Source organism: Ambystoma mexicanum, chromosome 13 (genome assembly GCF_040938575.1).
Source record: "Ambystoma mexicanum isolate Mex_15411 chromosome 13, UKY_AmexF1_1, whole genome shotgun sequence".
Lineage (NCBI taxonomy): Eukaryota > Metazoa > Chordata > Amphibia > Caudata > Ambystomatidae > Ambystoma > Ambystoma mexicanum.
Genome location: NC_090938.1, coordinates 803,505,431 through 803,577,080, shown reverse-complemented (window position 1 = coordinate 803,577,080; position 71,650 = coordinate 803,505,431). Strand labels below are relative to the sequence as shown.

Genomic DNA, 71,650 nt, shown 5'->3' with positions numbered 1-71,650 from the left:
ACCCTCTACCAGCCCCTATTCAACCCTCAGGTACTTCCAGGGATATGGTGCCCTGCTCACCACTCTCACTGTTACAGACAGCTAAGGAGAAGGTGCCTTGCCCATCCTCTACTAGCCCCTATTCAACCCTCAGGGACTTCCAGGGATATGGTACCCTGCTCACCACTCTCACTGTTACAGACAACCACGGATATGGTGCCTTGCCCACCCTCTACCAGCCCCTATTCAACCCTCAGGGACTTCCAGGGATACAGTGCCCTGCTCACCACTCTCACTGTTACAGACACCCAGGGATATGGTGCCTTGCCAACCCTCTAGTAGCCGCCATTCAACCATCAGGGACTTCCAGGGATATGGTGCCCTGCTCACCACTCTCACTGTTACAGACACCCAGGGATATGGTGCCTTGCCCACCCTCTACTAGCTGCTATTCAACCATCAGGGACTACCAGGGATATGGTGCCCTGCTCACCACTCTCACTGTTACAGACACCCAGGGATATGGTGCCTTGCCCACCCTCTACTAGCGCATATTCAACCCTCAGGGACTTTCAGGGATATGGTTCCCTGCTCACCACTCTCACCTTTAAAGACAGCGAGGGATATGGTGTCTTGCCCACCCTCTACTAGCCCCTATTCAACCCTCAGGGACTTCCAGGGATACAGTGCCCTGCTTACCACTCTCACTGTTACAGACAGCCAAGGAGATGGTGCCTTGCCCACCATCCACTAGCCGCTATTCAACCCTCAGGGACTTCCAGGGATACCGTGCCCTGCTCACCACTCTCACTGTTACAGACAGCCAAGGAGATGGTGCCTTGCCCACCCTCCACTAGCGCCTATTCAACCTTCAGGGACTTCCAGGGATACAGTGCCCTGCTCACCACTCTCACTGTTACAGACAACCAGGGATATGGTGCCTTGCCCATCCTCTAATAGCCGCCATTCAACCATCAGGGACTTCCAGGGATATGGTGCCCTGCTCACCACTCTCACTGTTACAGACACCCAGGGGTATGGTGCCTTGCCCACCTTCTACTAGCGCCTAGTCAACCCTCGGGGACTTTCAGGGATATGGTGCCCTGCTCACCACTCTCACTGTTACAGACAGCCACGGAGATGGTGCCTTGCCCACCATCTACTAGCCGCTATTCAACCCTCAGGGACTTCCAGGGATATGGTGCCCTGCTCACCACTCTCACTGTTACAGACAGCCAAGGAGATGGTGCCTTGCCCACCCTCTACTAGCGCCTATTCAACCCTCAGGGACCTCCAGGGATATGGTGCCCTGCTCACCACTTTCACTGTTACAGACAGCCAAGGAGATGGTGCCTTGCCCATCCTCTGCTAGCCCCTATTCAACCCTCAGGGTCTTCCAGGGATATGGTGCCCTGCTCGCCACTCACACTGTTACAGACACCCAGGGATATGGTGCCTTGCCCACCCTCTACCAGCCCCTATTCAACCCTCAGAGACTTCCAGGGATACAGTGCCCTGCTCACCACTCTCACTGTTACAGACACCCAGGGATATGGTGCCTTGCCCACCCTCTACTAGCCGCCATTCAACCATCAGGGACTTCCAGGGATACAGTGACCTGCTCACCACTCTCACTGTTACAGACACCCAGGGATATGGTGCCTTGCCCACCCTCTACTAGCGCCTATTCAACCCTCAGGGACTTTCAGGGATATGGTGCCCTGCTCACCACTCTCACTGTTACAGACAGCCAAGGAGATGGTGCCTTGCTGACCCTCTACTAGTGCCTATTCAACCCTCAGGGACTTCCAGGGATACAGCGCCCTGCTCACCACTCTCACTGTTACAGACAGCCAAGGAGATGGTGCCTTGCCCCACCATCTACTAGCGCCTATTCAACCCTCAGGGACTTCCAGGGATACAGTGCCCTGCTCACCACTCTCACTGTTACAGACACCCAGGGATATAGTGCCTTGCCCACCCTCTACTAGCTGCCATTCAACCATCAGGGACTTCCAGGGATATGGTGCCCTGCTCACCACTCTCACTGTTACAGACACCCAGGGATATGGTGCCTTGCCCACCCTCTACTAGCTGCTATTCAATCATCAGGGGCTACCAGGGAGATGGTGCCCTGCTCACCATTCTCACTTTTACAGACACCCAGGGATATGGTGCCTTACCCACCCTCTACTAGCTGCTATTCAACCATCAGGGACTACCAGGGATATGGTGCCCTGCTCACCACTCTCACTGTTATAGACACCCAGGGATATGGTGCCCTGCTCACCACTCTAACTGTTACAGACACCCATGGATATGGTGCCTTGCCCACCCTCTACTAGCCTCCTATTCAACACTCAGGTACTTCCAGGGATATGGTGCCCTGCTCACCACTCTCACTGTTACAGACACCTAGGGATATGGTGCCTTGCCCACCCTCTACTAGCTGCTATTCAATCATCAGGGACTACCAGGGAGATGGTGCCCTGCTCACCATTCTCACTGTTACAGACACCCAGGGATATGGTGCCTTGGCCACGCTCTCCCAGCCCCTATTCAACCCTCAGGAACTTCCAGGGATATGGTGCCCTGCTCACCACTCTCACTGTTAAAGACAGCCAAGGAGAAGGTGCCTTGCCCATCCTCTACTAGCCCCTATTCAACCCTCAGGGACTTCCAGGGATATGATGCCCTGCTCACCCCTCTCACTGTTACAGACACCCAGGGATATGGTGCCTTGCCCACCCTCTACCAGCCCCTATTCAACCCTCAGGGACTTCCAGGGATACAGTGCCCTGCTCACCACTCTCACTGTTACAGACACCCAGGGATATGGTGTCTTGCCCACCCTCTACTAGCCGCCATTCAACCATCAGGGACTTCCAGGGATACGGTGCCCTGCTCACCACTCTCACTGTTACGGACACCCAGGGATATGGTGCCTTGCCCACCCTCTACTAGCCGCTATTCAACCATCAGGGACTACCAGGGATGTGGTGCCCTGCTCACCACTCTCACTGTTACAGACACCCAGGGATATGGTGTCTTGCCCACCCTCTACTAGCCCCTATTCAACCCTCATGGGCTTCCAGGGACACAGTGCCCTGCTCACCACTCTCACTGTTACAGACAGCCAAGGAGATGGTGCCTTGCCCACCATCCACTAGCCGCTATTCAACCCTCAGGGACTTCCAGGGATATGGTGCCCTGCTCACCACTCTCACTGTTACAGACAGCCAAGGAGATGGTGCCTTGCCCACCCTCTACTAGCGCCTATTCAACCCTCAGGGACTTCCAGGGATATGGTGCCCTGCTCACCACTCTCACTGTTACAGACACCCAGGGATATGGTGCCTTGCCCGCCCTCTACTAGCCCCTATTCAACCCTCAGGGAGTCCCAAGGATACAGTGCCCTGCTCACCACTCTCACTGTTACAGACACCCAGGGATATGGTGCCTTGCCCACCCTCTACTATCTGCTATTCAACCCTCAGGGACTTCCAGGGATACGGTGCCCTGCTCACCACTCTCACTGTTACAGACACCCAGGGATATGGTGCCTTGCCCACCCTCTACTAGCACCTATTCAACCCTCAGGGACTTTGAGGGATATGGTGCCCTGCTCACCACTCTCACTGTTATAGACACCCAGGGATATGATGCCCTGCTCACCACTCTAACTGTTAGAGACACCCATGGATATGGCGCCTTGCCCACCCTCTACTAGCCTCCTATTCAACCCTCAGGTACTTCCAGTGATATGGTGCCCTGCTCACCACTCTCACTGTTACAGACACCCAGGGATATGGTGCCTTGCCCACCCTCTACCATCCCCTATTCAACCCTCAGGTACTTCCAGGGATATGGTGCCCTGCTCACCACTCTCACTGTTACAGACAGCCAAGGAGAAGGTGCCTTGCCCATCCTCTACTAGCCCCTATTCAACCCTCAGGGACTTCCAGGGATATGGTACCCTGCTCACCACTCTCACTGTTACAGACACCCAGGGATATGGTGCCTTGCCCACCCTCTACCAGCCCCTATTCAACCCTCAGGTACTTCCAGGGATACAGTGCCCTGCTCACCACTCTCACTGTTACAGACACCCAGGGATATGGTACCTTGCCAACCCTCTACTAGCCGCCATTCAACCATCAGGGACTTCCAGGGATATGGTGCCCTGCTCACCACTCGCACTGTTACTGACACCCAGGGATATGGTGCCTTGCCCACCCTCTGCTAGCCGCTATTCAACCATCAGGGACTACCAGGGATATGGTGCCCTGCTCACCACTCTCACTGTTACAGACACCCAGGGATATGGTGCCTTGCCCACCCTCTACTAGTGCATATTCAACCCTCAGGGACTTTCAGGGATATGGTTCCCTGCTCACCACTCTCACTGTTAAAGACAGCGAGGGATATGGTGTCTTGCCCACCCTCTACTAGCCCCTATTCAACCCTCAGGGACTTCCAAGGATACAGTGCCCTGCTCACCACTCTCACTGTTAAAGACACCCAGGGATATGGTGTCTTGCCCACCCTCTACTAGCCCCTATTCAACCCTCATGGACTTCCAGGGACACAGTGCCCTGCTCACCACTCTCACTGTTACAGACAGCCAAGGAGATGGTGCCTTGCCCACCATCCACTAGCCGCTATTCAACCCTCAGGGACTTCCAGGGATATGGTGCCCTGCTCACCACTCTCACTGTTACAGACAGCCAAGGAGATGGTGCCTTGCCCACCCTCTACTAGCGCCTATTCAACCCTCAGGGACTTCCAGGGATACGGGGCCCTGCTCACCACTCTCACTGTTACAGACACCCAGGGATATGGTGCCTTGCCCGCCCTCTACTAGCCCCTATTCAACCCTCAGGGAGTCCCAAGGATACAGTGCCCTGCTCACCACTCTCACTGTTACAGACACCCAGGGATATGGTGCCTTGCCCACCCTCTACTATCTGCTATTCAACCCTCAGGGACTTCCAGGGATACGGTGCCCTGCTCACCACTCTCACTGTTACAGACACCCCGGGATATGGCGCCTTGCCCACCCTCTACTAGCACCTATTCAACCCTCAGGGACTTTCAGGGATATGGTGCCCTGCTCACCACTCTCACTGTTATAGACACCCAGGGATATGATGCCCTGCTCACCACTCTAACTGTTAGAGACACCCATGGATATGGCGCCTTGCCCACCCTCTACTAGCCTCCTATTCAACCCTCAGGTACTTCCAGTGATATGGTGCCCTGCTCACCACTCTCACTGTTACAGACACCCAGGGATATGGTGCCTTGCCCACCCTCTACCAGCCCCTATTCAACCCTCAGGTACTTCCAGGGATATGGTGCCCTGCACACCACTCTCACTGTTACAGACAGCCAAGGAGAAGGTGCCTTGCCCATCCTCTACTAGCCCCTATTCAACCCTCAGGGACTTCCAGGGATACGGTACCCTGCTCACCACTCTCACTGTTACAGACACCCAGGGATATGGTGCCTTGCCCACCCTCTACCAGCCCCTATTCAACCCTCAGGTACTTCCAGGGATACAGTGCCCTGCTCACCACTCTCACTGTTACAGACACCCAGGGATATGGTACCTTGCCAACCCTCTACTAGCCGCCATTCAACCATCAGGGACTTCCAGGGATATGGTGCCCTGCTCACCACTCTCACTGTTACAGACACCCAGGGATATGGTGCCTTGCCCACCCTCTACTAGCCGCTATTCAACCATCAGGGACTACCAGGGATATGGTGCCCTGCTCACCACTCTCACTGTTACAGACACCCAGGGATATGGTGCCTTGCCCACCCTCTACTAGTGCATATTCAACCCTCAGGGACTTTCAGGGATATGGTTCCCTGCTCACCACTCTCACTGTTAAAGACAGTGAGGGATATGGTGTCTTGCCCACCCTCTACTAGCCCCTATTCAACCCTCAGGGACTTCCAGGGATACAGTGCCCTGCTCACCACTCTCACTGTTACAGACAGCCAAGGAGATGGTGCCTTGCCCACCATCCACTAGCCGCTATTCAACCCTCAGGGACTTCCAGGGATACGGTGCCCTGCTCACCACTCTCACTGTTACAGACAGCCAAGGAGATGGTGCCTTGCCCACCCTCCACTAGCGCCTATTCAACCTTCAGGGACTTCCAGGGATATGGTGCCCTGCTCACCACTCTCACTGTGACAGACACCCAGGGATATGGTGCCTTGCCCACCCTCTACTAGCCCCTATTCAACCCTCAGGGACTTCCAGGGATACGGTGCCCTGCTCACCACTCTCACTGTCACAGACACCCAGGGATATGGTGCCATGCCCACCCTCTACTAGCCGCTATTCAACCCTCAGGGACTTTCAGGGATACGGTGCCCTGCTCACCACTCTCACTGTTACAGACACCCAGGGATATGGTGCCTTGCCCACCCTCTACTAGCCGCTATTCAACCATCAGTGACTTCCAGGGATACGGTGCCCTGCTCACCACTCTCACTGTTACAGACACCCGGGGATATGGTGCCTTGCCCACCCTCTACTAGCCGCTATTCAACCATCAGTGACTTCCAGGGATACGGTGCCCTGCTCACCACTCTCACTGTTACAGACACCCGGGGATATGGTGCCTTGCCCACCCTCTACTAGCCACTATTCAACCATCAGGGACTTCCAGGGATATTGTACCCTGCTCACAACTCTCACTGTTACAGACACCCAGGGATATGGTGCCTTGCCCACCCTCTACTAGCCGCTATTCAACCATCGGAGACTTCCAGGGATATTGTGCCCTTCTCACCACTCTCACCGTTACAGACAGCCAAGGAGATGGTGCCTTGCCCACCCTCTACTAGAGCCTATTCAACCCTCAGGGACTTCCAGGGATATGGTGCCCTGCTCACCACTCTCACTGTTACAGACACCCAGGGATATGGTGCCTTGCCCAACCTCTACTAGCCCCTATTCAACCCTCAGGGACTTCCAGGGACACAGTGCCCTGCTCACCACTCTCACTGTTACAGACACCCAGGGATATGGTGCCTTGCCCACCCTCTACTAGCCCCTATTCAACCCTCAGGGACTTCCAGGTATACAGTGCCCTGCTCACCACTCTCACCGTTACAGACACCCAGGGATATGGTGCCTTGCCCACCCTCTAATAGCCACTATTCAACCCTCAGGGACTTCCAGGGATATGGTGCCCTGCTCACCACTCTCACTGTTACAGACAGCCATGGGGATGGTGCCTTGCCCACCCTCTACTAGCGCCTATTCAACCCTCAGGGACTTCCAGGGTATGGTGCCCTGCTCACCACTCTCGCTGCTACAGACACCCAGGGATATGGTGAATTGGCCACCCTCTACCAGCCCCTATTCAACCCTCCGGGACTTCCAGGGATACAGTGCCCTGCTCACCACTCTCACTGTTACAGACACCCAGTGATATGGTGCCTTTCCCACCCTCTACTAGCCCCTATTCAACCCTCATGGACTTCCAGGGATACAGTGCCCTGCTCACCACTCTCACTGTTACAGACACCCAGGGATATGGTGCCTTGCCCACCCTCTACTAGCCGCTATTCAACCCTCAGGGACTTCCAGGGATAAAGTGCCCTGCTCACCACTCTCACTGTTCCAGACACCCAGGGATATGGCGCCTTGCCCACCCTCTACTAGCCGCTATTCAACCCTCAGGGACTTCCAGGGATACGGTGCCCTGCTCACCACTCTCACTGTTACAGACACCTAGGGATATGGTGCTTTGCCCACCCTCCACTTGCCCCTATTAAACCCTCAGGGACTTCCAGGGATAAAGTGCCCTGCTCACCACTTTCACTGTTACAGACACCCAGGGATATGGTGCCTTGCCCACCCTCTACTAGCCCATATTCAACCCTCAGGGACTTCCAGGGATATGGTGCCCTGCTCACCACTCTCACTGTTACAGACAGCCAAGGAGATGGTGCCTTGCCCACCCTCTACTACCGCCTATTCAACCCTCAGGGACTTCCATGGATATGGTGCCCTGCTCACCACTTTCACTGTTACAGACAGCCAAGGAGATGGTGCCTTGCCCATCCTCTACTAGCCCCTATTCAACCCTCAGGGTCTTCCAGGGATATGGTGCCCTGCTCGCCACTCACACTATTACAGACACCCAGGGATATGGTGCCTTGCCCACCCTCTACCAGCCCCTATTCAACCCTCAGGGACTTCCAGGGATACAGTGCCCTGTTCACCACTCTCACTGTTACAGACACCCAGGGATATGGTGCCTTGCCCACCCTCTACTAGCCGCCATTCAACCATCAGGGACTTCCAGGGATATGGTGACATGCTCACCACTCTCACTGTTACAGACACCCAGGGATATGGTGCCTTGCCCACCCTCTACTAGTGCCTATTCAACCCTCAGGGACTTTCAGGGATATGGTGCCCTGCTCACCACTCTCACTGTTACAGACAGCCAAGGAGATGGTGCCTTGCCTACCCTCTACTAGTGCCTATTCAACCCTCAGGGATTTCTAGGGATACAGCGCCCTGCTCACCACTCTCAATGTTACAGACACGCAGGGATATGGTGCCTTGCCCACCCTCTACTAGCCGCTATTCAACCCTCAAGGATTTCCAGGGATATGGTGCCCTGCTCACCACTCTCACTGTTACAGACAGCCAAGGAGATGGTGCCTTGCCCACCCTCTACTAGCGCCTATTCAACCCTCAGGGACTTCCAGGGATATGGCGCCCTGCTCACCACTCTCACTGTTACAGACAGCCAAGGAGATGGTGCCTTGCCCACCATCTACTAGCACCTATTCAACCCTCAGGGACTTCCAGGGATACAGTGCCCTGCTCACCACTCTCACTGTTACAGACACCCAGGGATATAGTGCCTTGCCCACCCTCTACTAGCCGCCATTCAACCATCAGGGACTTCCAGGGATATGGTGCCCTGCTCACCACTCTCACTGTTACAGACACCCAGGGATATGGTGCCTTGCCCACCCTCTAATAGCCGCTATTCAACCATCAGGGACTACCAGGGATATGGTGCCCTGCTCAACATTCTCACTTTTACAGACACCCAGGGATATGGTGCCTTGCCCACCCTCTACTAGCAGCTATTCAACCATCAGGGACTACCAGGGATATGGTGCCCTGCTCACCACTCTCACTGTTATAGACACCCAGGGATATGGTGCCCTGCTCACCACTCTAACTGTTACAGACACCCATGGATATGGCGCCTTGCCCACCCTCTACTAGCCTCCTATTCAACCCTCAGGTACTTCCAGTGATATGGTGCCCTGCTCACCACTCTCACTGTTACAGACACCCAGGGATATGGTGCCTTGCCCACGCTCTACCAGCCCCTATTCAACCCTCAGGAACTTCCAGGGATATGGTGCCCTGCTCACCACTCTCACTGTTAAAGACAGCCAAGGAGAAGGTGCCTTGCCCATCCTCTACTAGCCCCTATTCAACCCTCAGGGACTTCCAGGGATATGGTGCCCTGCTCACCTCTCTCACTGTTACAGACACCCAGGGATATGGTGCCTTGCCCACCCTCTACCAGCCCCTATTCACCCCCAGGGACTTCCAGGGATACGTTGCCCTGCTCACCACTCTCACTGTTACAGACACCCAGGGATATGGTGCCTTGCCCACCCTCTACTAGCCGCCATTCAACCATCAGGGACTTCCAGGGATATGGTGCCCTGCTCACCACTCTCACTGTTACAGACACCCAGGGATATGGTGCCTTGCCCACCCTCTACTAGCCCCCATTCAACCATCAGGGACTACCAGGGATATGGTGCCCTGCTCACCACTCTCACTGTTACAGACACCCAGGGATATGGTGTCTTGCCCACCCTCTACTAGCCCCTATTCAACCCTCAGGGACTTCCAGGGATACAGTGCCCTGCTCACCACTCTCACTGTTACAGACAGCCAAGGAGATGGTGCCTTGCCCACCATCCACTAGCCGCTATTCAACCCTCAGGGACTTCCAGGGATACGGTGCCCTGCTCACCACTCTCACTGTTACAGACAGCCAAGGAGATGGTGCCTTGCCCACCCTCCACTAGCGCCTATTCAACCTTCAGGGACTTCCAGGGATATGGTGCCCTGCTCACCACTCTCACTGTGACAGACACCCAGGGATATGGTGCCTTGCCCATCCTCGACTAGCCCCTATTCAACCCTCAGGGACTTCCCGGGATACAGTGCCCTGCTCACCACTCCCACTGTTACAGACACCCAGTGATATGGTGCCTTGCCCACCCTCTATTAGCCCCTATTCAACCCTCAGGGACTTCCAGGGATACAGTGCCCTGCTCACCGCTCTCACTGTCACAGACACCCAGGGATATGGTGCCTTGCCCACCCTCTACTAGCCGCTATTCAACCCTCAGGGACTTCCAGGGATACGGTGCCCTGCTCACCACTCTCACTGTTACAGACACCCAGAGTTATGGTGCATTGCCCACCCTCTGCTAGCCCCTATTCAACCCTCAGGGACTTCCAGGGATACAGTGCCCTGCTCACCACTCTCACTGTTACAGACACCCAGGGATTTGGTGCCTTGCCCACCCTCTACTAGCCGCTATTCAACCCTCAGGGACTTCCAGGGATACGGTGCCCTGCTCACCACTCTCACTGTTACAGACACCCAGGGATATGGTGCCTTGCCCACCCTCTACTAGCCCCTATTCAACCCTCAGGGACATCCAGGGATACGGTGCCCTGCTCACCACTCTCGCTGTTACAGACACCCAGGGATATGGTGCCTTGCCCACCCTCTACTAACCCCTATTCAACCCTCAGGGACATCCAGGGATACGGTGCCCTGCTCACCACTCTCGCTGTTACAGACACCCAGGTATATGGTGCCTTTCCCACCCTCTACTAGCCGCTATTCAACCCTCAGGGACTTCCAGGGATACGGTGCCCTGCTCACCACTCTCGCTGTTACAGACACCCAGGGATATGGTGTCTTGCCCACCCTCTACTAGCCGCTATTCAACCATCAGGGACTTCCAGGGATATGGTGCCCTGCTCACCACCCTCACTGTTACAGACACCCGGGGATATGGTGCCTTGCCCACCCTCTACTAGCCACTATTCAACCATCAGGGACGTCCAGGGATATTGTACCCTGCTCACCACTCTCACTGTTACAGACACCCAGGGATATGGTGCCTTGCCCACCCTCTACTAGCCGCTATTCAACCATCGGGGACTTCCAGGGATATGGTGCCCTGCTCACCACTCTCAGTGTTACAGACACCCAGGGATATGGTGCCTTGCCTACCCTCTACTAGCCCCTATTCAACCCTCAGGGACTCCCAGGGATACAGTGCCCTGCTCACCACTCTCACCGTTACAGACACCCAGGGATATGGTGCCTTGCCCACCCTCTACTAGCCACTATTCAACCCTCAGGGACTTCCAGGGATACGGTGCCCTGCTCACCACTCTCACCATTACAGACAGCCAAGGAGATGGTGCCTTGCCCACCCTCTACTAGCGCCTATTCAACCCTCAGGGACTTCCAGGGTATGGTGCCCTGCTCACCACTCTCGCTGTTACAGACACCCAGGGATATGGTGCCTTGGCCACCCTCTACCAGCCCCTATTCAACCCTCCGGGACTTCCAGGGATACAGTGCCCTGCTCACCACTCTCACTGTTACAGACACCCAGTGATATGGTGCCTTGCCCACCCTCTACTAGCCTTTCTTCAACCCTCATGGACTTCCAGGGATACAGTGCCCTGCTCACCACTCTCACTGTTACAGACACCCAGGGATATGGTGCCTTGCCCACCCTCTACTAGCCGCTATTCAACCCTCAGGGACTTCCAGGGATACGGTGCCCTGCTCACCACTCTCACTGTTACAGACACCCAGGGAATGGTGCTTTGCCCACCCTCTACTAGCCCCAATTCAACCCTCAGGGACTTCCAGGGATACAGTGCCCTGCTCACCACTCTCACTGTTACAGACACCCAGGGATATGGTGCCTTGCCCACCCTCTACTAGCCCCAATTCAACCCTCAGGGACTTCCAGGGATACAGTGCCCTGCTCACCACTCTCACTGTTACAGACACCCGGGGATATTGTGCCTTGCCCACCCTCTACTAGCCGCTATTAAACCATCAGGGACTTCCAGGGATATGGTGCCCTGCTCACCACTCTCACTGTTACAGACACCCGGGGATATGGTGCCTTGCCCACCCTCTACTAGCCCCTATTCAACCCTCAGGGACATCCAGGGATACGGTGCCCTGCTCACCACTCTCGCTGTTACAGACACCCAGGTATATGGTGCCTTGCCCACCCACTACTAGCCGCTATTCAACCCTCAGGGACTTCCAGGGATACGGTGCCCTGCTCACCACTCTCACTGTTACAGACACCCAGGGATATGGTGCCTTGCCCACCCTCTACTAGCCGCTATTCAACCATCAGTGACTTCCAGGGATATGGTGCCCTGCTCACCACTCTCACTGTTACAGACACCCAGGGATATGGTGCCTTGCCCACCCTCTACTAGCCCCTATTCAACCCTCAGGGACTTCCAGGGATACGGTGCCCTGCTCACCACTCTCACTGTTACAGACACCCAGGGATATGGTGCCTTGCCCACCCTCTACTAGCCGCTATTCAACCCTCAGGGACTTCCAGGGATACGGTGCCCTGCTCACCACTCTCACTGTTACAGACACCCAGGGATATGGTGCCTTGCCCACCTTCCACTCGCCCCTATTCAACCCTCAGGGACTTCCAGGGATACAGGGCCCTGCTCACCACTTTCACTGTTACAGACACCCAGGGATATGGTGCCTTGCCCACCCTCTACTAGCCCCTATTCAACCCTCAGGGACTTCCAGGGATACGGTGCCCTGCTCACCACTCTCGCTGTTACAGACACCCAGGTATATGGTGCCTTGCCCACCCTCTACTAGCCGCTATTCAACCCTCGGGGACATCCAGGGATACGGTGCCCTGCTCACCACTCTCACTGTTACAGACACCCAGGGATATGGTGCCTTGCCCACCCTCTACTAGCCGCTATTCAACCCTCAGGGACTTCCAGGGATACGGTGCCCTGCTCACCACTCTCACTGTTACAGACACCCAGGGATATGGTGCCTTGCCCACCTTCCACTCGCCCCTATTCAACCCTCAGGGACTTCCAGGGATACAGGGCCCTGCTCACCACTTTCACTGTTACAGACACCCGGGGATATGGTGTCTTGCCCACCCTCTTCTAGCCTCTATTCAACCATCAGGGACTTCCTGGGATATGGTGCACTGCTCACCACTGTCACTGTTACAGACACCCGGGGATATGGTGCCTTGCCCGCCCTCTACTAGCCGCTATTCAACCATCAGGGACTTCCAGGGATATTGTACCCTGCTCACCACTCTCACTGTTACAGACACCCAGGGATATGGTGGCTTGCCCACCCTCTACTAGCCGCTATTAAACCATCAGGGACTTCCAGGGATATGGTGCCCTGCTCACCGCTCTCACTGTTACAGACACCCAGGGATATGGTGCCTTGCCCACCCTCTACTAGCCCCTATTCAACCCTCAGGGACTTCCAGGGATACAGTGCCCTGCTCACCGCTCTCACTGTCACAGACACCCAGGGATATGGTGCCTTGCCCACCCTCTACTAGCCGCTATTCAACCCTCAGGGACTTCCAGGGATACGGTGCCCTGCTCACCACTCTCACTGTTACAGACACTCAGGGATATGGTGCCTTGCCCACCCTCTACTAGCCCCTGTTCAACCCTCAGGGACTTCCAGGGATACAGTGCCCTGCTCACCACTCTCACTGTTACAGACACCCAGGGATATGGTGCCTTGCCCACCCTCTACTAGCCGCTATTCAACCCTCAGGGACTTCCAGGGATACGGTGCCCTGCTCACCACTCTCACTGTTACAGACACCCAGGGATATGGTGCCTTGCCCACCCTCTACTAGCCCCTATTCAACCCTCAGGGACATCCAGGGATACGGTGCCCTGCTCACCACTCTCGCTGTTACAGACACCCAGGTATATGGTGCCTTGCCCACCCTCTACTAGCCGATATTCAACCCTCAGGGACTTCCAGGGATACGGTGCCCTGCTCACCACTCTCACTGTTACAGACACCCAGGGATAGGGTGTCTTGCCCACCCTCTACTAGCCACTATTCAACCATCAGTGACTTCCAGGGATACGGTGCCCTGCTCACCACTCTCACTGTTACAGACACCCAGGGATATCGTGCCCTGCCCACCCTCTACTAACCGCTATTCAACCATCAGAGACTTCCAGGGATACGGTGCCCTGCTCACCACTCTCACTGTTACAGACACCCGGGGATATGGTGCCTTGCCCACCCTCTACTAGCCACTATTCAACCATCAGGGACTTCCAGGGATATTGTACCCTGCTCACCACTTTCACTGTTACAGACACCCAGGGATATGGTGCCTTGCCCACCCTCTACTAGCCGCTATTCAACCATCGGGGACTTCCAGGGATATTGTGCCCTGCTCACCACTCTCACTGTTACAGACAGCCAAGGAGATGGTGCCTTGCCCACCGTCTACTAGCGCCTATGCAACCCCCAGGGACTTCCAGGGATATGGTGCCCTGCTCACCACTCTCACTGTTACAGACACCCAGGGATATGGTGCCTTGCCTACCCTCTACTAGCCCCTATTCAACCCTCAGGGACTACCAGGGATACAGTGCCCTGCTCACCACTCTCACCGTTACAGACACCCAGGGATATGGTGCCATGCCCACCCTCTACTAGCCACTATTCAACCCTCAGGGACTTACAGGGATATGGTGCCCTGCTCACCACTCTCACTGTTACAGACAGCCAAGGAGATGGTGCCTTGCCCACCCTCTACTAGCGCCTATTCAACCCTCAGGGACTTCCAGGGTATGGTGCCCTGCTCACCACTCTCGCTGTTACAGACACCCAGAGATATGGTGCCTTGGCCACCCTCTACCAGCCCCTATTCAACCCTCCGGGACTTCCAGGGATACAGTGCCCTGCTCACCACTCTCACTGTTACAGACACCCAGGGATATGGTGCCTTGCCCACCCTCTACTAGCCGCTATTCAACCCTCAGGGACTTCCAGGGATACGGTGCCCTGCTCACCACTCTCACTGTTACAGACACCCAGGGATATGGTGCCTTGCCCACCCTCTACTAGCCGCTATTCAACCCTCAGGGACTTCCAGGGATACGGTGCCCTGCTCACCACTCTCACTGTTACAGACACCCAGGGATATGGTGCCTTGCCCACCCTCTACTAGCCCCTATTCAACCCTCAGGGACTTCCAGGGATACGGTGCCCTGCTCACCACTCTCACTGTTACAGACACCCAGGGATATGGTGTCTTGCCCACCCTCTACTAGCCGCTATTCAACCATCAGGGACTTCCAGGGATAAGGTGCCCTGCTCACCACTCTCACTGTTACAGACACCCAGGGATATTGTGCCTTGCCCACCCTCTACTAGCCGCTATTCAACCATCAGGGACTTCCAGGGATATGGTGCCCTGCTCACCACTCTCACTGTTACAGACACCGGGGGATATGGTGCCTTGCCCACCCGCTACTAGCCACTATTCAACCATCAGGGACTTCCAGGGATATTGTACCCTGCTCACCACTCTCACTGTTACAGACACCCAGGGATATGGTGGCTTGCCCACCCTCTACTAGCCGCTATTCAACCATCAGGGACTTCCAGGGATATGGTGCCCTGCTCACCACTCTCACTGTTACAGACACCCAGGGATATGGTGCCTACCCACCCTCTACTACGCGCTATACAACCATCAGGGATGTCCAGGGATATGGTGCCCTGCTCACTACTCTCACTGTTACAGACACCCAGGGATATGGTGCCTTGCTACCCTCTACTAGCCGCTATTCAACCATCAGGGACTTCCAGGGATATTGTGCCCTGCTCACCACTCTCACTGTTACAGACACCCAGGGATATGGTGCCTTGCCCACCCTCTGCTAGCACCTATTCAACCCTCAGGGACTTCCAGGGATATGGTGCCCTGCTCATCCTTATACTACTAATGTGCTTCGCTCGCTACTCCCACCACCGACTACCTTTATTCCCAAAAACGACTACTGCTACCTCTTCTCCTATTCTACTTCTACTACCAGATGAGCGGTGGGCCAACAGTGGAGCTACCTGCCCCCGTTACGTTTGGAAGCTCCTGTTGCGCTTCTTCAGAAGATGGTGTGTGGGCTTCCCAGGCTGAGCATCTGGAACATGTTCCTTTGAAAACCGCATGGTCTTGGCTGACTCCCAAGTGGGGAAGTTAGATGGGACACTTGGCTGTCTCACTGCACGGGTGGGTGGGACAGGCAGTGCTGTCTCCCCACAGCCCTCTTGCACTTGCAGGTTTGGGTCGATGTCTGGATAAAACAGTTGCTGGTGAGAAGATGACGTGGAGGAAGAACAAGAATATATATGGGCGTACTGAGAAAGGATAATCCTGAGGGATACCAGAGAAAACTAGAGGCCGAATACCAAGAATGAGACGCCAGAGAGATACCAGAGAAAGCTAGAGGCTGAATACCAGGACGGAGAATCCAGAGAGTTATCATTGAAAGCTAGAGGCTGAATGCCAGGAAGGAGACGCCACAGAGATAACAGAGAAAGCTAGAGGCTGAATACCAGGACGGAGAATCCAGAGAGTTACCAGAGAGATCTAGAGGCTGAATACCAGGAAGGAGAATCCAGAGAGTTAAAATAGAAAGCTAGAGGCTGAATACCAGGAAGGAGAAGCCAGAGCGATACCAGAGAAAGCTGAAGGCTGAATACTAGGAGGGAGAAGCCAGAGAGATACCAGAGAAAGCTAGAGGCTGAATACCAGGAAGGAGAAGCCAGAGAGATACCAGAGAAAGCTAGAGGCTGAATACCAGGAAGGAGAAGCCAGAGAGTTACCAGAGAGAACTAGAAACTGGATACCAGGAGGGAGAAGTCAGAGAGATACCAGAGAAAGCCAGAGACTGGATACCAGAAAGGAGAAGCCAGGAAGATACCAGAGAAAACTAGAGGCTAAATTCCAGGAAGGAGAAGCCACAGATATACCAGAGAAAGCTAGAGGCTGAATACCAGGAAGGAGAATCCAGAGAGAACCAGAGAAAGCTAGAGGCTGAATACCAGGAAGGAGAATCCAGAGAGTTACCATAGAAAGCTAGAGGCTGAATACCAGGAAGGAGAAGCCAGAGAGATACCAGAGCAAGCTAGAGGCTGAATACCAGGAAGGAGAGGCTAGAGAGATACCAGAGAAATCTAGAGGCTGAATACCAGGAAGATGAAGCCAGAGAAATAATAAAGAATGCTAGAGGCTGGATACCAAGAATGAGAAGCCAGAGAGATACCAGAGAAAGCCAGAAACTGGATACCAGGAAGGAGAAGCCAGAGAGATACCATAGAAAGCTAGAGGCTGAATACTAGGAAAGAGAAGCCAGAGAGATACCAGAAAAAGCTTGAGGTTGAATACCAGGAAGGAGAGGCCAGAAAGATACCAGAGAAAGCTAGAGGCTGAATACCAGGAAGGTGAAGCCAGAGAGATAATAAAGAATGCTAGAGGCTGGATACCAAGAATGAGAAGCCAGATAGATACCAGAGAAAATCAGAAACTGGATACCAGGAAGGAGAAGCCAGAGAGATACCATAGAAAGCCATAGACTGGATACCAGAGAGGAGATACCGGACAGATACCAGAGAAAACAAGAGGCTGAATACCAGGAAGGAGAATCCAGAGAGTTACCAGAGAGAACTAGAGGCTGAATACCAGGAAGGAGAAGCCAGAGAGATACCAGAGAAAGCCACAGGCTGAATACCAGGAAGGAGAAGCCAGAGAGATACCAGAGAAAGCTAGAAGCTGAATACTAGGAAGGAGAAGCCACAGAGATACGAGAGAAAGCTAGAGGCTGAATACCAGGAAGGAGAATCCAGAGAGTTACCAGAGAGAACTAGAGTCTGAATACCAGGAAGGAGAGGCCGGAGAGATACGGCAGATTAAGCTAGAGGCTGAATACCAGGAAGGAGAAACCAGAGAGATACCAGAGAAAGCTATAGTCAGAATACCAGGAAAGAGAAGGCAGAGAGATACCAGAGAAAGCTAGAGGCTGAATACTAGGAAGGAGAAGCCACAGAGATACCAGAGAAAGCTAGAGGCTGAATACCAGGAAGGAGAAGCCAGAGAGATACAAGAGAAAGCTAGAGGCTGAATACCAGGAAGGAGAAGCCAGAGAGATACCAGAGAATGCTAGAGGCTGAATACCAGGAAGGAGAGGCCAGAGAGATATCAGAGCAAGCTAGAGGCTGTAAACCAGGATACCACAACGTTGTGAATTGTGGTCCGGAGTATTACATAAATAAAACTTGAGAAAGAAACCAGGTGTCCCTGGCCTCATTCTCTGTGAAGTCTCACACTTGCACATATAATTAAATGGGCTCTAACCCGCTCAAAACAAAAACGCCTGCTTTCACCCACAATGGGGGCTTAAAAGGTTGAGAGGAATGCAGTAACCCATAGAGGCATGAGGAGAGCTAAGGCAGATGTGCCCCTGCAGCAAATGTTTAAATACACCCATTGGCCCCCTACATCCTTTCCATCCCTCATTTCACCCTTCAATATACATGCCAACCCTACAAAAAAGGTAGCAGGCACCCCTCTCTAGAAAGAAAGCGGCATGATAACCTGTTCTGTGGTTTTTTTCCCACTTTGAGAGTCTGCAGCCATTGCTTTTTGCTCACTGTACTTTTCACAAAGAAAGAATATCTATTTGCATGTCAGTCTTTGTCCCGTCCACAAGGGCAGTCCAGCAGCGAAATGCCAGGCAAACCTCTTTTGAACAAGAGTGCCAACCCTACTGATTTAGGCGGGAGACTCACGAATTTGTTTGGCAAAAAATGTTGCTATTTTTTACTGCATCCCGCCTAAAATAATGCTAATCCCAATGTATTTGAATGGGGAAATTCAACTCTCCCGATTGCTCTGAGAGAATCTCCCTCCCAGCTGTGGCAAAATGTTGGCATGTATGCTTCAGTGATCCTGTCTCAGAGTCCATTGGCACCTCCAGTAGGGCATCTAACTGGCCCAGCAGTCACTTTTAGTACATCTACTTCATTAGAGCAGTGCACTGGTAATTTGCAGCAAGGGCTGTAATTTGAAGGTGGTGTGTGAAGTGTTCGTTTTCTTAAAAGGGCAACACGTCCCAGTTAAAAAGGCCACACACCACACTCCTCCTTTACCATAACCAAACCAAACAAGAACAGCAACAGTGGCCCTGTAAACAAGCCCTCCGCTTTGGTGCATTATAGTCCACACATTACTATTACATTGTACCTAACCATGGCAAACTTGACATTTTCATGAAACCCACCAACCCACTCGGACCACAGCAATCCTATATGCCTGGATCAAAGTGTTGGTCTCGGGAACCATACTCCGCTCTTCCTGCATGTGTTGGAGATGCCCCTGGTCACTTGTCTGGTTGCAGGACAGCAAGTCCTCGTCGTCATCAAACTCAGCATAGTCAAATTGCCTTCTCTTTTGCTCTGCCAGCTGAATCACAGCTGTGTTGGCCGGTTTCTTTCCCCTTGCTTGTCTCATATCTTCCTTTGAGGCACTCCCTGCTTCTGGCGCCACTGGGCTGGCTGGTGATGGGGCTGGGCAGACCCTTGTGAAATGGTTTTCTTTCCCGCACTTATGTCCTTTGGCTGGACATTCATGTGTGTGCATCAGGCCCCATCCACACTGCGGGCATAACGAGGCACCTGTCTCCTTTCGTGACCACTCCCCTTTTCTTGCTGGCTTACTTCCCTGCCATTTGCTCATGACACACACACACCTCCTCCAGTTTCACCTGCCTGCATGGGGGCTATCAGCTTGCACTGCTGCCTGGAGATGTCCATGGCAGAAGAGCGCACCTCCGCCAGCTCCTGGGCTCGTCTCAATTCCAGGATTCTTTCGAAGGTTAGCCCTGGCTCCCTGAGGACCTGCTGCCGCAGCTTGACAGAGCTACAGACATACATTATCTGCGCCCTGATCTCATCATCCTCAAAGTTGCCCAAAGCGCAGGAAAACGCGATGTTCCGAAGCTTGCCATGAAATGCATCTAAGCCCTCCCCTTCCTCTTGTCTCGCACATCTCATCCTGAACCGTTGATAGTCACGGTTGATCGTGGACATGAAGTATTCATTCAGTGTGGCAATGGCTGCGGCATATGTTTGGTCCCTGGGCCGCAAAGTCCTGAACAACTTTTGAACTGCGGGGCCTGCTGAGTATAGCAAAGTTGTCCGTTTCACCCTTTCCTTGATATACACCACCTCAAAATACAGTTCAAGGTTCTCCACCCACGCCGTCCAATGGGGTCCTAAACTGGCAGGTGCTCCTACCCCATCAATTGCGCACAGTGGCGCAAGCTGTCCACGTTGCCGATACGCCCCTTAGGCGCCATCCTCCGCATCCCCCATGACGGGTACCTGAGGTAAATTGACCTGCGTACGTGCTGGCAGATGTATTGAATGGTATTGTATTTATTAGGCTTAAATAGCGCTTTACACCAAAGCGATGCACATATAACAACAACAGGATACAATTAACATAATAATAACAGTAACAATAGAAGCACTACAAACTTGAATCAGTCAACAAACCAGTATGTAGAGCAATTAGATAGAGGGAAGGGGAGAGAAGTGGGCTAGATCTAGGTGGAAGAGGGAGGTAGGGAGGTGGGAGGAGGAGGGAAAGGAAAGGGTGGGGATGGGATGGGAAATGGAGGGAGAGGCTTAAGGAGGGAAGAGGGAAAGGGTGGGAGGAGGGGAGCAAGAAAAAAGGGGAGGGGTATCATGGAGGGAATGGAGAAGGAGAGACTTAAGAGACGTGCGGAAAGATGAAAAGGTAGGAATAGAGCGGATAGAGTGAGGTAAGGAGTTCCAGTGGAGGGGGGCCAGGAGTTGGAAGGAGCAGAAACGGGAGGAGGCACAAGGGGAGGGAGGAACAGTTAGGAGGAAGTGGTCAGCGGAACAAAGGGAATGAGAGGGAGCGTAGAAAGAGAGAAGGGAAGAGAGATAAGGGGGAGCAAGAGTGTGGAGAGATTTAAAGACTAGGCAGAGAAAATGAAATTTAAGTTGAGAGTGAAATAGGAGCCAGCCAAAGGAGGATAGGGAAGCAGAGATGGAGTCTTTTGGGGAGAGGAGACAGAGGGTACGGATGGCAGAGTGATAGATAGATTTGAGGGGGGAAAGACGTGAAGCAGGTAGACCAAAAAGTAAGGAGGAGCAGTAGAAGAGGCGATTTGCCACTGTAAATCACAGTGTGTGTTTTCATGAGGGCGCACACGCCCTCACTGAGAGCCGCTACCCTATGGTGTCCACCTACCCAAGATGAAAGTGTGGTCTCTCTCCCCGCAGCCTTCTGGACTCCCAGGCTCCTCACGTGTTGCTACTCACTTGTATGTCCCTGAGGTCCTGCGCAGATGCAAAACTTGCATGCTGCTGTGCTCACTGTGCCAAACGAAAACCACACCACATTACCATGCACAGCATATTTCATGTGTTCCCTAAACTGCACATTGTCACCAGGGTGGCTCTGGTGCAGTGAGTTGGCCTGTTGCAGGCCCTCACTTGAAAGGGAATACGCGCGTGCAGCTGCATACATACCAACATTACCACGCACCTGGGAGAGAGATTTCCCCAGGGAAATCGGGAGACATTTTTTTTCCCATAGTAATGCATTTTGGCTATGATTATTTTAGACGGGAGACAGTGAAAAAGAGCAATATTTTTCACTGAAAAATCCTGAGTCTCCCGCCTAAATCGGGAGGGTTGGCATGTATGCAGCTATGCTACTTTCCCATTACAATTTGTTGTTTTTTTCACCACTGATGGGCCTGGGGTTTGCATGGGGCCATTACCTCCTTCTTGTGGACTCCGGCACTCAGTTCACTAGAAAGCACACCGCCGCCAGGGGCCAGGCTTGCCAGAGGGCTCAGTGCTTCGCTTTTTTTTTAAGCTCTGAACCTGAGAGCAGGAAATCCTCCTCGCCGGCTTGCACGGCCGAGCACAGGTAGACACGCTTGTCCCTTTTCCAGGCACATCCACAGAGGGTCGCGCACCTCCTCACCTCCACTTCTTTGAAGCTCTGATTCCGGAGCATATTGAACGTTCACTGCCTGTTGCCCAGTGTAATGGTCGGCCGCGGCGGAGCCAGGCCACTGAGCAGGCTGCCGGCGTAGGCCGTGGGCGCAGCGCATGGTGGAATAAGGCACAGAGACAGTGCAGTAGTTGCCTGGAGTGGGAACTACCTTTTTGGCGGGCTCCTCCTCCTTTTATTCACTCGTCCACGTAGACGAGGGTCACGTGGATATCCCATCCCTCTTCAACTTTAGATAAACAAACAAACACATTAAGCATCAGAGAACTAACACATGTTCATGGTCGGAGCAGTGGAGCCAAGGTTGTCTTAGACTGTGTGGTGGAGCTTGTCTTGTTTTTCAGCCTCCCTTGCGCACGTAGATGCCGTTCAGTATGTAGCCTTGCAGTCTAGTTGTTGGCACTAGTCGTTTCCGGAGTGAGTAATGTTCCCCTCGCTCTTGGTGTGGTGTTAGGGGTATGGCCGTGCTCCTCTCTTCTTCTTGTTGATCTGGGACTTTCCGCGTTGTGTCCTCGCCTGGCCTCTCGCTCACCATGGGGCTGCCTTCCTGTGAAAGACATGCTCCAGTGTGGCTGGGGTTCGCGTTCACTTCTTCCCATAGAGTTGGTGGGATCTTTTGGAAATGTGAGACATTTCTGGTCACTGTTTTGCCCTTCGGGTGGCCGAGGCAAGGCCATGTTCTCGGCGAGATATCGTCCATGATGCAGATTCATAGGGGAGGGACATCTTCCCCTTTTGAATCCTGTTCTTCATGAGTACCGTGTCTCCTACTTGGAGCTCGCTGGGGATGGCTCTTCTGACTTTGTTTTCCTTGGCGTTTTGTCTGCGTCTTCTGGTTTCTACCTCTTCTAGGTCCACCTGTGGAGGCGTGCAGGAGTGGTGTAGGGGTAGGCTTCCCTGGATAGGGACACCAAACATCATGGCTGCTGGACTGGCACGTGTTGCTGAGTGGGGGGTCAGCCGATAGGCTCGGAGGAACCTGTAAAGCTCTGGGAGCCATGGCTGTCCTTTGTCCTTGGCAATGCTTACTGTCTTGTTAATTGATGCCATGAATCTCTTGGCGTCCCCGTTGGCCGGCTGCCAGTACGGGGTGATGTGGTGATGGTGTATTCCTAGACTGTCTATGAAAGTTCTGAATCCTTTACTCATGAAGGGGGGTCCGTTGTCGCTCCAGATCGAGGATGGGATGCCGTGTCTCGCAAACATCTTTTCAAGTGCAGTGGTGACTGATGTGGCGTCTATTGAGGAGACAAGTTCAATTTCTGGTTATCTGGTGTGTTCATCGATCGCTGCGAGTAGGTACATCTCGTTCGTAATCGTGCAGAAAACGATACTTATGGCTTCCCACCTGCAGTCACTCTGGGTGGGGGGGCACTCCATGGGTTCCGGTGGCCCTGGTCGGCGTGTGGACAAACATGCAGTGCAGGCTTCTACGAGTGCTATGACTTTGCGCTGCATGTGAGGTAGCCATATGCGGACTTGAGGAATGCTTGCGTTTTCACTATACCCTGGTGTCCCTCATGTGCCAGCCTGAGGGCTCTCTCATGGAGGGAGGCGGGCAGCACGATCCGGTGTCCTTTCAGGATTAAGCCGCTTAGAGAGATGGATAGTTCATGGCGTATACCAAAAAGTGCCTGTATCAGCTCTTGAGCTGGGGCTGTTTTCCGTGCGACTGCTGTCAGAAACGTTCTCCATTCACCAGACAGGATTGCTGTCTTCGCAAGTTGCAGACACGGATCCTTGTCCGTTTTGACCTGAATTTCTTTGATTTTCATGGTTCTGGGCCTGGCGCATGCAATAATCCGGCATTCATGTTCTTCCGTCACTTTCGTGGCTTCATGTTCGGTGGTGGTGGCTGGGCGAGGGTGACATGACAGGAAGTCTGCCGGATTGTCAGCACCTGCTCGGTACTGGACGTCCAGGTCAAATTGTTGTAGTTGCAGTAGCCGGTGCTCGATCCTGGCTGGGGGGTGTGCTGCTGAACCTCCGAAGATAGGGATGAGCGGCTTGTAGTCTGTCATCACCTTTGTTGGGTGCCACAGGATGCACATGTGGAAGTGTTTGCTCCCCCAGATGATTGCTAGCGCCTCTTTTTCAATGTGGGTGTAGTTTATTTCTGTTGGTGTGAGCACCCTGCTTGCAAATGCGATGGTGAAGACTGTTCCTTCTTTGTCCTTCTGTGTTAACACCGCTTCTAACCCCACGGGCTTGTGTCGATGAGCAGTTCCGTCGTGCAGGATACGTCAAAGAATGCCATGGTGGCGTATCTAGAGAGGGAGTCCTTGATCCTCTTGAATGCTTATTCTTGTTCTATGCTCCATTTCCAGGGGGCTTTGGCTTTCATGAGTTTGCGCAGGGGGGCGGCGGTGGTGGCCAGGTCAGAAATGAAGGGGCCATAGTAGTGTCCATACCTAGAAAACTATGGATCTCCATCGCTTTGGTTGGGGCCTGCGCGTTCTTAATTTCGTTGACCTTGCCAGGGTCGGGTGATACACCATGCTTGTAAAAAACGTAGCCAAAGTAACTCAGCAATCGTTTCCCAAATTCGCACTTCTCTTCATGGAGCGTGAGCCCTGAGTCTTCTAGTGTTGCAGGGTGGCTGCTAGTCGTTTGGTGTGTTCGGCTTCTGTTTTGCCATAGACTAGGATATCGTCACTGAGGCTTGTCACTCCTCATAGGTCTTGTAGGACTTTCCGTATCTCGTGTTGAAAAACCTCTGGCGCAGAGGAGATGCCGAAGTTGAGGCGGCAGTAGCGTCGGAGACCCAGGTGTGAGGAAAACATGGTGATATAGCGCAAATCTCTTGCAAGGCGGATCTGGTGGTAGCCCGATCGGAGGTCAAGCTTGCTGAAAATGGTCATGCCCGTCAGATCAACGATTAGTTCATCTATTGTTGGCGTGATGTGTCTTTCACGCCCTATTGTAGTGTTGCGGTGCTGCATATCAATGCATATGTGGACTGCATTGGGCTGCTTTGGTTTGGCTGTGACAACCATTGGCGAGACCCACGGGGTGGGCCCTGTGGGCTTCGCAATGATCCTTAGGTCCTCAAGTTTCTTGAGCTCTGCCTCCACTGCAGCTCTCATGTGGAACGGTACTCTTCTATGACGTACAGCCCGTGGCTTGATGGTGGGATCGATGTGAAGATTCACGGACCTGCCTTTGAGACAGCCAATTCCTGTGAAGAGGTTCTTGTGCTTCGCCAGCAGGTGTTCTATGTCCTCTGATTGGACTGCGAGGTGGTTGAACTGGATGACCTCCAGGCATTCTGCTGTTGCGCAGCTGAGTAGGGTCTCTTTTAGGGCATCTACAATGTGGATGTGGGTTCTGCAGCTGATTCCCCGGTGGGAGAGTGTTGTCTTGAAGTAACCAGCCACAGGGAGGGGCTTTTTGCAGCCATAGGCGTAGAGCAGGACTGAACGCCGCCGAAGCATGGGTTTCAGGTCGAGTTTGCTGAATTTGGAGGATGGCATGACATTTACGGTGGCCCCTGTGTCAATCATCATGGTTACTGGGTCCTCTCCTACTAATGTGATGAGCCGCCGTGAAAGGGTCCCCTAGGCTGATTCCTGTGCCCGGGTTATACTGCGGAGATCACATGTACCTTCTCCCTCCTGTGGTTGCGGGCCTGTCAGCGTGGTTTGGGGATTGTTCCATGCTTGATCGCTCTTCATCGCTGCTGATGCTGTCAGTGTTTTCGCCGTCAATGGCTCGGGCGCGCCCACTTCTGCTGTTGTGCGATCTGCCTGGCTGTCCTTTTTGTTGAGGATCAGGTCACTCTGGATGGCTTGACGGTCTGCAGGATCCCGCGTCGTTCTTGTGAAGCGGGGCAAACTCCAAAGGTGAATAGTCTTTGGGTTGTCTGGAGCTCAGGCACACTGATGCGTAGTGGTTGAGCTTTCCACATTTGTGGCATGTGGTGCCATATGCTGGGCATGGGTCACTCCTGCCATGCTGTCCTCCACACCATATGCAGTCCGTCGGCCGGGTGGCGTGCTGGCTTTGTCAGGGTTTCAGTTGTTTTAGGGCGTTGATTGTCGCAGCGTTGTTCTTCGTTAGCTCAGTGTCCATTGGCAGGCGGCTTATGATTTGCTCCATCTCGGTTGCATGTTCATCCGTCTACTCATGTAGTCGCCCCATGGACAGGATGGTGTCCAGTGGAAGGTCTGTTTCTGAGAGAATGGCACGTCTGAGTTTTTCTGAGGATAGGCCATGTATGACTTGTTGTTTTTACTGAAAATTCTTCGTTTGGGAAGTTGCAGGCTAGTGTCATCTCTCTCAGACGGCTGTGGAAGTCATCAATGCTCTCCTGCGGGCCTTGTCTGGCCTGGCTCATTTGAAACCTCCCGAAGTCGGAGCTGACCTTCGGCTTGAATTTTCTCGTGAATACATCTTTCGCTGTCTCATAATCATCAGACGTGCCTCGGTTTGGTGGGGTGTTGAATATGCGGAGTACCTTCGTGCCTAGATTGAGCATGAGGAATGCTCTCTTGTTTTCTTCACTGTTGATTTCATGTGTGAGGAGGCATAACTCTATTTGTTGCATCCACAGTTCCCATCGAAGGCCAGTGCATGGTCCAAAGGGTTGGAAGGGCTGCATAACGTCCCTTGTTTGGTATCTATTCACGTGCTAGTGTCTGGGTTATGGCTCTCTAGCCTTTGTGGTGTTGTGACGTCGTCTGTCATGTTGTGGTGGGCATAGGTTTGTGGTCGCTGTGCTCAGCGCGTGTGTGCCAGCGCATAGTTGCCGCCCTTGTTGATGTGTGTGCGCAGTGGCGCCCCCAGACATTTTTCATAGGGGTGGCCACACTTGAAGTCTTGGGGTGACACACCAAAACAAACATATATAAATGAATGGGCCGGTGGGGGGGGCGTGCTTTTATAAGGATGGCCGTGGCCCCCCTTGGCCACCCTTTGGAGGTGCCCCTGTGTGTGCGCAGATGCTCTCGCTTGTTGGATGTGGATCTTCCCTGGGCCGTGGGTCTTTTTGCTCCTGAGGCTGCGGCTGGTGTGTGGTGTTCTTGCCGTGTTGGACGTATGGATGTTGACTTTGGTGGTGCCAGGGGGTTTGTGGCGGTCTGCCTTTCTCTGGGGTTGTCTTAGTGTGATCTGCCGGGCTGGTGTGCATGGATTATGCTGTCCAGTGGGGCTGAAGTGTCTCCTTTACACTTCCCCCCTTTTTAGTTGCATGGGTTGTAGGACACGCTTGTCAGGCTGCTGGATGTGAGGCGCAGGGTACGTGCGTGGGGCTTGTGCATGTGTTGATGCCGCTGCTGCGCGTGGCACACTTACTGTAATGTCTGCTAGCTGGCAGGCATGCAGCTACATGCTGCTGGTTATCTGCGTGCAGCAGACTTCATTTTTTTTCTTCACCTCTGCGGCTCTCCCAGGCTCCCTTACTATTGGCACGAGTGACTCGGTGAGCCTCGGGTAGCCTGGGGGCGCGGAGGACAGATTGCCCGCACTCCGTTTGTGTGGGGGCCGTGTTGTGTATGTCTTCTCGATCCCATCCTCATCGCTAGTGTGATGTGTGGCCACGGCACAGAGACAGTCCTGGAGCAGGAACTGCCTTTTTGGCGGGCTCCTCCTCCTTTTATTCACTCGTCCACGTGACGAGGGTCACGTGGACATCACACCTGGGACACACTGTGTTGCATGGCGGGTCTTCCCTGCTCCAACAGCTTAGGAAAAACATGGGCAGGCGGTCACAGTGCTGCAGGGTAGGTCCACTTCTGCCCTTCATCGCCAATGTGATGACCCACTGTGGGGGCACCCGGCTGGACAATGGCACTAGGATCACGTAGTGTAACACACGGCAGGGGGCACCCTGCAAGGGCCGGGAGCAACCAATGTTGGTACTAGCACTGGAGGCACCCAGTGCACGTGGTCCTCGGCTCTGTGGGCACACAGGCCAAGGATCGCATATGGGCCGTGAGCACACGGCTACTCAAACCAAATAAACACAGACGCAGGGTTGCCACTTACTAGGTCTCTGCTGCAGTACCTGTACATGCACACAGAGACCCCTTTTATTCCTTTGTCACGACTTGTTTTCTTAAAAGGGCAACACGCCCCAGTTAAAGGGGCTACACACCACAATACGGTTCCATGTAATAATGTCCCCACAAAAATATCACCATGCAAAAATATCACCTAAAAATGGCCGTTTTTGTGGGGACATTATTGCATGGAACATGCGGGGGACACCCCTGCAACCCCCAAACCGTTTTTTTTTTTTTGGCTGTCCCAATCCCCATATTTATAGTCACCCATATAATATCGCCACAACCTTTTCCCGGCGATATTATGTACGGCGACCATATATATGGGGATAATATGACCTGATACCCACAATACAGAGGACTGAAAAACAAACCATTCGGTAAAATATAAATATTTAACTAAAATTCTGTTTGAAAGAAAAGCTAATCTCAGCGCGCGAATAAGAAGCTGGTGAGTACATACCTCTCAACTCACACGCTTTTGGCATGTGTCACCCGCCACTTAGGCAGTGCTCTCACGCGCAAAGCTTCACACATGCGCATAGTATTCAATGGGCTTTCACCCGCCAAATAAAATATTGGGTGCTTTCACCCACCCAGGGCCATTGAAAGGTTGAGAGTTATGTGAATAAGAAGGTGGCATAAGAAGCTAACTACTGTGCCATAGGAAAATGCATCATGAACTCTACTTCACCGTCAGTGACCCTTTTATCATACTTGCCAACCCTACAGATTTAGCAGCAGGCTACTGCTTTTTAAGCAGTCCTACCGCCTACAGATTTGGGTGACAGATCCTACTGCTTTTACAGTGGCAAGTCGTTTATGTGACTCTAAGGCAGGCTCCAGGACAAAATCTGTCTGTACAGTGGACTGGTAGGTGATTACTTTGATTGGGCTCAGACTGAAGGGGGTATCAGTGGCCATGTCATTCAGTGTTCAACTTGAAATAAATATGCACTGCCTGGGCTGCTGCTACAGAGCAGTGATATGATATGATATGGCATTTGTAAAGCGCCTATACACAAGTGTTTCAAGGCGCAATGAGGCAGGGAGGGGGAACAAGGGGAAGACAGACAACGATCCTACTAGGCCAGGTGTCATTTAGATCACGCAAGTGCAGGGGGAGGGGGGAGGGAAAAAGTGCAAGGAGAAGGGGAAGAGGGGCAAGTGCAAGGTAGGTGCAGACAAGTGCTGGGAAGTGGGGGCTGTAGGGATACAGAGACAGTCCCGCAGTGCAGGGGTTGCCAGGGAGGCAGTGCAAGTGGAGAGTGGCTGGGCCAATGACCGAGGTCGGTGAGAGTGGCCCAGTTAGAGATTCAGTGCAGTTTCAGTGAGGAATTTAGCAGGGGAGAGGGAGAGAGAAAGCAGAAACAAAGAGGAAGGTTTTGAGGTGCTTCGGGAACCGGAGATGGTTCTCTTCAAGTTTCAGGGAGGCAGGAAGGCTGTTCCAGAGGGAGGCCCCTGCCGCGGAGAGAGATTTACCCACAGCTTGTTGCTTCGAGAAGCGGCTGACCCTGAGGGAGTTGGAGACGGATGAGCAAAGGGCTCGGGAAGGAAGATATTTAGGAAGAGAGAGTTGAAGGTATTTAGGTCCCAGGCCCCAGAAGGCCTTGTGGACAATGCAGAGGGTTTTGAACTTAATCCTCGCAGCCACAGGGAGCCAGTGTAGAGATTTCAGTCCTTGAGAGATACGGTCCCTGGGCTTGAGGCCAAGGACAAGTCTCGCAGTCCTGTTCTGGGTGAGTTGCAGAGGGCGGAGAGTGGAGGAAGGCAGATTAAGATAGAGGCTGTTACAGTAGTCCAGCTTCGAGAGAACCAGGGCTCGGGAGACAGTGAATTTCTGGGGAAGGAGAGGAAGGGAAGAATACCTCTGAGGAGATGCAGCTGGTAGTGTGACTTCTTAGAGATGTTAGATATATGAGGAGAGAAGGAGAGTGTCGAGTCGAAGATGACCCCGAGGTTTTTTGCCTTGCAGGTAGGAGCAGGAAGAGGGCCAAGAGAGGCTGGCCAGAGCTGCAGGGAAGGAGGGAGTGGATGTGCCAATGAGTAGAATCTCAGTCTTACTGGCATTAAGGCAGAGGTCATTGGCGGCACACCATTCCTGGATAGCAGACAGACAGTCAGAGATGAGGGAAGGAGAGGAGGAGGCCGAGGTTAGCCTGAAAATGAGCTGGGTATCGTCCGCATAGCACTGAAAGTTGAGGCAGAGATCGGCGATGCGGTGGGCAAGGAGTGCCAGATACTGGCTGAACCTGGGGGACACCACAGGTAGAGAAAAAGATGTCAGAGGTTGCCTACCAGCTCTGTGTGATTACCTTCTGTGAAGTTAGGTAATTGAATTTAGTGTTAAGTTACCATTCAGAATTATACATTTTTTACATTTGAACATCTGTCCATATTGTGCTGACCGATGATGGGTTGTGTATTTTGGAATGCTTCAACAGTGCCAACAATGTATGTTTTGTATTTTCCTGTGATGTCATTGTTATGGGAATTATTATTTTTGAAACTTCAAAAATCCTACATCATTTTTGGTCACAGAATTGTTGTGTGCGAGCCCGTGCCTTGCGCCGCCCCGTACTGCCACACACGCACATTCACACAAGGAGACTCGGGACACACGTGTGTGTCTTCCGGAGTCCCCGGCAACTGCCGCACAGACCTTCGTTATTAAGAATGCGCATGCGCAATCCCAAACGAGGCTCGCGCATGCGTCGTTAGTACCTGCGACGTCACAAGAATGTTGGCAAGTATTATGCGAAAAGTTTAAGCTCAAGTTTGTGAATTTGAAAACTAAGTTCCCACTATATCCTAGTGTATTGATTAATTTGTGAAAGGTCAATTATTGCAATTGTATAACATAATTAAATGCTATCATGAGAGTCATATTTCGAACAGAAAATGTAGGCCGGTGCAGAAATATGTGATTGTGCTACTTTTGGGCTAGGTCCTAAATGCATTTGGGCTACAGGCGGCGTTCCGTTTCTGGCGGCAACACTGCCCGGGATTCTGTGGTCTATTCTCGCGAGATTTCCAGCGTGACTACAGGCTCGGAAGGCGAAGCGACCCGCGTGAAGGCGGAGAGCGGGTGTGGCGAAGAGGTGAGAGGCACGGGAGACTACGATACGCACGGGGGAGTCACATGCGGCGATAGTGCGAGTGTCCATGATAGAACGGCTCACCGAGACCGGGAGGGGATAGACCGACAGGGGGCACCGGGGTCCCAACGCTGGGGGGAAGGAGGGGGAGTGTCCCCACGCTGGCTGCCAACCCCCCCCCCCTTATTCTGTGTCGGGTGGTAGAAAGCCCTGGAACTCTGGCGTTGCTCTTTGCATTGGGCCGGCGTTTCTAATTGAAGAACTACAAGTCCCAGAGTGTAAAGGGCGAAGCCTGATTGGCTGAGCTCCTCGCACGTGACTTGGGCAGCTTGAGAGCGCATGCGTCATTCACGTCCGCCTGGCTCTGCCCTGCCAGGAGGGTGGGGAGGGACAGGGCCCCAGAGGACATGCTTTCTGCCCCGCAGTCAGTAAGTGCTTCCACGGGTTCCCGTGCAGGGTCCGCCTGGCCCTGCCTCTGCCCTGCCAGGAGGGTGGGCAGGGACCGGGCCCCAGAGACATGCTTTCTGCGCCCCGCAGTCAGTAAGTGCTTCCACAGGTTCCCGTGCAGGGTCCGCCTGGCCCTGCCTCTGCCCTGCCAGGAGGGTGGGGAGGGACAGGGGCCCAGAGGACATGCTTTCTGCCCCGCAGTCAGTAAGTGCTTCCACGGGTTCCCGTGCAGGGTCCGCCTGGCCCTGCCTCTGCCCTGCCAGGAGGGTGGGGAGGGACAGGGCCCCAGAGGACATGCTTTCTGCCCCGCAGTCAGTAAGTGCTTCCACGGGTTCCCGTGCAGGGTCCGCCTGGCCCTGCCTCTGCCCTGCCAGGAGGGTGGGCAGGGACCGGGCCCCAGAGACATGCTTTCTGCGCCCCGCAGTCAGTAAGTGCTTCCACAGGTTCCCGTGCAGGGTCCGCCTGCCTCTGCCCTGCCAGGAGGGTGGGGAGGGACAGGGGCCCAGAGGACATGCTTTCTGCCCCGCAGTCAGTAAGTGCTTCCACGGGTTCCCGTGCAGGGTCCGCCTGGCCCTGCCTCTGCCCTGCCAGGAGGGTGGGGAGGGACAGGGCCCCAGAGGACATGCTTTCTGCCCCGCAGTCAGTAAGTGCTTCCACGGGTTCCCGTGCAGGGTCCGCCTGGCCCTGCCTCTGCCCTGCCAGGAGGGTGGGCAGGGACCGGGCCCCAGAGACATGCTTTCTGCGCCCCGCAGTCAGTAAGTGCTTCCACAGGTTCCCGTGCAGGGTCCGCCTGCCTCTGCCCTGCCAGGAGGGTGGGCAGGGACCGGGCCCCAGAGACATGCTTTCTGCGCCCCGCAGTCAGTAAGTGCTTCCACAGGTTCCCGTGCAGGGTCCGCCTGGCCCTGCCTCTGCCCTGCCAGGAGGGTGGGGAGGGACAGGGCCCCAGAGGACATGCTTTCTGCACCCCGCAGTCAGTAAGTGCTTCCACAGGTTCCCGTGCAGGGTCCGCCTGCCTCTGCCCTGCCAGGAGGGTGGGGAGGGACAGGGCCCCAGAGGACATGCTTTCTGCCCCGCAGTCAGTAAGTGCTTCCACGGGTTCCCGTGCAGGGTCCGCCTGGCCCTGCCTCTGCCCTGCCAGGAGGGTGGGGAGGGACAGGGGCCCAGAGGACATGCTTTCTGCCCCGCAGTCAGTAAGTGCTTCCACGGGTTCCCGTGCAGGGTCCGCCTGGCCCTGCCTCTGCCCTGCCAGGAGGGTGGGGAGGGACAGGGGCCCAGAGGACATGCTTTCTGCCCCGCAGTCAGTAAGTGCTTCCACGGGTTCCCGTGCAGGGTCCGCCTGGCCCTGCCCTGCCAGGAGGGTGGGGAGGGACCGGGCCCCAGAGACATGCTTTATGCCCCGCAGTCAGTAAGTGCTTCCATGGGTTCCCGTGCAGGGTCCGCCTGGCCCTGCCCTGCCAGGAGGGTGGGGAGGGACCGGGCCCCAGAGACATGCTTTCTGCCCCGCAGTCAGTAAGTGCTTCCATGGGTTCCCGTGCAGGGTCCGCCTGGCCCTGCCTCTGCCCTGCCAGGAGGGTGGGGAGGGACAGGGGCCCAGAGGACATGCTTTCTGCCCCGCAGTCAGTAAGTGCTTCCACGGGTTCCCGTGCAGGGTCCGCCTGGCCCTGCCTCTGCCCTGCCAGGAGGGTGGGGAGGGAAAGGGGCCCAGAGGACATGCTTTCTGCCCCGCAGTCAGTAAGTGCTTCCACGGGTTCCCGTGTAGGGTCCGCCTGGCCCTGCCTCTGCCCTGCCAGGAGGGTGGGGAGGGACCGGGCCCCAGAGACATGCTTTCTGCGCCCCGCAGTCAGTAAGTGCTTCCACAGGTTCCCGTGCAGGGTCCGCCTGGCCCTGCCCTGCCAGGAGGGTGGGGAGGGACAGGGGCCCAGAGGACATGCTTTCTGCCCCGCAGTCAGTAAGTGCTTCCACGGGTTCCCGTGCAGGGTCCGCCTGGCCCTGCCTCTGCCCTGCCTCTGCCCTGCCAGGAGGGTGGGGAGGGACCGGGCCCCAGAGGACATGCTTTCTGCGCCCCGCAGTCAGTAAGTGCTTCCACAGGTTCCTGTGCAGGGTCCGCCTGGCCCTGCCTCTGCCCTGCCAGGAGGGTGGGGAGGGACAGGGCCCCAGAGGACATGCTTTCTGCCCCGCAGTCAGTAAGTGCTTCCACGGGTTCCCGTGCAGGGTCCCCCTGGCCCTGCCTCTGCCCTGCCAGGAGGGTGGGGAGGGACCGGGCCCCAGAGACATGCTTTCTGCGCCCCGCAGTCAGTAAGTGCTTCCACAGGTTCCCGTGCAGGGTCCGCCTGCCTCTGCCCTGCCAGGAGGGTGGGGAGGGACAGGGCCCCAGAGGACATGCTTTCTGCCCCGCAGTCAGTAAGTGCTTCCACGGGTTCCCGTGCAGGGTCCGCCTGGCCCTGCCTCTGCCCTGCCAGGAGGGTGGGGAGGGACCGGGCCCCAGAGGACATGCTTTCTGCCCCGCAGTCAGTAAGTGCTTCCACGGGTTCCCGTGCAGGGTCCGCCTGGCCCTGCCTCTGCCCTGCCAGGAGGGTGGGGAGGGACAGTGCCCCAGAGGACATGCTTTCTGCACCCTGCAGTCAGTAAGTGCTTCCACAGGTTCCCGTGCAGGGTCCGCCTGGCCCTGCCTCTGCCCTGCCAGGAGGGTGGGGAGGGAAAGGGGCCCAGAGGACATGCTTTCTGCCCCGCAGTCAGTAAGTGCTTCCACGGGTTCCCGTGCAGGGTCCGCCTGGCCCTGCCTCTGCCCTGCCAGGAGGGTGGGGAGGGACCGGGCCCCAGAGGACATGCTTTCTGCCCCGCAGTCAGTAAGTGCTTCCACGGGTTCCCGTGCAGGGTCCGCCTGGCCCTGCCTCTGCCCTGCCAGGAGGGTGGGGAGGGACCGGGCCCCAGAGACCTGCTTTCTGCGCCCCGCAGTCAGTAAGTGCTTCCACAGGTTCCCGTGCAGGGTCCGCCTGGCCCTGCCTCTGCCCTGCCAGGAGGGTGGGGAGGGACCGGGCCCCAGAGACATGCTTTCTGCACCCCGCAGTCAGTAAGTGCTTCCACGGGTTCCTGTGCAGGGTCCGCCTGGCCCTGCCTCTGCCCTGCCAGGAGGGTGGGGAGGGACAGGGCCCCAGAGGACATGCTTTCTGCCCCGCAGTCAGTAAGTGCTTCCACGGGTTCCCGTGCAGGGTCCGCCTGGCCCTGCCTCTGCCCTGCCAGGAGGGTGGGGAGGGACCGGGCCCCAGAGGACATGCTTTCTGCCCCGCAGTCAGTAAGTGCTTCCACGGGTTCCCGTGCAGGGTCCGCCTGGCCCTGCCTCTGCCCTGCCAGGAGGGTGGGGAGGGACCGGGCCCCAGAGGACAAGCTTTCTGCACCCCGCAGTCAGTAAGTTCTTCCACGGGTTCCCGTGCAGGGTCCGCCTGGCCCTGCCTCTGCCCTGCCAGGAGGGTGGGGAGGGACCGGGCCCCAGAGGACATGCTTTCTGCACCCGCAGTCAGTAAGTGCTTCCACGGGTTCCCGTGCAGGGTCCGCCTGGCCCTGCCCTGCCAGGAGGGTGGGGAGGGACCGGGCCCCAGAGACATGCTTTCTGCCCCGCAGTCAGTAAGTGCTTCCACGGGTTCCCGTGCAGGGTCCGCCTGGCCCTGCCTCTGCCAGGAGGGTGGGGAGGGACCGGGCCCCAGAGACATGCTTTCTGCGCCCCGCAGTCAGTAAGTGCTTCCACAGGTTCCCGTGCAGGGTCCGCCTGGCCCTGCCCTGCCAGGAGGGTGGGGAGGGACAGGGGCCCAGAGGACATGCTTTCTGCCCCGCAGTCAGTAAGTGCTTCCACGGGTTCCCATGCAGGGTCCGCCTGGCCCTGCCTCTGCCCTGCCAGGAGGGTGGGGAGGGACCGGGCCCCAGAGGACATGCTTTCTGCCCCGCAGTCAGTAAGTGCTTCCACGGGTTCCCGTGCAGGGTCCGCCTGCCTCTGCCCTGCCAGGAGGGTGGGGAGGGACCGGGCCCCAGAGGCATGCTTTCTGCGCCCCGCAGTCAGTAAGTGCTTCCACAGGTTCCTGTGCAGGGTCCGCCTGGCCCTGCCTCTGCCCTGCCAGGAGGGTGGGGAGGGACAGGGCCCCAGAGGACATGCTTTCTGCCCCGCAGTCAGTAAGTGCTTCCACGGGTTCCCGTGCAGGGTCCGCCTGGCCCTGCCTCTGCCCTGCCAGGAGGGTGGGGTGGGACCGGGCCCCAGAGGACATGCTTTCTGCCCCGCAGTCAGTAAGTGCTTCCACGGGTTCCCGTGCAGGGTCCGCCTGGCCCTGTCTCTGCCCTGCCAGGAGGGTGGGGAGGGACAGGGCCCCAGAGGACATGCTTTCTGCACCCCGCAGTCAGTAAGTGCTTCCACAGGTTCCCGTGCAGGGTCCGCCTGCCTCTGCCCTGCCAGGAGGGTGGGGAGGGACAGGGCCCCAGAGGACATGCTTTCTGCACCCCGCAGTCAGTACGTGCTTCCACGGGTTCCCGTGCAGGGTCCGCCTGGCCCTGCCTCTGCCCTGCCAGGAGGGTGGGGAGGGACCGGGCCCCAGAGACATGCTTTCTGCCCCGCAGTCAGTAAGTGCTTCCACGGGTTCCCGTGCAGGGTCCGCCTGGCCCTGCCCTGCCAGGAGGGTGGGAAGGACCGGGCCCCAGAGACATGCTTTCTGCCCCGCAGTCAGTAAGTGCTTCCACGGGTTCCCGTGCAGGGTCCGCCTGGCCCTGCCTCTGCCCTGCCAGGAGGGTGGGGAGGGACCGGGCCCCAGAGGACATGCTTTCTGCCCCGCAGTCAGTAAGTGCTTCCACGGGTTCCCGTGCAGGGTCCGCCTGGCCCTGCCAGGAGGGTGGGGAGGGACCGGGCCCCAGAGACATGCTTTCTGCGCCCCGCAGTCAGTAAGTGCTTCCACAGGGTCCGCCTGGCCCTGCCTCTGCCCTGCCAGGAGGGTGGGGAGGGACCGGGCCCCAGAGACATGCTTTCTGTGCCCCGCAGTCAGTAAGTGCTTCCACGGGTTCCCGTGCAGGGTCCGCCTGGCCCTGCCTCTGCCCTGCCAGGAGGGTGGGGAGGGACCGGGCCCCAGAGACATGCTTTCTGCGCCCCGCAGTCAGTAAGTGCTTCCACAGGTTCCCGTGCAGGGTCCGCCTGGCCCTGCCTCTGCCCTGCCAGGAGAGTGGGGAGGGACAGGGCCCCAGAGGACATGCTTTCTGCCCCGCAGTCAGTAAGTGCTTCCACGGGTTCCCGTGCAGGGTCCGCCTGGCCCTGCCTCTGCCCTGCCAGGAGGGTGGGCAGGGACCGGGCCCCAGAGACATGCTTTCTGCGCCCCGCAGTCAGTAAGTACTTCCACAGGTTCCCGTGCAGGGTCCGCCTGGCCCTGCCTCTGCCCTGCCAGGAGGGTGGGGAGGGACCGGGCCCCAGAGACATGCTTTCTGCACCCCGCAGTCAGTAAGTGCTTCCACGGGTTCCCGTGCAGAGTCCTAGGGTGCAAGTGCTCGCACGCAGGGTGGCGCTTGAACCCAAGAAGGCTGGTGCCCCCATCCTGAACTTGTGCTCATTCCTTGCAGGAGCAGCAGCAGCAGTCGGCATCGCCATGGCTGAGCAACTCCAAAAGAAACTGCAAGCCGAGGTGGAGAAGTACCAGGAGTTGCAGAAAGGTATCCAGGGCCTGTACAGTGCCTCTTCTTTCTGTCTTCTCGCTCTGTCTTGCCTTGCAGACGCTTCTCTCTCTTCCTTCCTCACCATGCACCTCACGTCCTCTCATCGCTCACTTGTCATCCTTTGTTCTGCAGCTCATTCCATCTGTACTTTCATCAGATCGCCTGTTTACATCTCAGCAACTCTTTATATCAGTATGCCTCCCTCTGATCTCCGCTTTATTTCTCACATTGCTTTATTGGGTGATCGCGATTGAATTGACATAACGCAGGGAGGGCGACGTGTGAGTGAGTACCTCATGCCACTGTTATATTAATCCCTAATTGAATATATATCGGAAACTTGTCTTTAAACATTTTCTTGAAATGATCCTTCTCTAAAAAGGATTTAAACTAATGTTCCTGCTGCTTGTTCTAAGCCTCCCTGCAAAGCATGCCCCAGCAGAGTCATCACATTGTAACTTTTCCTGATCTCGTTATTGCCTTTCCAAGGATTACATTTAAGATTAGATAAACAGGATCTGAAAGCAGCTCCTGGTATGCAGCATTAACCGGTGCCTAGGAGCTACCACTGGAGAACGAGGAGCTAGTAAATGGCGTTCCGCAAACAAGCTTCCATATAGTATGCAAACGTGCTTTTGTCCATTATTTTGGGCCCATTATGCTTTAAATGTATAGCTAGTTGCAAATCTTTATAGATTGTCCCAAATGCACTGAGTTAAATTCATATAGGTGTTTATTTGGCATTGGTACCAGGCTCTTCTATGCTACAAGCGGGAGCTAAATGGGGCCCAGCTCCATTCAATTTCGAACCCTGCCCTTCAGCCGTTGTTTATCAAAAATTAAGATGAACTACAAAAGACCATCTTTGTTTTATATATTGTAGTAATAAATCCCTTATCTAGACTTTTACTGTCGTACAGTGCCTGTTTCTTGAGCTGGCACTCATTGGGCTACACTTCCTCTGCAATTAGGTGCCCATGACTTGGACCTCTTCTCTCTTTATACCCCCCCCCCCCTTCTCTGTTATTCTTGCCAGTTTGGTTTATTTCACTTCTATGCAGATGATTCCCAAATCTTCCTATTATTCTCAGACTTCACTGACAATCTTTATTCTTTTTTTAAACCCCTCTTCTATTTTACTTTCTTTCATCTTGTCCACCTTCCTTTTTCTGACGCTGCACGTAAAGTTGGGAGTACTCTTTGACTATTTAACATTTGCAAAAACCCCCCTGGACCTTTCCATCTCTGCTAATAAAATTATTGTACCTGCCCTTCTCTTCTCCCATCTCTTTTCAAGGAATAAAATAAGCAGTGTTGCACCGCAATTTACTATACAGTTATGATTTGCGTTTCGTTTTTATAAATCATGTCGCACTAACTGCAATGTGATTTCAGAGAAGAGGCGCATGTTTATTATTCTGTATTGCCAAGCTCCAGAACAGCACAGGGCCTATACAAAGGAAAGTGGAGAGGCTTACTTTTAATGAGCACTTTGGCAGATGGAAACTGCAGATAAGAGTGGCTGCTGTGCATGTGCTTGCCTGTCTTCTGCTGTAGCTATTGGGAGGGAGCGGCTGTGCGTGAGCTTGCCTGTCTACTGCTGTAAATATTGGGAGGGAGTGGCTGTGCGTGAGCTTGCCTGTCCTCTGCTCTAAATATTGGGAGGGAGCGGCTGTGCGTGAGCTTGCCTGTCCTCTGCTGTAAATATTGGGAGGGAGCGGCTGTGCGTGAGCTTGCCTGTCTACTGCTGTAAATATTGTGAGGGAGCGGCTGTGCGTGAGCTTGCCTGTCTACTGCTGTAAATATTGGGAGGGAGCGGCTGTGCGTGAGCTTGCCTGTCCTCTGCTCTAAATATTGGGAGGGAGCGGCTGTGCGTGAGCTTGCCTGTCCTCTGCTCTAAATATTGGGAGGGAGCGGCTGTGCGTGAGCTTGCTTGTCCTCTGCTGTAAATATTGGGAGGGAGCGGCTGTGCGTGAGCTTGCCTGTCTACTGCTGTAAATATTGTGAAGGAGCGGCTGTGCGTGAGCTTGCCTGTCTACTGCTGTAAATATTGGGAGGGAGCGGCTCTGCGTGAGCTTGCCTGTCTACTGCTGTAAATATTGGGAGGGAGCGGCTGTGCGTGAGCTTGCCTGTCTACTGCTGTAAATATTGGGAGGGAGCGGCTGTGCGTGAGCTTGCCTGTCTTCTGCTGTAGCTATTGGGAGGGAGCGGCTGTGCGTGAGCTTGCCTGTCCTCTGCTCTAAATATTGGGAGGGAGCGGCTGTGCGTGAGCTTGCCTGTCCTCTGCTCTAAATATTGGGATGGAGCGGCTGTGCGTGAGCTTGCCTGTCCTCTGCTGTAAATACTGGGAGGGAGCGGTTGTCAGGGTAAACTCCTATCTTCTTTCTTCCTCTGATCCCCAGCATTTCCTATTTCATTACTTTTTTGCACCCTTTATTGATTTTCTACCCCTTTTTGTTCACATTCTCTCATTTATCCACTAGACTGTAACTTTCTCTCTCTCGTACATCTCTCCTCTGTTGCTCTTAGTTAAACTATCCCATTCTCATTCCTCCTTGCTTCCCAAATCAACTGTCTTTTGCCTCTCTTCTCTGCCCATCTTTGCTGATTCCTACAGTCTGCTCCGACCACAATGTCCGTGGATGTTAATGTTAGAGGACATTTGTACCGCGCACTATCGCCACTGGAGTAGTCCTCTGGCGGATCTGAAAAGGGATGGGGTGAGTTGGTAGGGATGAGCAGGGGAAAAGGGGTAAGAGGGCTGTTATGTGCTGTTGGCAGCTTTAAGTTTAGACTGTTAGCCGAGCTTCGGTGTGCTTTTTGGTTGGTAGCTGTCGTGCAAGGCTATGTGTGATTTGTTTTGTTGCGGTGAAGTGCATGCGGTTTGGCGTGCATTAGAGGTGTGGTTGTTTGGTTAGAGTTTGAGAGGTCAGACTATTTAGTGGTTTGTTTAGTGGCATCGCTGTCTAGATGTGCTGCATGCTAATCTTCACTATTCTTTCCCAGATGTGATGGAAGCTAATATTCACAAAACGTGTGAAAGAGAGAGTAGTCTAAGCAACACAGTTCACCTGGATGTGCGAAAATGCTAAGCAATATAATTCACCTTCACCTAGATGTGAGAGTAGCCTAAGCAACAGTCTTGACTATGGTGTGAGTCATTGACAATACAAGTCGCCTCGATGTGGGAAGCTAACGCATGGAGTCTTTATGAGGTGTGGATTTCTGGGTGCGTGCATTGGGTTGTGGGCATATGGGCGGTGAAGTAAGAGAAATGGAGTAATGGGAGAGGTGTGACAGTTTGGTGGATTGCAGCGATTGCTGCCCCCCCACCCCCTCCCGTCCACACCACACTTAATTTGTCAGTCGATGCAGGTTGGCTGGTGGGCTTCCTGCTTTCCTGGCTGATGCTGGCAGACACGTTCTGGAGCTGCTTCTGTGGAAGCTGCCCTTTGCCTTGGGGCCTGCAGTGCGGCTCTAGGAATCATTTTAAGTAGGCCTGTCCCACTAGGGGGCAGGACACTGGGAGGCACTCATCAACACGGAACGGGAAACTAAGCGGGGTACTGACAAAAAGCACAAACATTTAAAAATGCTGAAGTTGCAGCGTAAGGGGCAGATGGCACTGGATGCCTTACCTCGGCGCCTGGATGGAAGGCCAGAATGATGTTAAATGCCCAAAAGAAATGCACTCGCACTTTTAAAGCCAATTCAGCTCCCACCAGCTCAGCTCCAACAGCCAGTCTGGTTCTGGTGGGTGTGCATGGGGGCTGGGAGAGAAGCAGGGGGCTAGGGAATGTTCTCCAACCGCAAAGCAGGTGTCCCAAGGCTCTGCAAAAACGAGATGAAAACTAGGGAAAAACACTCTTACCACGAAGCTGCTTCTGCTTTGAAAGTATTATGTTAAATGCCCAAAAGAAATGCGCTTGCAATTTCAAGCCAATTCAGCTCCCAAACACCCTTTGGTCGCTGGCTGAGCCCCAGCAGCCAATCTGGTTCATGTATGCATGCATATGGTGCATGTATGTGAACGGTCGAGTGTGCACACATGAATCTTTGGTGTGCACGCATGTGAAAATGTATGCTACAGGCTGGGTGTGCACATTTAAAGCGGATGTCTGTGTGCATGTCCGTTTGTCGCGCAACGCTCTATAGTCTCGTGCAACGCTACCGCCCCTTCTATGTGTTGCTGCAGTTATGGTACATGTTTACCATTTGGGCACCATCTTAATTCACCAGCTTTGGTGGGCAAAAATAGTTGTTTGCTTTTAAAGAATACTCAGTTTTGTAGAGATGACTTGAAACTTTAAAAAATCATCACCAAAGCTGAAAAATATAGAAACATTTTAAGATCAAATACTCTGGTCATAGCTTTTTTCCCTGTTCTTGAATGGAAAACTATAAGAACTAGAATGTGAAGTAATGTAAAGCTAAGATACAATCATCTGAGCCTTAGACATGCGTGTTTAAGATTGAAGACGCACATCAAAAGGTATTATGATCTCACCTTGTCTTGTTTGACAGGCTCAGGCTTCCTATTAGATATCATGTGAAGGAAACATGAAGTGAACACTTGTCGGAAACAATGGTTCATCAGTGAACCATCACTGATGAGGAGCTTCCCCATGTTCTGCCGATAACCTAGTGTGTTAACTATTTGTGTGGCCCTAGTGGAAGCTATTCTGAATTTGCAAGGGTAGCGGTGTCCGATCACAAGTCCAACAAAAGACATCCTCTCATAGCACCAGTGGCGATGCCTGCAAAGCCCTTAGAGCCTCTGCTGTCGTACGGGGGGCACATGTCTTGCACTTGCCCTGATTGAAAGTAAGGCTATACAAATGTGCAAATCATATACATTGGATTGCTAATCAAAATATTTTTATTTGGCAGTCTCGACTAATCCATTTTGCTCAACTAATGTATGCCTTATTTTTATTGCTATTCCCTCTTGATTGGCCTCCCAGCATATTGTCTAGCTCCTCTTTGTCTGCAATCACTATTCGGGTCATGTTGTTCTCTCGTTTCCCTCCCAATCCCTTGTATTTAGCGTTCTTCGGCCCGGATTATTCGGAAATACTGGCTCCTCTTTCACTTGCTTTTGCTTTTATTTTCAAATGCCTTTGTGGTCTTGCTCCATCTTAGGTATCCTCCCTCATCATCATCCAATCACCACTTCATCCTCTACAATCTCCCTTCCTCCTTACTGCACACAAACCACCAATCTCGCTTCCGTTCCTTTGCGCTCAGCTCTTGAGCTCTGCAGCTCCCTTCCTATCCATTCCCCTCGTTCCTTCATGGCTAAAATCTTATCCCATTTCCTTATGTACACCGCTTGGGCATACTCGCTTTATAAATGAACTAAACATAACTGCTATATTCCTTTCATAAAGTTCCGTTTCGAATAGTTGTGCGATATGCACATGTCATGTTGGGGTGCCAAATTTGGCTGTTTACTGTTTCCGTATTCTGACTCTTTGCAGACTTCTGGTAGCACTAATACATTTTTGGTTCATGGAAGCAAAGCGATGCTGCGATTTACATGAAAGTTCCAGGACATGTGTGCTTTAGGCTGTGAAGTAAACCGCTTTTCATCCACGAAGGGTTCCTGCCATCTGCCCAGTAACGCTAAAAAGTCAGCCACGGACCTGGTTAACTTGGCAAACGTTGCTTTCCGTTAGGTCATAGCAGTACATTCTTCGAGTGTTTGGAAAGAAGTAAATAGAACAGTTCTAGCAGGTTGAAATTGTCAAGCCTCGCCTGTCTGCTCTAAATATGCATTATTCATCGCGCGAGAATTCCTTATGAAGTTTCTGTATGCTGAACCTCGCCACAAGCCCTTTTGGATGCAGTCCTGAAATATATTCCTGTGTTTCAACAATTGACTTTGCAAATTTCTTTACAAAAATGTTACAATTGTTTCTTCAAAAGCCAAAACCAGTAGACTTTGCTCGGCACAAGTTAACAAAACCAACTCTTTCCTCCAAATATTAACTTCAATGTCAATGTGTGTCACCCATCAAAACAAAGAGCACCCAGAGTTTAAAGTGTGGACTGTCTCCGACTTCTACACATGTTCATGGCTTTGTGTCTTAAGTGGTCCATAGAAATAACTCACTGTCAGCTCTAAGCAAACGGCTGTTAATCTAAATTAGGTAGGAAAAAGTATGTTTGATTCCTGGCGGACGTGAGTTGAAGCTAATATTTTTTTGTTCCCTTGGAATGTGGTGGCTATTGGCACACAAGACAGTGGTTTGGGGAACTCATTTAATCAGCTGTACTGTTTCCTGGGATTTCTTAGACACGAAAGTGAAGAGCAATTACCATTAATGTGCACACTTTTCCTTTTATTTCCCTCCATTTTATAGTTTATCTCAAACCATACACATAATTGCAAGCCAAAAAATGCAATTTATTTCAATACAAACATTCATACAATACATTCCTTCCTCCGTTGATTGCCTGGAAATAAGAACATTACAAAATGATTAGATAAAATCAGCGCAATTTGATAAGTACTTAAAATCCATATCCAAAGATCCCAAATATCTACAATGTTTTGCACAAAATGTTCAGAATGTTTTTTTCCTTCTCGCAATTATGACAGTGACAACCTCGATCCTTCGCAGTGATATTCATCTGAGGCCCTTAAACTTAGGGGATTGTGTATACTTGTAGAAACTGCGTGTTAATATCTGTGACACGCACCCTGAGCTACATCTAAACACATGGTGTAGGGCAATCGTCATTGCAGAAAGTGTGGCAGCAAGCTAATATTTTGCAACATTATATAAAAAAAAGTGCATGGCAGCTATTCTAATTGGTGGCAACCCGAATCCAACCTTGGACATTCGACTTGTTAGCAGCACGTACATAGAAACGAAACCTAGGTGGTTAGAGATACGTTAGCCCTTCCTCTGTTCCCCAATATGCCATCCTCTCTCATTGGTAGGCCTTATGCCAGTGTGTTTTGTTTGAAGGACCATGAAATTGTCCATTTTGCCGGTGCATTTAACATCATTTGATTACATTATGCTGGACTCTGTTCTCCTGGTAGCCTTTAGAGACTTGCTCACTCCACCTCACATAGGATTTTGGCTTCGTGATTATTCAATACTTGGCATTAGTAAAGGGTCTTGTTCCTCCTAATCTTTAGAAACAAGTCCATGCACATGGTTTGCATATTAGACTCCCTTCATTTCAAGCTTTTCCCTTCATCTCTCAAAATAGCATCCTCTGTTTTAAGCCAGTTTACTCCCATATTTCGCAAGGAAAACGGCTTCATGTTTTCACGTTTTAAGATCCTGGGCTCGTATTTTGTGGAAGTTGGGTTGATTGACATAATATGTCGTCCATTTTGTTCTGATGGTAGTCCTACACGTTGAATATATATATATATATATATATATATATATATATATATATATATATATATATATACCTCTTCTGTGTATTCTTTCTACCTTGTGTTTTCAGCGTATTTACAGTTATTGACCAGTGAGTCCCTTTGTTCTTTTTTGTATTCGTAAATACTGCATCATGGAGTACATGTTTCTCTTAAGTATTTTGTTTCAATATAGGTTCATGTATCTTCTTTAGGACATTCTTTTGCTGTCTTTAGACTTCGTTTAGCGTACATCCATGTGGTGCACCATTTTATCCATGGCTGCTTTTTCCACAACTTAGCAAGGCACATCTTGGTAGGTTTCTTCCACTGTTTTAACATGAGGATATCTTCTGAATGGCTGCCTAAGTGCATATCGTCATTCATACAGTCGACTGGGTATGGACATATCGCATAAACCTGTGCATGGGTTCCCAAGTGTGGCTCTTCGTCTGTCATTCGAATAGGGTGGAGGTTAGGGGGAGTGACCAAGGAGAATGCGTCCACCTGCTCCTCCTACAATACCTTGTTTTTAGCCTATTTCTGTTAGTCAGCCATATTGTGTGAGATATTATGCATTCATCTAGCACTTTGATTGCCTATGAACATAGCACTGCTCCATCTACATAGATGGATCCCAGGAAGTAGACATTGTTGTTTGTACAGCTGAAAGTTTTCTCCTCTCGCACATTGCACCTTCACAACTTAGCGGAAAGACACAGGCTCATTTCCACACACCCTGCACTCGCATATTTATTGCACATCACCTCTGCTATAAGAATGAAGCTACTTTTAATGACACAAATTCGAACTGATTAAAAATCTCCTTAATCTTCACCCCACCCCCCTTTAGTCCATAGGATAACTCTGCAGCACCCATACACTTTCCATATTGACAAGGGTGACTAGCCGGGTCTTGGCAACCCTCGCATAACGTTAATGGCTGAAATGCACACATGCAAAATAGCACCTCCCATGTTTTTGGGCTTCAGTCACACATACCCAGTTGTCCACCTGATGTTAGCTCCCATTTATCTCTGCTTCCCTCGCTGTGTCCTTCTCCTCACTCCAGCACTCTGTTGCTTCCCAAAGGTAGATCCTTGATTAATAAATACCCTAATGATAACAACAATTATGCCTGGTGTAGCACTTCAACAGCAGGACGTGGTCACCATATGTTTGCTATCTTTGATGTGTCTAAGCAGCCAGTCCTGTATTTCCAGTGCACTTCCATGCAAAGAAGCGGTGACCTCCCGTCTTACAGTGTAGTTGACTAGCTAATGCGTTCTTTCCACCATGTGGTGGCTGCTCTTCTTTGCTCGAGTTCCTTATTGTTTTCCACATACTTAATGTGCGGTCTTTCTCTTCCCTCCTCGTGGCGCTCTTGTCTGTTTCTTACGCTTTTCCACTCTGCCTCTCCCTATCTATTTCTTTGTATGCTTGTCTTTCTAAAGCTTGCCATAGCCATGTTCATCGTACCTCTGTAGCCTGTATTGCTTATTGATGTGTACATTTTTTTTTCTTTGCTCCTCAGATCTTAACAAGTGCATGTCGGCCAGACAGAAACTTGAAGCTCAAGTCACAGAGAACAACATTGTGAAGGAGGTGAGCAAGGGCAAGCCCACTTGAAGCTATTTCAATGTATAAAGGAACAAGGATGGGACCATAAACTTAAAATGGCTTCTTGAGTTTACGGTTTGCTTTTTGGTTTATATACGTGTAGTGTTCTGGGGTTTTGGCAGTGTGCTTACTTTTGGAAAGCGGGGGCACCATCTGAAGGTGAATGGTGTTACAGCAAGATGCATTTGACTTTCCTTTGTTGCAGGAGCTGGATTTGCTAGATGTTTCCAACACAGTGTTTAAGTTGATCGGACCGGTGCTCGTGAAGCAGGACCTGGAGGAAGCAAAGGCCACTGTGAGCAAACGTCTGGACTACATCAACGGAGAAATGTGAGTGCCTCATGGCTACTCCTGTGCCAGTATATTATGCTGAACTCTTTTGCCCAGTACTAGTGAGCATAGAATGTTGAGACCTTCCTGTGTGTGTGTGTGTGTGTGTGTGTACGTGCACACACCCATACTTGCTCAGTATACATCGGCCTACTGCTAGTTTTCTACACATCGCATGAGTAATTGAGAACTGTGCAAGTGCACCACCTTGCAACAAAACTTATTCTGCAACTTTCATATGACTACATCTTTAGTAGCATTCACCCTGTAATTGTTTTTGTAATCGCACCCTCTTGATGGTTTGCCATCTCCACGCCAGCCCCCCATGCTTCCTCACAGCCCCAGTAAACAATCACAGCTGCATATCAATCTCCGTCAACTGCTACTGCAGCCCAGTTTTCCATCACCATCATGTAATTCCTTTTTACCAGTGGCAGCGGGTGGATTCTTTAATTGAAGGTGAATTCTGGCTGTGGTCCTCTCCCACCCCGCTCACGAAAATATTAAAATAATGGGTTAAAATAGTGCTGTTTACAACACACTTTCTGTGAAAGAATGTGTAATGGCATACATTATCATGTTTCTTTAGGGTAAGACATGAGAAAGTACAGATGCCAAGCCTCCAATTGTGCACAGGAGCATTTTGCAAAATATTTTCATGATGCCTTTGCCCACAATATATGCCAGTAGATCTTTCATGCTGGCTGAACCAATATATTCTAATATTCCTGTATAAGAACATACTATAAGAAAACCTGTCCGTGCTGGCTCTGCCAATGTATGCCTATGTGCTCACATAAATCGGCTTTACCAGTGAAAAAATATTGCCATGCCAGAGTAAGAAAGAGACTGGCTGCACCAATATAGGCCAGCATGGCCAAGTGAAAAGAGTCTTAGTGTTGGCTTTACCCTTGACGGCAGTAAAAATGCCAATGAGAGAGCGAATCGGGGGACCACGTTTTTGATGGTGAGTGCGACCAATGATCTACATTGAATGTGCAAGACAAGACGGCCATTTATTGAAGGAGGGGGGGGGGGACAGAAAAAGGCCAAGAATTAAGTGGACCGAGGTCACAGTTTGGATGGAAAAGAGCATGCAAAAAAAGGGCTGTAAGGCTTGGGAGTGGCCTAGGACTGAACAGGCAAAATGTTCATAGGGCCCATCGTTTCAATGCGCAGAGCGAGGCTAGTAATTTCACTATTGAGTACTGGCAACTCTCAGCCCCAAGACGGGTCATGTTGTAGTTTAGTTTATTATTTGATAATGCGCACCAAAACTCAGGGGTAGCCGTGCGCAGAAGTAAAAGAATGCTTAAGCTTGGTTACATACAGTAAATGCATACATGTTATAACAGTATTTACAGTGCAGATATACATCAGATCACACAGGGGGGAAGGGGTAATCTATGTTACAATTTTCAGTAGAGTACAAGTTTAAGAGTATTTACATGCATGAATCCATGGTCATGGCCGGGGACCAGTTTAGTGGGTGTCATTAGTCTGGAGCCAACTTTTCACTTTACATCTTAATCTAGAGTAAGGTTGATCATCTCTTACTCTTAGTGCAGACGGAAGTGCGTTCCAGGCCTGGGCAGCTCTAACGGGGAAACTCGCACCGCCTGATTTTGTGAGCCTGAATCTAGGGGTTTCTAGCAGGAGGTGGCTGGAGGCTCTGGTGTGGTGGCTGGAGGTTTTTCTGGTCAGTTTAGCCGCTATACATGGTGGCGCTGTATTGTTGAGACCTTTGTAAGTGATAGATAGCGTCTTGAGAATTCTGTCACTGATTTTTAAGCAGTGGTGGTCTTTCCTGATGATGGTGATATGCTCTCTGCGGGGTATGTCCAAGGCTGCTCTAAGAGCATCGTTCTACAGTATTTGCATTTTATTTATGTTAGTTTTATTGGCACCTGCGTATAGGGCGTTACAGTAATCTAGTTTAGACATTATTAAGGCGTTGGCTAGTGTGATGCAATTAGTTTTATAAAGGTAGGGTCTACAGGCCCTGATTAATTTGCAGGTATAGGCTGTAGATGAGGCCAGGGAGTTGACTTGTTCTTTGAGAGAGAGTCTGGAATCAAGGTAGAAGCCTAGTGTTTTTACCTCGGTTACCACCTTGATTATGTTACCATCTATATTAAAGGGCGTATAGCTGGGGCTAAGTTTTTTTGAGGTTTGAGTCGGAACCCAGGATCAGTATCTCCGTTTTGTCATCATTCAGGCAGAGGGTGTGGGAGGCCATCCATGCCTGAATGATGAGGTAAATCTTGTTTACTAGAGCTGTATCTGCGACAAAGTTGCCAGAAAGTGGTATGAGGATTTGCGTGTCGTCCGCGTAATACCCCCAGTCTGTCGAAGAGTGGCTTAGTGAAGATATTGTACATTGTAGGAGAGACACATGAACCTTGTGGGACACCACAGGTGATTTGTATGGGGTCAGCTGAGGCTAAGGGGGTGAAGACTCTCATCGTACGGTTGGCTAGGAAGGATTGTACCCAGGCTATAGCTTTACTTGAGAAATGGGCGGCAGACGCTAGATGCTTGCATAATACTGCATGGTCAACCAGGTTGAAGGCCGCCGATAAGTCAAGGAAGAGGAGTGTAGCTGTTTACCTTTGTCCTTGAACTCGTCGATTTGTGTCTCAAGGTCAATTAAGGCTGTTTCAGTACCGTGTTGTGGTCTGAATCCAGATTGGCGTGATCCTAGTAGTTGGTTCGTCTCCGGGTATTTTTGGATTTGGAGGTAGGCTACTCTGTTAATGATTTTTGAGGAGGAACGGGACCGTGGTGATGGGCCTATAGTTAGTAGGGATAGCTGGGTCAAGGGTCTGCTTTTTGAGGAGTAGCAATACCCATTCTTGGGCACAGTACTAGATCTAAAGGCGGCATTGAATAACTTTGAGATAAAGGGTGCTAAGTCTCTCGCAGCGTCCTTAATTACTTGTGCAGGGCAACTGTCACCCTGGCAATTTGGATGGTTTCAGGGTTGAGATGACCTTTTCAGTTTCCAGTATGGAGATGTTGGTGTACCTGAATGGTTTACAACTACCTAGTCCGGACTATCTGCCAGAGGGGTAGTATGTGTTCCTGTGGAGCTCAAGGAGGCTGTCTTTGCAATTTTGGACTGTAGCGTAGTTATCTTATTTGCTAATGCATTTTGGATGTTCTTGCACCACTGTGGGATGTGTGAACTCCAGCTCTCTGGGGTGTGTCTAAACGGCTCACATCTGATCGTAAAACATAAAAATGTTGGTCCTTGGATTTAAAAGCATGTAAACAGTAGCAGTTCTTTAGTTCAGCTTGTTAGAACATGGGCCTTCTAGCAGTCGCAATGTCTTAAAGTTGCAAGTGTGGGATGTTGGTTCAATATATCCCTGCAATGTTCCCTGAGAATATTTGGTGTCCTACCCGAACAATATGTACTTTCTTTTCCGCCCATCAACATCTTCATACTGCTTGTGCCCAAAGACAGTCGTGAAGCCTGCCTCGACAGTATATGCCAACCTGTTAAAAAATAGAGGCTAGCATTGCCAATGTAAACCATTTTTGTGCTGCTTGTGCAAAATACAGACCCGTATGAGCGTAGTCTCAGCAAAATGTTAGCACAGCCCCCCTTTCTAAATTAGGTGAGCTGAAAGTAAATGTGTAGTCCTGTCCAAATCTGTACTAGCCTTTTCACTGTTAAACGGTTTTCGTGCTTCTTGTGCGCACACGCACTAGCAGAAGGGTTCCCTCTGAATGTCGGCACTGCTCCCTTTTAAGTTGTCTGCCAAAGACGATTGTTTGTCCTGTCCAAATATGTTAGAATTGCCACCTTAACATGTTATCTTGCTGCTTGTGCCCAGAGACCATCATGTGGCTTGCCTCAATAATATGCCAAACGTGTCCCTGCTAGTGTATTAGTCGCTGGGAGGGGAAGAGTGATGGGGATGGATGGATGGATGGAGACCGACATTAAAAGATGCGTCAGTGGGACCCTGAGCAGAAGAGTTATTAAAAGCGATCGAGAAAGACAATACAAGGCAGAAATATATAATGCAAAATATCAATGGACAAGCTACTATGCGCAACGGTTTTGGAGTCCATTCAACATGCCTTGATGGGAGTGTGTGCCACTGAGAACTGTATAGAACTTAGTGAGCATGTTTCAGCAATAAATGTGACGCTGTGCCAGTGCCCGACAGTGTGTGACACTGAAAATGTGACGGTATACAAGTGTCTCTGCGTATGTAAGCGTGTGACAGTTCGTGGTTGTGTGTGTTGGTGAGATTGAATGTGTGACAGCATGTATGTCTTGAGTAATGAGACCATCTGCTGCGACTAGTGTTACATTTCTCACACATCAAACATGTCAGCCTAGCGAAATTTTACTTTTCACAAACCTTTCGGAGCCATTGCTTCCGTGACCTGCTCCCTCTGTAAGCAAAGCAATAGGAAGACAAAAGAAACGTGCGCTTACAGTAGTTCATATAAATGTACAATTCTTGGGTTGACACATGAGCTTATGTTTTGCTGTATTTCCTTTATAAATCTGGTGTTTGGCGGCAGTCCACTAGGAAGCGTGCAAGAGAATTGTGTGCCCACAGAAATGTAAGGGTGGACAGCTTTGCAACTCCAACAGCCTTTCATGGAGGTATTGGCAAAGCTTGGATGGGACTGGTCTTGCACCGGCCAAATAAAAGGTGCAGTGCGTGCTGCAGCTGTAGGGCAGCCATTGCAGACGAGTAAACAATCTGTAACCCTCGCCACCCCCTCCCCCCCCTCCCCGCAGCCCTCTCAACCGTCACTAGGCACAGGCTCCTCTCATTCATCTCGAGCTTTTTATATTGATATTTTATTTCTATTGCGCTCATACACGTGTTTCAGAGCGCGACAAGGCAAGGGGAACAGGGGAGAACAAAACAGCGATCTTACTAGGCCCAGTGACATTGAGAAGGTGCAAGTGCATGGAAGAGGGGGAGTGGAAAGTGTGAAGCAGAGGAGAAATGGATAAATAATAAAGACAACAAACACTGCAGCCAGCAATTTGCAAGTGCTAGGTTTAAGGCAGCAGGCAGGGTAGGTCTGATAAGTGCAGGAAGAAAAAGGGGGGGTGCAGTATGGGTACAGGTACAGACCCCAGTGAAATGGGTGGCCCGGACGCAGTGCGGGAGGGTGGCAGGGTGGGCAGGTACCTGGGCCCGAGGACAGAGTTGCCAGGTGCACAGTGCCAAGAGAGTACAGATCAGCAGGGGAGAGGGGGAGGAAAAGGCAGAAGAAAAGAGGAAGGTCTTGAGGTGCTTCCGGAACCGGAGATGGTTCTCCAAGTTTTAGAGTGGCCGGGAGGCTGTTCCAGAGGGAGGTCCCAGCCAAATACAGATCTATCCCCAGCTCGTTTCTTTGAAAAACGACTGACCCTGAGGGAGTTTGAGGTAGAGGAGCGAAGAGCTTGAGAGTGGAGGTATTTGCAGAGGGATAGCTCAAGGTATTTTTGGACCCAGGCCCCAGAAAGCCTTGTGGACAATGCAGAGGGTTTTGAATTTAATCCTTGCATCCACTGGGAGCCAATGGAGAGATTTCAGAGCTGGAGAGATACGATCCCAGGGCTTGAGGCCAAGGACAAGTCTTCCAGTCCTGTTCTGGATTAGTTGCAGAGGGCGGAGAGTAGAGGCAGGTAGATTTGGAAAGAGGCTGTTACAATAGTCCAAGCTAGAGAGAACCAGAGCTTGGGATACCATGAGCTTCTGGGGAAAGGAGAGGAAAGGCAGAGTACCTCTGAGGAGGTGCAGTTGGAAATATGACATAGAGACTTCAGATGTGGGCGGAGAAGGAAAGGGTGGAGTCAAAGATGACCCCAAGGTTCTTAAACTCGCAGGCGGGGGTAGGAGGAGGGCCAAGGGAGGCCGGCCAGAGAGTGAGGGGGAAAAGGATGGTGAAGGTGTGCCGATGAGGAGGATCTCAGTCTTGCTGGCATTCAGACATAGATCTTTGGCACACCAATCTTGAATGGCATTAAGGCAATCAGATGAGGGAGGGAGAGGAGGTGGCAGAGGGCAGCCTGAAAATGAGTGGAGTGTTAGCGTAGCACTGGAAATTTGAGCACAAAGTGGCAATCCAGTGGGCGAGAGTTGCCAGGTATTGGTTGAAAAGCCAGGGCGAGAGGTTAGACCCCTGGGGAACACCACAGGCAGAGAGGAAGATAGGTGAAAGGAAGGACCCATGTTGGACCTGGGAGTGTCGATCTGAGAGGAAAGAGGTCAGCCAGGCCAGAGCCTGATCAGTGGTGCCCAGGTTTTCACAGAGACGGTTGAGCAGGGTGGTATGGTTGACCGTGTCAGAAGAGAGATCAAGGAGGATGAGGACAGAGGGAATGTTAGTCAAGGCTGGAGAGCAGATCTTCACGGATGTTGAGGAGAGCAGTTTCCGTGCTTATGGCAGCTCTGAAGCCAGACTGGTGGTCATGGAGACAGCCAACAGAATTGGGATGAAGGTTAAGCTGAGAGATGGCCAACTTTTCTAGGAGTTTGCCAAGAAAGCGAGTAATGGAAATTGGGTGATAGTTAGCTGGACAAGAAGGATCAGCTGTGGGTTTCTTAAGAGGATGCACAAGGGAGTGCTTCAGAGGGGAGAGGCAGGATCCAGAGCCAAAGGAGTGGTTGCAAAAATCACCAAGGGCCGGAGCAAGGGTGTCAATGTGGTCCTTGATGGTTTTAGGGGAACTGGGATGAACCTGTTTTGACAAGGCTTTCATAGATCGGACTTGTCTAGCAACCTCGTCAGGGGAGAAAAGAGGAAGGGACGAGAAGGATGGTGGCGGGGGGGAGTGGCTAAAGGAGGGTCAGCAAGCACAGAAGGGGGGGGAGAGGTGTGGGTGGACAGGATGTCCTGCGTTTTTTAAATGAAGTGAGAGGCAAGGGCATTGCAAAGAGCCTGGGAGGCAACAGGAGGGGTAGAGACTGCAGCAGGGTTGGCCAGCTCCTTGCAGATTTTAGAGTACGGCCGAGTTGTTAGATTCCGCAGAGACACAAGCTTGAATGTGGACTCTTCTTGGTGAGAACAGAGTCGGTATTGCCTTTGTAGCAGGCAACAGGCCAGTTTGCGAGTGGATGAACAGGAAGTCCTCCATTTCCTCTCAGCCGCCCTACACTTTCGTTTAAGTGTAGCTAGGTCAGAGTCATACCAAGAATTGCACTTGGCTTTGGACTTCAAATGGATCCTCATGACAAGGTCAAGAGCATCAGGCGTATAAGAAATTGAAGAGTAGAGCAGAGACAGGGCTGTGTCAGGATGTGAGACAGCCAAAGGTGGAGGGCGGGGAGAGAGAGTGGAGGCAAAAGCCTCAGCTGACACACGCTTCATGGGCCGGATGTCCGAGAAGGTATGTGGCAGTGTTGGGGTAGGCTTGGGAGGAAGAGAGGGAGAGATGGGATGAGAGGAGAGGAGGGAGTGATCGCTGCAGGAGAGAGAGGAGTGGTCAGAGGGATGGAGAGGGGGAGGTCAGAGGAGATCAAGAGATCAAGTGTGTGCCCTGCAGAGTGAGTCGGGCCAGAGGGGAGGATGGACAGGGAGGGGGAGTCGTAGAGGTCACAGAAGAGTACAAAGGAGGAGCAAGGAGAGTCTAAATTATATATTGAGGTCACCGAGGATGAGGAGCTGAATGGTAGAGGCCAGGAGGGAGGAGGAGAGGTCTGCCCACTCAGAGAAATGAGGCGATTGGACCAGGAGGCCAGTAGATGGTAACCACAGTAAGAGAATGGGTAGGCGAGAGAGAAAGCCTACAGAAAAGGCATTCAAAAGAGTAGGTCTGAGTGGGAATGATGGAGGCAGGAATCCACTCAGGAAAGATCGGGGCTAACCCTCCACTGGACCGGGAGGATCTGGGTGCTGGGAGGATCTTGTAGCCATCAGGGAGAAGAGTGTCAAAGCTCGTGACAGAGCTGGCCGTGAACAATGTCTCAGTAAGACCAAGGACATGGAGCTCTAGTTCTTCAAGGAGTTGGCAGATGTCAGAGGAGTGTGACAGCAGAGTGAGAGTTGAGAGTGGCAAGATGAACATACACCCATCCACGTACATTCACGTGCCCTCAAATCCTACATTCCCACATCCTTACAACACTTTGCTTAGACTTGTGTGCTGACTTTTTGGAGGTATTCGTTCCCTTGCCCTGTTGCTCATTTTTATGGGTAAACTGACCTTCCAGTTTATAGGACTGTCTTTGGGAATTTTATTGTATTGTTACAATTGCACACATGCACTTAAAGTGGGTGCAGTTAGGATACTTTGTATCCTTGTGTTTGTTTCTGTGATTACTTTTTGGTTACTTGTACAATGTGCCTAGGATGAGCTGTTGGCATTGGATGTTTTTGTGATTTTACTCGGACACTGTTGCAGTAACCGCAAATGGATACTGAGGGTGGCCAACACCCTAAAATAGCTGTGCCACAAGGTTATTGCTCATCTTCTGGCCATGCTGTTATTTAGCCTTCCTGCCCTCTCTGGCCTGGAGTTGCCCTACATGGAAAGCCCTTTCCGTGTGGGGCTGGGACTGTCTGGTCCCAGTAACACATCCAGGTATCGGAATCTCTATTGCTGGGCAGATGTTGTGGCCAATGGATATCCATGATTGGATAACCACTGCACTTTGAATGCTGCATATAGCCTTACTATGGGCTTTGGCAAGCTCCCTTGGCCAAATCCTGGATAAAAAGATGACTTTGGCAGCCATTCAAAAGATCATCGTTGGAGCGAAGACCTCTACGAAGAATTGCAGCCTGCTGATGACCCAAGGATGAACCTGAAGCACACCAGCAATGACTCCAGTGCTGTCCCTTTGAAGCCCTGCTCCTCTGTCCTGCTCGAGGATCCATGCCTGCTGGGCATTCAGAAGTCTCCCTGGCCCAACCAGTGGGCGGCCAGCTCTCTCCTGGGCTACCTTGCTGCAGCAGTCACTGAAGAGTGCATCCTTGGAACTTGGGGGATCTTCTAAACACCACACCTCCTGGAGACTCTTGCACACCCCGTAGCAACTACCAAAAGGTTTGGTTCAAAGCAAGCCCACAAGGAGACTTGCAAGTAGTCCTGCTGCCACACCCGACCATCTGGAACTCCAGCCCTTGCAGCTTGAAAAAACACCACCATCCTCCAGTTCCGCAAGACACTGAAATGTGGCTCTTTCAACAGTGCCTGCTGGATGATTTAAAAAAAATCTCTCTCCATCCACCAACAATGGTGTGCCACTGTATAATATACAAATCCCAATTCCGTGACTCACCTGTTTTAAAATGCTCTGCTGCTCTTGAGCTAGGCTCACACTGTAAGCAATTGTGTAGCAAGACTCCTTCATTTTCAGTCTTCTTGCATCAACAGAAGTTGTGCTGGGCTTGCTCCTTTGCTCATCCATTGAAGATCGCCAGACTCCACCTGATCGCAGTGACTCGCAGTGCAACTCTTCTGCATAGCTCCCTGAGGGGGTATTTCATTGGGTGTTCATCGGAAGTTGTCTGGAACGGATTCCTAACCACGCGGTCAACCAAAACTACACGCACGCCTCCCCCGCCTATGCGCACACCTTCCTCTGCCGAACTAGGAGCGCATGGGCTCAGCAGGCTTCCCCATCCTGCCTGCACTGAATCAGGCTGGGGGCCAAGTCCGTACTCTGCCCCATCCTGAGACTGGCATTGAGAGGGAGGGGTGAAGAGGCATTTATTTGCAGCCTGCATTCAGGGAAATTAGTTCCATGATGCCTTCATTAAGGCTGTAAATGAGACCGTACAAGCTGCTCCTGCTCTGACCCATGTGCAGCTCTGTGGGAGACTGAGGGAATGCGAGCAACATCAGTGTCTGTAAAGCACCTAACTGTTAGGATTCTTTGAAAATGCTAAGCAATATCAAATGTCAAAACAATGAGTTGAGTTTTATAGAACAGGACCCATTGGATCCCATAAATTAAGGGGTTGACACCCTAACTCCCTATTGTCCCCTAGGGGTGACCGCCCCTGCTGTTGATACTGTGACTTTTTTCATTTGTAATCCGCATGTCCCTCTTCTAATTTAGTCGCTGCATTAGAGCTGCTCAATCATCTGAATTCTGTGATGGTGGCAACATAGTCCAGGAATGAGCCGATACTTGCGGTTGTGTTTTTCTTTTTTGCCATGTGTGGGGACGAGAGGAAGCCCTTCGTCTATTGTGTATTGTTTACTCCTCATAGGACACGCGAGTCCTTTCATGGTCTCGTATTTTTTTTTTCTCCCCACAGATTTGTCACTGAAGGACTCATTCCCTTGTCCCTCGTGTGCCAAGACTCACTCAAAGGTGGTCATCGTTTTTTCGTGCTCCTTATTTAAGGGGCTTGTTGAAGGAATTGTGCAGGAAATGTACAAGACTCCATCCAGGCCCCCCCAACCCCCAGTGCGCTGCCTAATTTGCCCCTTTTTGACACCGTCCTTTTAAACCTCCCCAAGGTTGTTCATACAGTGCTAGTTACACTGTGACTCAGATCCTCAGCTGCTCCTGGACTGAGGCTCTTTTGAAGAGTCACCACTGCCGCAAATACTCAGTGGTGGTCAGGAAACCTCAATGGCCACCACCTTCTCTTGCCTAGTGCATACATGACTGCAGACTTCTTCATCCAGCTTTTGTGAGGGATCCTCTGATGCTCTGTCCCTTCACCTAAGAGTATTCAGTCTTTTTACCACCCTCATTCTTTGGGGGCAGGGGGTTTGCAGAGCGAAGCCTGCCAGGAGGTTGGTTGGTTGCTTGCTTGCTACCGCCATGCAGACCTCAGCGTTTTGTGCTTAGGACTTGTCTTTTTAGAAACATTTGGTTATGGATTCTATTTAAGAGCTGGGGTATGAATAATGACTTGATTCTCCAGGCGCTGCCATGTGTCGGAGCCTTTTCTGTTCCTCTGGCGTTGATGTGGAAAATGATTCTCAATCCAGTCTGTCCTTTACTGAGTGAGATAAAGCAGTTTTACTTCAGTGCCATTTCGTCACTTTTGCTTAATGGTAGTGCCTTTTACACTATATAAATGAAACCAGATTGTATGTTGTGTTTCTGGAATTTATTCAGCGCACTGCTGCCATTTGAAGGAATCTGAGGGGTGCGGGTTAGGTCCGAGGGAAAATGTTTGATGGCGTAGCCTGTTGTGTGGATGTGTGCAGGCTGGGACTACCCTGAACTCTGCGTGCAGGTCTGTTTCTAGGGGTTATTTTTCCAGCGCATGGAACAGATTTGTCTCCAGCAGGGAGCCTTGTGTGTCTAGGATGCATTGGCCTGGGACGTGGTAAGCAAGTTGTTTCGTCCTATAATGTTGTGTTTGAAGATTGATGGATCTCTAGATTGCTGTGTGCGAGTTGCTTAGTTGTTTGAGTACAGTGCGTTGGATCATAGAAATGAAGTTGCTTGCAGTGGGCCGCAGGTGGTTTAGAGAAACCGTTTGAAGTCTCGTTCACTGCCATTCTCATGTGGAACTTGCTGGAAATGCATCGTGCTGTGGGTACCAACTCGGGCAGTTGGTAGTTTTTAGCATACAGCTCTGAATGGGAGTGAGAAGTCGGAAAGAACATGATGAAAGGGGGGGGGGAGAACCATGTAGCCTGTAGCAGTTTGCACCGGCTGCACCATGATGTAGATTGATGTTACCTTTCGTGAGCAGTGGGATTCTGAAGACAGTAAGGTTCAGGCATTCAGCGTGTTTTCTTTGCAACATATGATGGTAGTTCAGGTTCCCGCATGTAGGGTATCAGCAAATTCTGCGGAGGACACTGACTGCATTGGGCACCATGGCGAAAGAAGCAAACACACAATCCCTAATTGTCTTGCCGCCCGCTCACCAGGCGTAATTATTATTGGGTATCTGGGAGAATAAAATGTAGTGTCTTGCTCGCTGTCTTTAAAAAAAAAAAAAAAAAAAATTCTAGCAATTTGATTCTTACTTCAAATTCCTCACGTTGTCCTAGTTCTATCCTATTCAAGCTTGCACAAATATAAGATGTATGGGGTTTATGCAAATATCATGAACATTTTAAGTCTTTTGAACTCTGTAGAAACTGATTGCTTTTAAGTGGTTTGTGTAACTCCAGATATAATTATTTGTACTGCTCCACACTTCAGCAACTGCGTCACACTGCGAGTTATACAGAGCTTGGACATTCCATGTAACAAGTGTATATGTATCATTCCAACGGATAGATTGCAGTTTGTGAATAACCTGGGTAGAATCTTTGCAAAAAGCTTTCATTGCAGGTACACGTGGACTAAGTATGTTGTCCAATGTACTCGCTGATTTTTTTTTTTTTTGTTTGTTTTTTTTTTTTCTTCCGTGGCCCAACCAATACCGCTGACAATTGGTCTTCCTTCCGGAATTGTATTGAATGCTTTGTGCACCTTGGGTAAAAAATAAATAGTTGGAACCACAGGGTGCGAGACAGTTGAATAGGCTTTTTCACTTTCGGTAATTAGGCCATTCCTTTCCCAAGTTTTGATTTGATCCAATATCTAATTTTTAATTTCCATAGTAGGGTTTATCCGGAGTTCCTCATAACAAAGGGGGATTATAAGGTGATTCTCGGCCATCTGTAAGTAGTCTGCACGATCCATAATAAGTTTTCCCCCTTTGTCTGCTTCTTTTTGTCCATTTGTAGAGTTTTCATGGCTTTGGTCCCCTCTGCAGTTAGTTGGTTGTTCTTGGTCTTGAATTTATAGCTAGACTTGATCTTCTGTTCGAAAAGATTGATATCCATTTGGACTACTTTGTGAAATGCATCAATCATATTGTCTTGACCAAATTGCGGTGTGAATTTAAATTTGGTCCTCATATGTGGTGTAGGAATACTAATAGGTTGAATCTTGAAGTCAAGAAGTGTTTCATGTAGTTCCAAATCTTCCGATTCAAGAGTTCGTAATAAATTAATATTCTCGATGTCTTGTATAGAAAGAGATGTTGGTACTGGCTTCTCTTGTCTCGGTCGATATTGTTGAACTTGGGTGGGAAAGAATTTTTTTAATTTCAATTTCCTAGTAAATTTGAAAAGGTCAATCTGTGTTTGTATGTGGTCGTATCTGTGCGTCGGGGCAAAGGACAGGCCTTTATTAAGTTTAATTTCATCCGTCGTCAATTCTCTGGACGAGATGTTCATTACGAGGTTGTTGGTGGTTTGGTTCCTGTAGCTAGCCGAGCCCTGGCTCTGGTCAGACGTCTGTAATCTTCCAGAGCCTCTGGATTTCCAGTCTTGAACCCCCCCCCCCCCCTTCTCCCCTTCCTCTCCTCCTGTCGAGGCTGGTTTAGGGTTTGTAGGTGGAGTACCTGAAAACGGACTTGCTTGATATTAGTCTACTTCCCTTTTTAAATCGGCGTATTTGGTTTAAAAAGCCGGATCCTTCAATATTCCGTTCTGCTTCTCTTGGTTCCTCTTTATCAGTCTCAGTCTGAAATGCAAATTTGATTTGGGGTTTTTCATTACATGAATATATAAAATGTTATATCTCAGTTCTGTTACTAGCCCTGATTTGAAAAAGACACTGCTGTGTCGAAACACGTGTTATCCATAAAGGGCAATACTATTTAATAAACACCAGCAATTTCACAAATATTCAGCGTGGCGCAGTTGCTGAAGTGTGGAGCAGTACAAATAATAGTTGTTCCAAAGGGGTTGGGGTCACTAAGTGCCCCTTTTCTGCGGCACCATTTCATTTTGAACAAATACCAGGCGCATGGAAATCCTTTGAGTTGGTACGAAATCAACCCCAGTTCTGTGGTATAACTCCAGATATAATTTCCCTGGTTGGCTGTTGGCTGGCTGACTGCCTCAGCAACCAAGGGGAATGCCTTCTGTTCTGATGGTACGTTTCGGATGTCGGCTCCACACAGATTTTATGGTGGGTGGAACTCCAGATTCATGCTTATCTTGGATAGTATGCCTTTGCAAACAAAATAGGAAAATACTTAGCTGCCATTCTACCAACCCTACAAAATCCTCAACCTCTGATAATGTTTTCTATTTATTATGCACCATGCCAACATTCTTGCTTTGGCTCGCTCCTGGCATCACACAAATGAGCCTCTCCTGTTGGATTGGGTTCTTGGTTTGGACCATTGTTGCAACCACCCCAATCTTTGTCTGAAAGAGTAGTTTCTCTCTCAACTATACTTTTTATTTTTTACCTGAAATTCACCTTCTCAGGCGCATGATATATTTGTAAACAATTCTGCAAATTAACCTTTGTCCCTTCAGTCTCCTTGAAACATCAGTGAGAAACAGGCCCTTCCTTGGACCTCTCCTAATGTCAGCCTCTGACCAGATCATAAGACAGCTGGTGGTCCCTGTAAAGGTGGCCCTCTTTCTCATGTGCAAGCAGGTCCTCGCTTGACTTTGAAGAAACACAAGTAACCATAACTATCTTTTTCGCCTTGTCATTTGTTTTTCATTGTCCTGTCTCTGCTTGCCTTCCTCCCTTCTGCTATCTTTCCTATATTGCTGTGACCGTTAAAATTCCCTTTTCCACATCAGTGTCCAACCCTCTTTCTTAGTAATTAGGGAGGAAAGCATCCCTGTGAACCGCCAAGGTCGTCCATAGTGTTTTCAGGTTCGGGCCTGTCGTCTGCAATTACTTCCAAACACTTTGCAATCGGTGAACACGTCCAGTTCCAAGCTTCTCACCAGAAATGAGACACTCGCTACACAGATTCTCTACATGCACACGGCACACAATTTCCTACTCGCTGTTATTATTAGCCAGTGGCTAATGGTGGTTGGAAATTTTGAGGCATAGATTCAGTGCTTCCTCTCCATGGTGTCCTCTGTCCACATAAATTGGCTCTTTTCTACCTCCAGGGAGTGCTCGGAGTTTCATCCCTCCAGTGGGCCCTGCTTTCCAATAGTAACAGTGTGTATGGGAAAAACCTGCCTTTTGGTCAATAGGGTGGGTACCCAAGGGGCATGTTGTGGAAGCACTTTCTTTCCTCTGTGCTGCACGCCCATGTCAAATGGGTATCATTATAGAACCTGCTGCGTTTAGCCTTTTCTGCTCACAACCTAGAAAACCGTAAATGATCAATGATTTTTAGCTTAGAAGACTTCAAAACTCTTTGTCATACACATGGGTCTTCACCATGGAGTCGTGGAGACTTCCAGTAGTATGTATATTGTGTAGCACTCGCTAATCTGTCTCTTCACCACTCTCTTTACCTTACAGTAAGCGTTACGAGTCCCAGATGAAGGATATGGAGAAGAAATCTGAGCAGCAGCGTGAAGTTCTTTCAAAGCTCCAACAGGATTTCCAGAAGGCACAAGCCAAGGTCTCTGTGAAGAGCTGAGTCGAGGTTTGAAAGAGCCTGCCTCCTTCCACCCATGTTGGCACAGCACTGACTTTGTGACGCAGCCCAGCCCCGTTTATTGCCTGCACTAGACCGTGTTGGCCATGCTTTTGGTTTTCAGCAAGGATTTCGGGCACAAAGGCGACAGGATGTTTAACCATCTGATATGCTTAAATATGGACCAGGACGACTACTTTAATGAACAGCAGGCATCGTTGTGTCGCAGAACATGGACTTGCTTCTCTGATGTCTGCGTGACTATTTATTTATTACCCTGAGGTAGACCAATCTGTTTCATCTTCAGTTTGCCTGTCCCTAAGCACAAGACTCTGAGGTTTGTTGTGCAATATCTCTTTGATGCTGGACCTTATCAAAGACTTGCCGCAGTTATCTTTGCTGTTTGGTAACTTTTCTGGGTGCTATGAAAGAGGGCAGGTTGGGTTTTGGGCTTGGGGCTGGGCAAAGGAAGCATGTATTGGTACCGCAAATGCCCAACCTTGGATTCTGGCGCTTATGGTTGTATAATCTATTGGTTTTGTGTTATTAAATTAGAAGCATAGCACTCTGCCTCACCATGCTCAAGACCTCATGGTGCTTTATATGGGGATTGTGGTGTGTGTGAGAGCCTGGTGCAATCTGGCTGCTGATGATTTCCCCCCGCGCCAATGCCTCGTGCTCACTGATCCTGCCCACCATGGCACCAGGAGGATGGACAGTGCAGGCGGCTCCTTCACATAGTTTTGTCCCCCTGTTCCCCCTCCCCCGCTTTCAGCAGCCAGCCTTTTCTTTAATTTTTTTTTTCATGATAATGTGCAGGAAGTCTGTAGTCAAGGGACCTTCTCATGTACAGAAGTTGTACATTATCTATGTGGCGTTTGTAGTCTCAACAGGAGTTGTAGTTCTACTTGCTTTAGGTCAAAAGCACCATAATCAAGTGTTTTTGAAAAAGGGAAACGCCATTTTGGTAAAAATCCATGATGACAAACATAGTCTTAATTTAAATTATGTAGCTTGGCAAACGAGGAACGTCTTTGGAGTAGATTACGGAATTGTGGAAAAAGGAATTGAAAGTGATGCACCAGTGGTGGTTGGATGTCCACAAGAACGGACCTTTCTCTGACCTGTTCAATGGGCTGTCCTCAATTTGAACGATTTTAAACTCTTTTGGCCCTGGAACTTTTACAGAAGAGTCCTAGTTTCATCTAACGAAAAGAGTGTTATATTTACCTCTGGATTCTTGTCTGATTAATGCAGCACCCAGGCCTGTTCAGATATTGTTAGACAAGACTGTCTGTAGTAACCCTGTGGGAGACTATACACCAGCCTTGTCCTCTTGGCAATAGGTAACCCAACCTTTGGTATAGACCTGTACTACACAAGTTGGTAGAGTGACTGAGCAGCCAGGCTTATCTCATTAGGGGTCAATGTGAGCTGTAGGGTTGTAACCGATTCACAGTGATGAGTATTCAAATAACACTTGTACTCCAGGTTTCTTGATTTAAAATAATTCTTAATGTAACAGTTTTAAAAAGAGCTTTTCTTTTTAGAAGGGAGCAATATGCAACACTTAAATACACCTCCAAAAATACACTCCTTCAGTTAAATAAGTAGATACCCTTTTGGGATGGCACACTCACTGCCTACACCCTCGGGTGACTTCAATTGCTAGGGGATTGTGGACATTAATATATCACTTTTTACACATAAATGCACGACTGAAGTTATGGCAAAAAGGAAAAGGTTAGGGAAGGAAACTATGGTTTACCAGTTTTTCAAACGGGTAAGCACTTTAGAATCCCCCAATGAAATATAGGTTAACCCTTTTCCAGCTGTACAAGTAAGGTATGTATGACTTTTTGGAGGGACAGATCGGCACAAAGTCAGAGGGTAAGAAGAGGCTGCAGGGAGCCAGTACAGCCAATGTCATTTGAGCAAAGTCTTGGGGAGCTTAGACACTTCTTGAAGGTGGCACAAAAGTCTTGCACAATGTTAGTGTTTTGTTTTAAAAGAATCACTGTTGGGCCACAAGCTGGGAGGCTTGTGAGAAGCAAAGATGCAATCGACTCTGCAAGGGGCAGCAAATGCAAGTCTCCAGTGAGCGCAAGCAAGCTGCACACAAGAGGTAAGTACCCCTAGTTACACAGTACCTCGGGTCTGAAGAAAAGGTTCCAGCTGGCTTCTGTTCCTGTTGTAGTCCTGCCGATCCTGTTGTTCCTGGGCCTCAGTCGTAGGGACAAGAGGGAGGATGTCTGGGGACTCCTGCACTATGTTTGGAGGTCTGCGACAGCAATGGGCACACTTCAGATCAGCAGCACTTTGTGGTTTCAGCTACTCGCAAATAGCACCACCGCGGTTCTTGGACACCTTATGGACTTTCCTTCCTTCTAGGGTCCAGCACTCTTGAGGTGGCTCAGTCTTGGTTAGTCCTGCTTCAAGGGAGTCTGAGGGATCTTCCTGGAGCTCTGGTCCGGCTTAAAGGCGATGCACTCATCCTGGTTTTCCTGCAGCAGCAAAAAAGTAGTCAGCAGAGAGTGGGCTTCCAGGCAAGTTTGTCTTGGGGTTGATTGGTCCTACCAACCCAAGAGGAGAAGTTGTCCTTTCCGGACTTCCTTAGTCGATTAGAAATTCAGAGCTTCAGCACTGCAGCAGGGCTTCACCAGGCAAACCAACGGTCCAGGAGGGTTCAGCAAGCATCTCCTCAGGTTCTTCTTCGGTTCCCTCGTCCAGTGGTTGTCTCTGCCTTCCTTGCAAAAGGCCTCTCATTTTATATAATTCTCTCACATTAATTTGCTGTCATTCAGGCAGCAGGGTGGTTGTCCTCCAAGGGCAGCCAGCCGGTCAATCACCTTTTGGGTGCATTCCTGTAACCAAGGAGACTAAGCACAGGGAGTTTAGGGAACCTCCCTTGCTTCCTGCCCTGCCAGACATGCTGGAGTCAGAGGCGGGTTTCCACCAGTGAATCCCGCCAAAGACAAAACGATCAAAGTGGTCAAACCTAGTTTGGCACGCAGAGTAAATCTCAACAAGGACCTTTCCAACAAGAAATGGCAAAAAACGAAGACCAGTGTCATTTTGTTAAAATGGTCACCCATGGGTGCAATACTGCAGCAGAAGATTCAGCCTGCGGTAAAAATGCACAATGGTAGGAAAAAGTAAACCGTTGCCACCAGCCATTAACTGTAGGATGGGTAATATAAAAATGTTGCATGAGAAGGTAGACCGGGAGGGATACTACGTAACCCCTCTTACACTCTTATGTAAGAGAGTGTGTGTGCTGGGTCTACAAAGAGAAAAGGATAAGTAAAGTCAATTTCACTTTGCTACTCTTGGAAATAGTAGTTTATCCAAGAGAAGGTATTTAAACCTTAGAGATCTCTAAAGGACTTCTCTGTGACACTGCACTGAGGGTGCTGTGCGTCACAATACAAAACGTTGATGCCTATGGAGTTTGTCTGACTCCAAAACCAAAAGAAATACAGGGTCCCAATCAAAGAAAAATACATGAAGGAGTGGGGATAAAGGCCTCTCTCCATGATCAAAATTAAAAGTACTGAAGTCCAGCAAAAGAGCTGGGGTCTCTAAGGCAGAAGGGAATTAACACAGACATGAGAATGCTCCCTAACAGATTTAAATATTTTGAATGTTTGCTTTTAACTACTGGCATAAACTGGTTTGTTGGAAGTTCATTTGATCTGTGAACATCGGTCCTCCTGTTTTCCTCTTTGTGGATGAGTGAACGCTGGGGGTGGGGGTGTGTAAAGACTGGAGGGGGTGTCTGTACTCCTGCTCTCTATATGGCAGATGAGGCACAGAGGACCCCAGCCAACATTCTCTATTATTGGTAATGTCGCGCAATCAAGGCCTAGCTTCTCAGGAGGTGATGGTTCTTAAATACAGTGTAGTCCCCAAGCACCCACAAAGGAATGTCCACACACTGTATTAGTTAAAACAGTCTGTATATAATTAAGGTTCAGGGTTATATACACAATTACAATAACTCACTTTGTGCTCAGTTAATCTACAATGGCAAATGTATACAGTTCTAAGTGGTACCACAATTATTATCAGATTTCATTAAAGTGCATCAGCTGTACTCTGGTTTAATGGCACACAAATCACTTAATAAAGGTAACCAACAATAGATCTAGGAGGAAAGCAGTTGGTTAGAACAATTGGCAGAATACTGGCTGTTAAGTATGAACATCCGGACAACCGCAAGTTAAAGGAACTGTTTATTTTAAGTTATATTTAAATGAAAGGACCTCCAGCTGCATAACACTACAACCAGGCACATAAGAAAGCAGCAACAGATTCACTTGGAATGCCAACAAAAGTCAACAGCAGCATCATAGCAAAATGGAATGTTCTCTTACATTATGACATACCTCCATTCCAGGCTACATTGAATAGACAGGGCTGTATTCTTTCCATGGCAATACTTTCCATTGTTATTGAACACAACATTTAACTTGCTTATATTTCTATATCTTGAACCTACATCTTAATTGACATATATATATATATATATATATCTCATAAAAGCTACACCATAACACTGGCCCCTACCACTAGACACAGTTCTGTGTGGAGATTTCTCCCCCCACAACCTGGGCAACCTGTAAAATAAAGACCCACTAAAAGCCCAGTCCATATATTGTTCACACAAGTCTTTCCAAAAGTTCAGGAACCCCAAAGTACCTGGTGGTGTTGATTTCCTTGTCGGGAAATTGATGGCCCTTCTTGAGTGCACTCCCTTTTAGGCAAGAGCCACGGATCGTTGGAACATCCAACTATGAAAAAGGGGTGAACTACAGCAGTGAAGTGGCAGCTTTGTTCCTAGTGGTGCTCGTCTACAATTGAGTGTAGACGTCCTGCAAGGAAGAGGCATGCGGGGCACCTCGGTGTTGATAGTTCAGGATTGCAAAGATTTGAAGAGCGGTGGCCCAGCAAGGGCGGTGAGTCGTCCGGCGTGTCTACGGTCTTTGGGTGGTGGGAAACCCACCAGCGGATGCGCCATGTGCCCGTCGATGGCCTAGCCTTATCTGGTGGTATCAGAGAGGCGGCGGTGCGGACGGGAATCAAATGTCTTAATCAGGGGAGCGTTGTGGCTCCGGTCGTCGACGGTATGGCGTCAAGCTGTCCCTGCTTCTGGGCAACTAGCTCTGACGGGCTCTGGTCGTGGAAGGAATGTCCAGTGCTTCTCTTTGTTTCTTTTCGGCAGTCCCGGTCGCTGGCTGACAGTCTTTCGTAGGCTGACTTCCAGGCTGCTTCGGCAAAGGTTAGCGGTGCTCGATGGTCCCATGGAGCACCGGAAGAGGGCGTCTAACCAGGTCCTCTGGGTCCGTCCTTGGAGAGACAGCAGCTTTCAGATCGTCGAAGTAGAGCAGCAGCACAACTTCTCTTCGAGCAGGGCTTCAAGGTTAAGCTTCAGTTTCAATGTCCGTTTCAACTTCAGCTTCTAACCGATTCAGTCTGCTGGATCACACTCGGGCAACCAATCACTCAGAAGGGCATTCAGCCAATCAGGCACGCGGTACATTCAAGCCATTCTTCTCCATCCAGACACTCGTAACACAGAATGTGGATTCGGACAAGTACCACGCCATTCAACACTACACACTGCATTCATATGAGTTTCGGGCAGAGCTGTCTCAGTCATTGTGTCAAACACCAGAAACCAGACATCCACAAGAAGAAGTGCATATTCATCACACACTCAATTCACCGATGTCCCACCCACAGGTGTACCCACAACATACGGTCGTTGGGATGGCTCCAGCCAGTCTGGTCGGCACTTCCCCACACTACCATATATGGAACTTCCACCCAACAGCCAGTCAGAGGGAAGGGACATAGCCAGGGCTTCCCAAGACTTCGGGAAAACCAAGGTAACAGGCGATGGAGGGCAAGAGACCACGGGGGCCATCTTGTTTACATCAGGAATCCACTGATTCCAATAACTGGACATCCCAAAATGGAGGACGCTCAGAGCACCTGTCAATTCAGCACGGTGCTGCCACTGGCCCATACCCTGCTCTGTGGGCCACACACAGGTACCCAAAAACATACACTAGGGGCACACGGTTGTGCCCCCCACCCATGGGTGCCATAAGGGTATCCCATGGGTCTGTACACCAAACCAAAAGAGAGCTGCACCGCCAGGAGTCCCACATGAACCCCTGCGCGGAAAACATGACAGAACACACAATAAAAAGCAGTAAAGGACAAGGATACAGAGGCCCTGTCCCTCTGCTGCATTTCTAGCTGAGAGTAAGAGTAGAACTGCAATTTGAGGCCCTGGGAGCTTTTGATAAGGGCCTTGAATCCTGTTGCTGCCTAATAAAACAGTATTAGGTACAAGTGAATCAGTCTTTCTCAAATTGAAGGAATTTGGACTAAGATCAATTACGCATTTAATGCAGAAATGAGCGTACAAGTCATTAATTCAAAGGTTTCTTGCAGGGTTTCTCCTTTGCTTATTAAGAAAAGATTTGAGTCTTTCCCCGAGTGGTGTTTACGTCATTCGGAGGTCACATCTAGTGTGGTTTTAAAAAAAATAAAATGCCAGCATAATTGGTGAGGATGAGCCTTGTTCAGGAATGCCAATGATGGGGCAGCTTGTCCAATGGCGCTCTCGAGATCTTCGTAATTTGCTTTATTCAGTGTTGTCAGTGCCCCGCCCCCCCCTTTCCCCTTAGGAGGTAGTGGGCATGATTGTCTTTTTGGCTCCTACTTCCTTTATATTGTTTATAGCTTCTTCCTGCCCGAGTCTTCAGTTGATCCAAACAAATGATTGTAAACCGCCTTGAGAAACGGTTTCCCAGACTGAATTGTTTTGTCTTGCTCTATCCTTGTGGAGATTTAAAAGTGCAGTCTTTGGCCTCATTTCCTCTTGCTGTTTTTGTATGCCAATTTCTTTTTTCTTTGCTGTCTCGTCCCCCCTTGTCTTCTGGTGCCGAGGGAGCTTATGTAGCACCCATTCAGCAGTTCTGATATTTTCTGGGTGTCTACAGCCTGTAGAATGTTTCAGCTCCTTTGTGGCCCTCTGCATGAAGTACTGTGCCATAGTACTGTTTACTAGCGCAGAGTTCACAGCTGCCCAAGAGTGAAGATGGATGGGTCATGTTTGGAAGATTTTTACACTGGGATGTACAATCTATCTTAAAGGTAGAACCACAAATCCAACCAAACGGGAAGTCAAAGCTCCCTACAGGTAGTCGCCATGGCAAAGCTGTGATTCTCCACTTCAGGAAGGAAGAAGGGCTGGCAAGGCAGCTCAGTCCACACAGATGCAGAGATCACATCACACTAGTGTTATTACTCGCACATATAAAGTCAAACAGGTTAAAATAACTGATTTAGGTAGACCTCGCAAATGATGGACACCATTTCTGTATTACAAAAAGCAATCATCAGTTGAGACTTACCCCCACCCCTAGTGCAAATATGTTAATCTGCTATAGGCTCTGCACTTCTAGTCTAAGGGGGTAAGAGAAGAAAAGCTATGTGAGGGAGAAGACTGGAGAACCTATACGGCGAAACATGGCATTTACATATTGATTACATGTGCCCAAGATGCCTCGAACAATAGTCCGTTTTCCAGACCCTCTAGAATCTAGTGCCCTGATGGATCCAAATGCACACTATGGGCCTCATTACGACCCAGGCGGTAAGTTACCGCCTGGGCCGTGACTTTACCACCATGGCGTAAACTACGTTTACGCCATGGTGGTTGGTGGACTTACCACCCCATTCCGACCTAGGCGGGGCGGTAAGTCCCCAATCCCCATTTACCCTTCCCCATTCCCATTTTTGCCCCATAGGGCATAATGGGAGTGGGGAAGGCGTTAATTACGCCACCGTAAATTACGGTGGCGTAATTAACATCAAGGTCCCTTAGCGCCATGGATTTTAACACCTGCTAAAAGCAGGTGTTAAAAGCACCATGGCGCTAGGGGACCTCGTAATCAGGCGGTAAGGCTCGGCGCTGTTAACGCTGCCGTAAACCCCTTACCGCCTGAGTTGTAATGAGGCCCAATATGTTTATTTCTGGGACTTGTGAACCTGCTTAGATTCACCTGTTATGTACAGTATGCCATCTAGTGGTTTGCTCAGTATTTAATATTTTTCGAATTAAAAAAAGTGTCGACAGGGATGTTCCTTTCACACGTCTATGTTCTGGGATTGTTTTTTCCTCCACTGGTTGGCAGCCATTTCAAGACAAATCTTCAAGCTGAGATTGGAATTTCATTGAGAGCGAGCAATACTGATTGAGAACAGTGGCTACAGCATCGAGAGGCACAGTACAGAGAGCGGGGGAAATATATACACACACATTTCTGATTATTTTCACCATACTCCAGCTGTGTCGAACCCTTGATACCTTTATGGTGAAAACACTTAAAATTCTGCCAAGAGTGCAATTCTAGGTTCTGTTAGTGGGATACCCAAAGGGTGTGCAATGAGTTTACTCCAAGACCACGCTGAGGATTGCTGCTGGGCATGCAAGGAAGAGACACTCTGGGTGCACAGGCAAAAACGTTGTGCACCATATGGCTTCCAGTCTGAGTCGCCACAGGGCGAGTCCATACCGACCAGACCCCAACAGCAACACAGAGGTGCTGGTAGGAAAGCATTGCAGGTGATTTTCTACCTCCCCAGCTCAAGCGGCTTGTTGATACAAGTTATGGCTAAGTCCCCTTGCTATCAAGGGGCTGTATAACACAAACCCGACTCGGAAAAAAAGCATTGAGAGGTTGTCAGACACCAAAATGCAGCAACGCTACTGCAACTCAATTGTAACGCATAATGGGCCTCGATGCAAAAGGGAAAGCATTCACACAAAAGCAAGGGCAAGTTTATTCACAAGCAACATCCACAACACCAAACAGGGTTATACATGGAAGGGTCAAGTACTATTTCAGCTGTGATACTGAAAAAAATGTTGGACATCTCCAATTCAGAAGAGGGTTTGGAGTATCTGCGTTGAAACCTTTGACGCTTGTGGGACAATTAGTCACACTGACGTTGGAGGACATCCTTAGGCATCCAAAAGAATGGCCCAAGAAGGGTATTGCAGAGACCATGTATAAAATGGTCTCCTTCCTGGAGAACCATGAAAAGAGCAGACGGAGACCATCTTCTCTGCCTCAAGGTGAAACAGCATCACAAAAAGGTAACGCTCCAGGGCTTGAAGAGCTACCTGGAAGACACTCGGCCCATGACTTCCATGCGAACAACGACAACAGATTCCACAGGACTATGTGAATCCAGATGATTTTATAATGGTCTCCCTAGACGAGGAGGAACCACCAGTGCCATTCATGGTATTACCCAAATTGATTGAAAAAATGTATGGTAGATTTGACAGATTTCGGTCACTCCCATTAGTTTGAATTGTTGTGTTCAATTTGGGCTCTAAAATACCGAACATGAAGATTGGGTGTATCAGGGGTACCCCCTGCTCCCAATGCAGAGGAGCAAAGGCCAGGAGAAAAGGCCAAGCTCACTCTCTGCAGCTCGAGGGCGCAGAGGGCCACCATTCTATGCTCATCACTAGATAAGCGATTCCTGGTAGCTCCAGC

The 71,650-nt window shown here is 50.8% G+C and overlaps 1 protein-coding gene across 6 annotated transcripts; it reads left to right on the top strand.

The window, feature by feature from the left end:
- The first annotated feature begins 31,170 nt into the window (after window positions 1-31,170).
- On the top strand, window positions 31,171-62,643 carry PFDN6 (prefoldin subunit 6). Of its 6 annotated transcripts, none has more exons than XM_069635228.1 (5): window positions 31,171-31,321; window positions 37,349-37,438; window positions 46,357-46,427; window positions 46,648-46,772; window positions 61,946-62,643. In XM_069635228.1, exons 2-5 carry the CDS (start codon window positions 37,375-37,377, stop codon window positions 62,064-62,066), a joined length of 381 nt encoding a protein of 126 aa, XP_069491329.1. In that variant the 5' UTR covers window positions 31,171-31,321; window positions 37,349-37,374; the 3' UTR covers window positions 62,067-62,643. The 6 variants fall into 6 exon arrangements, with proteins under 6 accessions (XP_069491329.1, XP_069491330.1, XP_069491328.1 ...); XM_069635229.1 differs by having other exon boundaries at window positions 31,207-31,321; window positions 37,352-37,438; XM_069635227.1 differs by lacking the exon at window positions 31,171-31,321 and adding an exon at window positions 35,878-35,926.
- Window positions 62,644-71,650: the final 9,007 nt, after the last annotated feature.

Bases quoted from the DNA above. Each gene is read 5' to 3' on its own strand.
- PFDN6 (XM_069635228.1), top strand. From the start codon at position 37,375: ATGGCTGAGCAACTCCAAAAGAAACTGCAAGCCGAGGTGGAGAAGTAC. The intron at 37,439-46,356 runs GTATCCAGGGCC...TTTGCTCCTCAG, and splicing joins GTACCAGGAGTTGCAGAAAG to ATCTTAACAAGTGCATGTCG. The intron at 46,428-46,647 runs GTGAGCAAGGGC...CCTTTGTTGCAG, and splicing joins AGAACAACATTGTGAAGGAG to GAGCTGGATTTGCTAGATGT.